Source organism: Vigna umbellata, chromosome 5 (genome assembly GCF_029865625.1).
Source record: "Vigna umbellata cultivar VRB3 chromosome 5, Vumbellata_1.0, whole genome shotgun sequence".
Lineage (NCBI taxonomy): Eukaryota > Viridiplantae > Streptophyta > Magnoliopsida > Fabales > Fabaceae > Vigna > Vigna umbellata.
The window spans coordinates 19,555,095-19,627,183 of NC_142169.1; the positions used below are offsets into that span (position 1 = coordinate 19,555,095).

Here is a 72,089-nt window from a genome sequence, read left to right on the forward strand (position 1 = left end):
AAAATAATAAGAAAGACACACTTGTTTACGTTCATTTGATTGACGTATTAGAAAGGTAAAATGACCATAAAATAATAAACTTTTATAATTTTAGTAATATCACATGTAAAAAATATGTATTTATCAAAATAACATTTCTAACAAAAAAAAAGTTATGTTTAATAGTTATTTTTATAATTATAGTTAATTTAATTAATTAATCAAATTATTTATGTAAATGGAATGTATTGGGAAATTTAAGACAATAATACTAAAGTATATGTTAGTAAAATATATGTGAAAACTAATGGCATAACGTGACATTTTTATTAGTCATCTTTTATTCACTTTATGAGAGTGGAAGGGTGAGATTGTAATCTAAATCGTGTGCGAATTTGTGATTGAATATCATAATTATCATATTCTGGTTTAGTTAGATGATCGATGGTACGATTGTGAAAAGCTTTAAGTTCTTCAGTTATTGTGTTATCATTTACAACTAGAAATATTTGTTGATCCAATATACACTACATAATATTCACAACACTTACAAAATTCAATTTCATCTTGTTGGTTTATTTATACGGATCTAAACTTTATTCTAACCCTCAAACGACTCGTAAACCAAAGTCATATTCTTAATAAAATGGTTAAATTATGTCAAAACAATTTTAAAATGTTCTTATTATAGGAACAAAAGTTATAATCTAAAACTTTTGTTCTTATCTACTATGATAAATGATTTTTATAATATTTATTTTCTCGATTTATTCAAAAATTACATTCAATTAATATAAATAACTGAATTCAACTATTTATTATATTATATTGAGAATATATATCTTAGTACTATTGCCAATTTCTTTACACTCACAAGAACCTTAAACATTAGAACAAAGGGACTTAGCACAACAGTTGATACCGATGATGAAGTCCAAGCAGTGATGCCATATTTAATCACACTTGATAGTACAAGAACCTTACTCGGAGTTGGGTTTTTTAAAGCCATATGATATGAGAAACCACGGTTTGGGAAATTAGGACTTTGGGAAAACAAAATTGTGACCAATTCCAATTTTGAAGAAAATGAGTTTGGGAATGACGAATTTTAGAGAAGATGAGCTTAGACCTCACTTCTTCGTGAAATGGAGAAGGAAAGGAAATGTCTCATCAAAATCTTAATATTTTATTTTAATTCTCTAACCTCAATTACTATAATTTGAATCTATTGGTTAGAATTCCTTGATAAATAACTATGACAATCTTTTCAATAAATATTATCCACATATCATTCCTCCACAATTATCCAACTCATTTGGTGAAATTTTTTATTAGTAAATCAAATATCAAAATCCACCATTAATATTTCTCGATAATTATGTATTACTTTGGAAATATTTTATCAATTGTATGGTATAAGAGTGGCCGAGCAGTCCGTATTTACAACCGTTTGGTCTATTCTTTTAGTCAACGAAAATTGGTCAGAGCAAATAGTCTTGTTCATGATGGGCCAACACATAAGTTATTGGACCGCAGTGAGACAAGCGCCTAAGTTATTTATGATGGGCCATAATTATATTATGGTTGGGCCAATAATCCAGTAGGTAATAAAATAATACTAGAATGATTAAAGGATATTAATTAAGGATATTCGATTAAAGATATTGTTAAGTTTTTCTTTGTCGTTTTTTAATTATCTTGGAGATTTCATAATGCTTACTCTAAAACTTTTTGTTTATACGGTAGTGATCTTTTTCGTTTCTCTTTTCATCTTCGGATTCCTATCTAACGATCCAGGACGTAATCCAGGACGTGAAGAATAGAATAAGAAAAAAGTGGATTCTGTGTTTTCTTGCTTGTGTGGAATTTTGAAATATTTTTAGGATTTTCTCTATTTTAACATCTTTCACTAGTAAAAAAACAAGTTCAAAAAAAAATACCAAATTATCAACGGAAAGAGAGGGATTCGAACCCTCGGTACAAGAATTTGTACAACGGATTAGCAATCCGACGCTATAGTCCACTTAGCTAGACCGAATCTAAAAATAAGTTTGTTTTTATTCTATTAGATATGTGCTAAATGCGAGATAACTTATAAATAGAAGGTTAAGTCCAAAAGGCAGGTACGTTTTACTAAATTCCAAATACTAGGTGGTACCTAACTTGAGCATCAGGATATCTTTTGCAAGTACCTCTCCCGGTCAAGAGTGAAAGCAAACGGAAGAGTGGATCCAAGCATTGGAAGACAGGAAGGTTACATCAGAAATGTACGTCTCTCAGCCCTACACATATACCTACATAAACATCAATAAATTTAGTATTTTTAATAATCACTCTATATTTTTTTTTAAAAAAACTAGTCTCATAAACTTTTTTGTCGTGAACTACTTTTTCAACCAAAACACATACATGTTTGATTTACTTGTAGTTAAAAAAATATGTATGCCAATAGAGCCTAATTCAGTATCCTAATTAACTCCACTAAATTTTTCAACTTCCTTATATAGGCAATGCAACACATCAATGTATCGCTATGGGTGAAATAAACTTCTTCATTACATGCTTTGGTTTTTACTTATGATCTGTTCCAAGTTTCAATCATTTCACTTCTTTCATTCACAATAATTAATTACCTATTATTATCCCTTTAGATAGCATTTTTGCTTATGCTTATTCAATTCACAATAACTCCTTCCATTATCTATCATCTTCAATTAATTACCGCGTGAATTTGTTTACTAGAGTATGAAGGTAGTAGTAGGCTTTATGCCATTGATTGTCTACATAGAACAATTTTTGTAGTGTTAAAAATAAATAAAATTATTAAATAGCATAAACAATTATTTACATGTGAAACAAACAATGTTACGTTATTAAGTATAAGTTTAATTTTCACATTTATATTATATCTGATTTATCTTAATAATTCAATCATTGAGTACTTTATTAATTAATAATATTTACTTGTTTCGTTGAAACATGCTTGCTTGAATTTTTATTAAGAAAGACTTTTGGTACATAAATTATATTATATTCATCTAAACCGATCATCAAGAAAATTATTTAGATCTAATATTATTAATAATTCTTTCAAGGAGATTCATTTAAAAATACTACACCAATAAAATACAAGTTAAATCTATATAAATAACTAACACCACATTCAATCTAAAATCTTAAAATAAATAAGTTTTCTTCCTTATATATAAACATTGTCTCACCCCTAAAAACTCAAAAACGTATCATTGGTAACACACTATTGAAATTTTACTTGAAAAAAAAAATAAAAACTTTTCTAGTGAAAATATGGAAAGGAAAGAGAAGAAAGAAGGAAGGGTTTGAAGGAGAGAAAAGGACAAGTGAAAGAATGATATAAAAGACAAAAAAGGTTAAGATAATTTTGAAATTAAGTTAAGAGTTAGATAGAAAGTGTAGTGGTAGTATTGGATAAGGAAAAGTCATAAAAAAAGGATCATTAATTTGAAAATGAAAGACTAAGCAAGTATTTTGGAATGGTTGAAAGGCTTTAATATATATATTTGAAGAAATGATGCATAAAATAAAGAGGAGAGGTCGGTCATGGGAGTAAAAAGCATTAAAGAGGAGGCTTGAAGGGTTCCATCCTCTTCCACCGATGAGTTTGAATGTGTTAATCAAAGACGTACCCCACAAACAATTGACCTTCGTGTACGTAACCCAATCTTCCCATCCTCCTACTCCTATTTCACTTTCTATCCAATTTCATGTACTTTCAATCTCTTTTAATCTTTTCAAATATTTCTATCTCTCTCTACAAAAATTTTCTAAATTTTCTATTTTCGACAAAACTTTTTCTTCTTTGATCAAAATCTCCTTATATTTCTTTTTGGTCATAAAAACAAATATAATAAATAGAAACAATATTAGCCAATAACATCTACTATGAACTTAATGTACTTATAACATCTTACTCAAATATGCTTAGATTAGATTAATTAAGTGTCCTAATAGTCTTGTCATGTGATTAATACTCTAAGTAAGATACGATTCACTAGTTGCAATCACATTAAGGTGACGATGTTAATGTTTATTAGGCCAAGATGATTTCCATCTATAGCATGCATGATATTTTTTTTGTCTATCATTATTTGTACGTGAGTATAAATTACAAAATTAATTTATGAAATAGTGATGGGTTTAGACTTATCGTAGTTTATTGTGATAAATTACTTAGTGTATCGGTCAAAAATGATTTTTATCAACATTTCTTATCTTAAAAATCCAAGTTATAAAATAATAAGGCAAGATGGTTGTTGTATTTTTTTTCTCCCTCTCTCTCACTACTTTCCTTTTCATGGGCATTACAAAAACATAGTATTAAAAATATCTAAACATAGTTTTAATGCATGTCCCCTTTTCATTTAATGAATTTTGGGTCCATTTGTGCTTCGGTATAATACTAAATTTCTTATAGTTGTATTTTATATATATATATATATATATATATATATATATATATATATATATATATATATATATATATATATATATTTGTTTTAACTAGTAAAGAATCAAAAAGTTGAGATAACTAAGTGGCTAATTAAGATTAATTTTTAATTAACCAGTATAAAGGAACAAAGGCAGTAAATACGTACAGAATAAAAAATATCATAACCAATAAACCTCAAAATCCATATCAACAAAAAAAAAATGTAACATGTGTGTCAGTTTTAGGTTTAGCCAAGTTTTGCTTCCCAAGACATTTTGTACGTGTCGATCACCCCATTAGCATCTTAGGCTTTCCAGAAAAAACCACACCAACATTGACATCACTTGATATTGTCAACAAAGAAAGAAAAGTTAGTATTATGTGATATTCATTCAATTAATAAATAAGAAAATATATAATTACTTATATGTGCAGATATTTTTAGTTAAATTGATATATTAATCATTTTTTTATTATCATTATCATAAAAATAATTTTTCTGATGTAATGAAAAAGTAACATAAGTTAAAGTTTAAGTTTCGTATTATGTTCAACAACTATATGTGTGAAGATTTATTGAGGTTGGTAAATTTTATTCTCTTTGATTTTTTTAGCAATTATTATAATTATCATTCTCATCACTTTATCACTATTTTTCTATTGTGACAAATTACCACTAACTAAATTCACTACATTTATCATTATCACACATTTATTAATTATTTTTATATTATGCTAATCATCTCTCATTATTTATCTATCTATATATCTCTAGTATATAGATATAAATCAAATTTTCAGAAAATATTTTACCAAAATAAATGTATAAACATTTTGGTGATGTGAAATAGATGACCTTTAAGATGTGTGTGTCTATATATATATATTATCAATATGACGTAAATTTTACTCTATAATGATTATTTTTTTCAGAGATAGAAATATTTGTATTTTTTAGGAGGGATATATTGCGAAGAAAGTAAAATAAATAAGTGAAATTATATAAAAATGATAAAATTAAAGATGTTTTGGTAGAAAAAAAGAAAATAAAGAAAAAAACATACAAAAAGGATTGATATAATGAATTTTATAATTTTACTAATTTTACTAATTTTTTTAATTATTTTTACTTTATTTTATCTTCTTTAAAACATGGAACTTATTTTTATTGTCTTTTGTCAATGATCATTAGCATTTTAATAAAACAAAATCAATTCTCTCTCTTTTTATCTAAAATTAGTGATAAAATAAATAGTAGAATCCATCTATTCTTTATTTAATTGCTCCCTTTCTGACACAATACCAAAGGTTAAAAGATTTGCTCTTGAATAATAATAATAATAATAATAATAATAATAATAATAATAATAATAATAATAATAATAATAATAATAATAATTGTTATTATTATTATTATTATTATTATTTTGGTCATAAATTTTTGCCCTACATGTCTCCTTCCATGGTTGTAGAGAAAGTGCTAGATTAAGAGGACTTAAATATTTCTTTACTTAGTTAAAGGTAGTAATAAATGTGTGTTGTTTTTTACTTCCTTTTCTCCTTTGGTTTCTTTTTCAATCTCTGAGTCTTGCAGATGGTACAACCTATTGGTTTATCTTTATCATCACAGAATAATGTTAAAGAATAATAGTGGATATTAATTAATTGTGAAAGCAAAATTTGCTTATGATGGTAAGTGATAACGTTTATCTAAACTGGTCATACACGCAAACCCTTCTTCTGGACCGATTAGGTAAATACTAGCATGGTACCCACACCCTATTCCTAATATTACAAACAAATCACATTAAATTTACAAAATCATCACAATATATGTACTTTATGTATACGACTTTTGTTAAGGTTTACAAGTCAAAGAATAAAATAATTCATTATTCTTTCTAGTAGTTATATTTTTTTCTAACTAGAGACATGCATATAAATATCAATATTTTAAATATTATTTTAGTGAGTTTTTTTTCCATAAGTATAAAATTGCATTTCAAAATATTATTTTAAAATATTCACGTTAATAACAATTAACAATTTGATAAAGAAAATTATACTTGTAATTAAAAAATATAATTTTTTATTTTGCAAATAAAAACTGAGTATCGATATCAAGACTAGTAAAAGGAACATTAAAGGTCGACTACTAATAATCAACATCACGAATGTCTTTGCAAGTCTTTAACATATAATTGATTATGTATTATGCTATAAATACATGTTGTATTGTCTACATTAGGCACACAATTTATTCATAAAATAAAGACTAGCTTCCTCTAACAACCACTTTGCTTCAGTCACTGCTCCAACCCAATCGATCGTGCTCCAACCTGACAGACTGTGCTTTATATTCCTGACTATCCTTTTAACTTCAGAAGCAAGCTCACTCCACCAAAAGTCACTCTTTCTTTTTGCTAATAATTTTGTTCTTGTTCAAGATCAGTGTACCGAAGAGATGGTTGGAGTAGGACCTAAGTCTCAAAGATTATCCTATCTCTCACAATTGGTTTCTTGTATCTGTCAGGATAAGACAACTTTATCTAATAAAAATCTTGGTTTTGAAGTTTAACTAAATAACATGAAACAAAGAAGTCTTTGTGTATGGAAAACTAACGAAAAAGTCTTTATGTATCGAAAGCTAACTCCAAACTAGAAAAACACTTAGCAAACCAAATACGATAAAACATCTAGGCTAAGAAAACAAACAACACTAAGTTAGAAAACCCCAAACCCAAATTAGGAAGCCAAACTTCAAGTAGGAACTAGGATAAAAAACACTAAGTTAGAAAACCCCAAACCTAAACTAGGAAACCAACCTTCAGTTAGACACTAGGATAGAAAAATCCCAAGACAACTCTTAAGATAGAAAACAAATCATCAAAACACTAAGGTAGAGCATCCTAGAAAACCAACTCTAAGCTAAAAGAAATACGAGATTAGAAAACCATAGATTAGGATAAAAGAACACAAAGCCATGAGCCAAAAAAGGGAAATGAATTTAACTCTATTCAGGAAATAGAGTAGAAAACAAAAGGTCTGAAATAGTAGTATAGAACTCTAACCAGAAAGAACATATCCAAAAGTTGTAGATGATCATCTAGGAGAAAGAACTAAACAACGAAAAATCATACTAAGAAAACTTAAGACATAAACCAAAGACAAACAACTCAAGACTTCGGAAAACAAGAAAACAACTTAGGATAATAATCAAAAAATAACTTAGAATGAAAACAAAAGACTTAGAACCTGAAACAGAAAACACAACATAGAAAATCTTAGGTAAACGCTTAGGTCTTAGGAAATAGGAAAACATCTAGACTAAAACACCCAAACGCATGTCTAAACACTATTATGCCTAAAGCATCTAAGCAATATTGCATTAAACACTCAATGCTTATAATACCTGAAATATGTATTCAACTTCTCTCGAAAACAAAACAAGTCAAGACAATGTCTCTGAAAAAACATATTAAAAGACATAATAAATAAAATATGAAAAAAAGCTTAAGCAAGTTAAGCGCTATCTGTCTAAAAAGAGACAAAAGCTAAATAAGTGTTTACTTAACTAAACGGTATCATAAGCTTAACAAGTACCTCATCTTATGATGTGTGTGTGTGTGTGTGTGTATATATATATATATATATATATATATATACACACACACACACTCACTTGGTATCTTTAGAAAAGAACTTAATTGCAAAATGCTACTTAATGGTAGAAATTCAAAAAACATTTTGTCATTTTGAGTAAGCATTAAACGACATTAAATGTTCAACGTTCAAAACTTGATTGTACATCAAAATGTTAGAAGTGGACTTTAAGTCTAACTCAACCCCACAAAATCGGCTTGTAGGGTGAGGTTTGCACCCACTTCCCAACTATGAATTGGTCTTATCTCTAATCGATGTGGGACTTCCAACACACACCCCTCACGCTGAGGTATATACATCTCGAGCGTGGGATTAGACATTTTTAATGGGTGGTCCGAATAGCGGCCCGATAGCGGGTGGAACAATATGTCCAATAAACAACAAATATCACTAGGATAGGTTCTAACCATGACTCTGATACCATGTTAGAAGTGGACTTTAAGCCTAACTCAACCCCACAAAACTGGCTTGTAGGGTGAGGTTTGCACCCAATTATAAACTATGAATTGACCTTATCTCTAGTAGATGTGAGACTTCCAACACAAAATCATATCAGAAGTAGGTAACATGAAAGACATTCAGGGAATAATCTCTCCCTAGAGAAACAATAATATAAAACCTGTGTAGAAACAAACCTCAAAAAAAGTAAAATACTAAAAGACTCTCAAAACTAAAGTGATAACAAAAGACAAGAATCGTAAAAAGGTAAAAACATTAAAGATAAGTAGATTTGCTATATATGTATCTATCTTGTGTAGGACAATCACTACGAAGTTCATCTTATAGATGCCAGATTCAACTAGGACGACATCATGCCAACCTCCTACTAGTCATAGTCTTCAACAATTAATTATGATAATTCAAGATTAATAGGTAATTGAGTCATGTGGCCCAAGCACTTCCAGGTAAGGATCCATGAACAGTAGTATAAATAACGTATTTTATGAGGTATGTTAATTATGTTCATTAATTATCATATTTATTGTTATTTGGTTGACTTGAGTGTTGGAATGTCTTCTGAAGACATAATCCTTATCCAGCTTAGAGAGAACAAATAACCTTAAAAAGGATTAGCACCCTTGAAATTAAAGACTTAAAGCGTTTGGAGTATTTAGAGAATATACATTTGGTTCTTTAAGAACAAATACTATTACTAATCAGTTGAAGTCTAATAAATTTTAAAAAAAAGGTAGGTTAAAAATTAATTTACTCTTACAAATTTGATTTCTATGATAAAAAATTATCCCATTTACACATTATAAATTGATTTATGAAACATATATATATCATACATGAACTAACTATTTGTCCATTAACAAAAAATGATAATAAGTTTAATAAACTTTAATATTATATTAAAAATGAGTTTAGATGAACTTACTTATAAAACGAACTTGTAATATAATAATTATTTTTGTCTATAAGTTAACATTATTTATAATCAATGTAAAATATATAAAATCTTATGGGTTTGAAAAAAACACAATGTCCAACTCTTAATTTTCACGTGAATAATTTCAAACAATGAATATTTGAGTATCAAAAAATAATGACCAAGGTAACGTGTAATTTAAAGAAAAGTTATATAAATAAAAAGTGTGTATAAAATGAAAGAGAGAGAGAGAGAGCAGCACAGAACTGAGCAGAGTGATACTGATCACATATACTTCTCACGTTTTGGATCTGTCCATAGAAAACATTAATTAATTAGAAAGCAACTGATCTCACTTTCAAAGTTTCAACTTAAAACTTTTCTAAAGAAATTTATGTCCAAATAGGTCGCACCGTTCACTGTTGATGTGAAAGGATTACGTAATTTAAAGTTCAAATCGCCATTAAATGTATTGTATATAAGAAACTTTATTACGTGATTATCCTATTTCACCTACAAGATGTAAAATAAGCCTTATTAGCGAATTAAATGAAAAATGGAAAAGATTATTCTATTCTACATAACATGATCATGATTGTAAAACCCTAAGTATTTTATTAATCTATATTATTATAATATATAAAATATATTTACAAATCTTTCATAAGAAAATTAAAATTAAATATTTTAAAAATAATTAATATTTCACCAACTAAGAAGATTTATATAATATAAAATATATATACCTAAAATAATAATATTGTTTTTAGAAAGACTATCAACAGTTTTATTGTTTCACATACTTACTCACATGTATTATGTTATATTCATGTGTAACATATGATTATTGAAGGTAGACAAACTACAATATGATCATTTAGTATAATTATAAGATACCATATACATTAAAATTTTATTATTATCTTAACTAGCTAAACACATAGAACAAAAACAATCAAATGTCTACACAAAACATGTCCTCACGTACATATATATGAAATCACAACTCACAAACTCTCAAAGACTTAGACATTTAACTCTATTTTCGGAATATACATGAATTGAGCATACACGGAGATTTTGTACCTGTCATGTGAACACTCAATAGATTTTGGTAATTACCACCTAGGGTATACCCAACCCTTAATATAGGACATATGCTCCCATCACTATGATAGGGTTAAGTCCTATAGCTCACTAGCATGGTTCCCTTTCACACCAAATCTCGGTATAGGAACCTCCCTCGATTCTCATAATTAGATATCTTTCTCTATGTAAGTTGGATATTGTAGCTCAGTAGTAAGTGAGCATCCAACATTACTAGGTAACGCTTGACACCCTAGACCATTAAATCTTTAAAAAGGACATCCAAAACTTTGAAAAAGGCGCCCAACACTTTGGACCTCCGAAGCTTATTGACTTAAGTTTTAAGAGTAGTTCCTAACGTTGTATCAGTATTCTTAACTTTTGATTTGACTAAAACAAGTTATCCAACTTGCATATCTAGGAAATTCTAGCTTTTTCTTACTTTAAAATACCTTGTTTGGTTAAAAAAAATCCCCAGATAAATCAAATTGAATAATCCTAACAAAATTAAATTAGTTCCAGAAACAACTTTTTCAATTCAAACCAACTTAATCATTGTCTCAAATCACCAATCATATCAAAATATCATAGTTTAATAATGCATATTAGATTGGGTTCATTTGCATATGAGTTATTTCATTCTTCTCAAGCATTTAATAAGTATAATTTTATTTAAGCATTCTTGTCAATCAACCGATTTGATAGCATTATAACTCAAGTCCCAACATTCACATTTCAAAAGTATCTATATACTTTCCAACACATCAACTTAAAATTCAAATACTTTAACTAAACATTTTAAAAGGCCAACATACCAAATTAGACAATACAATTAATCTCTTCACATGAAATGAGAATTACATACTTATCATATCAATCAAACCATGCTTTGTCACAACCAATCAAATTCAATTATATTTATTATAATTTACTAGCTTTCCTTACCTAGTTACACACTCCTAAACTCAAAAAGTGTTTCACACAAAATCTATCTCACATAGGTTGTTCTACCTGTTTATAGAAAATCTGGTCAACGATCAGAGCACACCCTTACCATTCTAACCGAACTAACTGAATAAAGATTCACCTTGAGCCCTTTAACATCATATTCAAACTCCTTCGTACCCATATGCAACAAATTTACTAGCAAAAGTCAAAGATAGAGCAAAAGATGAACTTAATATGTTCAAGATTCTTATTAAATACGATTATAAACCTCAACGCTAGGAGCCCTATAACGTACTTTCATCTTCAAACATATGAAGGATGAAGTTAGAGGACTAGAGAGAAGGCATATAAAAATTTTTATGAAGATAGTGGTTCTTATAAAATAAAATTTAGTTAATAAAAAATTCTGTTTATAGTTTGATTTTTAAATAATAAAATAATTGAGTGTTATTTTTATAACTTATTCCTAATTATTTTCTAAGTCCTCACAATGATTTTATATTACGTGAGTTCTTTTTACTATATTTTCTATTAGTATGTATGGTTATTTATTTGAAAAAAAAATCAAACCTATTATTTATCACTAAAACAAAATAATTTTGTTTTTAAGCCTACTTTATTTTTCCCAATCGAAATTTTCAAATCTAATTCATAATTATTCAAATTTATATTACTTTAAGTCTATTTAAATGGATTTATCTCAAATCCAAATTCATATTTTGAGACTTTAAGTTTAATCCATTTAATTGAATTTGTTGGGTATTATTTTGAATTTTAAAAATCATATATCAAGGTACCTCTACTTTATTTCAAGTCACGAAATGCTCGGTCAAACTAGATATAAGAAAGTAGAATTGGGCTTAATCAAGACCACGTTGGGTCTAGTCCAATAAAAACTCACGTCAGGTTCATATTGAGGTGAATCGAGCTAGGTCTAAGTAAAGCTAAATTGGCCTAAGTAGAAAATGAACCAAGTTAGCCTACGCCTCGTTTAAGAAAAATGTAGATTGAGGCAAGTTTGGCAGATCCAAGTTGATACTTTAAAAAAATATTAATATATTTTGAAACATCAAAATCCATCAATGTATTTTGAAGACATAACAGAAAATCCAAATTCACCAAATAGGTCGGTAAAATGTTTGCCAAATTACCACCACACAACCCAGTTTCCAATTATTTATACCACTGTTTTCCAAACCTACCCATACCAGTAACGTTTTCTTTAAGGAAATTTGGCTTCAAGGAGCATGCATCAACTGAACAGAAATGATATAACTCAAAAACCAGAAGAAAATAACTAAAACATTCACAAATGGCCGTAATTGGGTAATTCATCTAACTAAAGAATAATGGTACCACACGTGAAGCCCTTATAATTTTATTTTTTAAATTTAGATACTTCATTAATAGTACTTCTTGATCTGCATATGATACACTCCATCCTTTGATCAAGCTTTCCTCAAACTTAAAGGTTTCCACAAGTTCAAAGGCTACAATCGAATGAACAAGTTACACATAATGATTTAACTTTGATACCCTCAGGCTTTCACTACGTATTGCTAATACATTCTCCGTACAGTGATCACAGAATTTGCAGTCAGTCTTAATGGACAGAACACTGTCCAAGTTTCAATGGAAGAAGGATGAGCAAATTTCATCAACACCTCAACCGATGCAATGTTTTCCTGCCCAAAAATATAATTATTAGCACAAAATGAAAGATAGACAGCAAGTTCTTCATGTTCCAATGTAGAAAGCACACAAACAAGAAACCAATGTTTGGTTAACAACTAGTTACATAAGAATCTATAATTGTCAATGAATAAAGATTAACCAAAGCTTTTTCTCACCATTTGTGATTAGTTACATGGATCAAACAATGCCTGTGTTTTTACCAAAAGCAAATTCTGTAGATATGCGTCACTATGGAAAGTGTAGAAAGTATAAATTGTGTTACACCAGCATCAGATTTATATTATAGATATAAAACATTTCCTTTTGCTGATCTGTATCTGAAATTTATTGTGACACCTAAGCCTCAGAGTCACAATCAGTAGAGGACCTATGTTAAATTGATGGAGCGCATTCACTCTGTATATAACTGAAATTTTATACTTTAGCCCCTCATTTTTTATATATTTAAACCCCCCATCCCCAATTTCCATTCTGACGTCAAATTTTCTTTTGCTATCAAGTTTCGTTCATTCATTCGGTTCCATTTTTAACTGAGTACTTTTCACTTTATTTACCTAGACATTCCATTCCGTGTCAATTTATCCATTCCATGATGATGACGATGATTATAATAGTCAATACTACTACATTTATTTTTTAAAATATATTGTCCCCAATGGTCCAAGGTCCTGGATTTGCTACTACCACATTGAGAAATCACATCTTTTACAAGTACAAGATACAAAATTCATAATATGTGAGAACTTATGCAAGCCAAGAACATTACTAACACAAATTTGCAAATCTTTGTTACGAATGGTGTGGGTAGTGAGCATGTGGGGGACGTGGGACCTAATGGTCACATGGCAAAGAGGGAGGAAAACAACAGCAACTGCAAAAGTGACTGGAAAAGAGCCATTTCCGCACTGAATGACTACGTGATTATAAAAAAAGGGGCATTGCTACAGGAGAAGGGTGTGCAGGATATGAATTGTCTCCTTCTCTCTCTTGGCCCTTTTGGGATATTCTTTTGCCAATTCTGGTATTTTTGCATTTCCACTACTTGTACAGATTTTCAGTTTATTACTCTATCATTTTTTCAATTATATGAAAAGTTTCATATTCCATATTACGACTTAGAGTGTTATACTCCCACCAATTCCTTATTATTTCATTTGTTATCAAAGTTCATTACATTTTGGTTCTTTCCTCGCCACCATGGCCGAAAACACACGCCTTAATTTGAGGCCAACGTAAAGAAAATCCTTGACGTTTCCCACAGAATAACCCTGGTGGTTCAAACTCCAAAAGCAATCCACCATTTCAGGTAAGGAATATTAAGCTTGATTTTCCTAAATTTGACATTTTCCTAAATTTGACGGTACAAATGTGCTGCATTGGATTTTTAAGGCTGAAAACTTTTTTGAGTATTACTCCACCCAAGCTCCAAGCTTCACTATTGTTGTGATCCATTTGGAGAAGGATGTTGTACCTTGGTTTTAGGTGACGCAAAACAACAACCCTTTCCTGGGAAGCTTTTACTAAGGCATTAAAACTCGAATTTGGTCCTTCTCCTTATGCATGTCCACGCTCTGCTCTATTTAAACTATCACAATTGGGCTGTCAATGATTATTATGTAGAGTTCACTACTTTGGCTAATTGTGTTACAAGACTTCCAGTTGACGTCATATTAGATTGTTTCTTGAGTGGCCTCAAACTTGAAATTAGAAGAGATGTGTTGGCTCAGTCACCTAATTTTGTACTTAAAGTTGTGTCTTTAGCCAAACTTTTTGAAAAAAAATACACTCCTCACCCAAAACCTTACTTTTCATCTAGCTATCCCAAACCCTTCAACACAAAACAAACCTCAAGCCAACAATTGAAACCAAATGCCTTACCACCCCTATTAACCCCACCAAACATGAAACCATTTAGCCAACCTTTCAAACCATCCACTGTCAAAAACATCACCCCGGTTGGAATGCAAAGTCGTAGAGAAAAGGTTGTATTAAACTTGCGATGACAATTTCACCCCAACCCATAGATGTCCTAATAAACAATACCTATTGCTCTAATATGAGAAGGCCGAGGGACCTCCGGATAAACCAACCCGTATCCACAACTTACTAATACCAACACTAACCCTCTTTTCGACCATCATCTCTCCTTCAACGCCTTTAAAGGCTTTCACGCAGTGGGTACAATGCAATTCCAGGGCTCTATTCAAGGTTTTTCTATTCAGATTTTGTTAGACGATGGCAATTCTGATAATTTTCTACAACCACGTCTTGCAAATTGCTTATTGAACCCATTTCTAGTTTTCCAGTTATGGTGGGCAATGGAAACTTGTTGACGTTGAAGGACTGATTTGAGAACTAAAGGTGGCAGTACAGGGCTGTACACTTACTCTTCCAGTGTATTTATTACCGGTTTTTGGCACAGATTTGGTTTTAGGCGCATCCTAGCCGGCGACATTAGGCCCCATATTTTAGATTATAGTGTTTTGACTCTGAAATTTTACTTAGAATGGTGATTTTATTATTCTCCATGGTGATAACTCTACGATTCCAACCCCAACGCAATTCCATCACATATAGAGAATGTTTCACACACATGTTCTTGCTAAATGCTATACATTACAACTTCAAGTTCTCGAGATGCCACAGGATCAAGGGGTTAACTTCCCTGCTGATTTACACCCAGATTTAGCACTTCTTCTATATAATTACAAATCTATTTTTGACAAACATTTTGGCTTATCACCGGATAGGTCTCATAATCACTAGATTCCCTTGTTGTCAGGTACTAATCCTGTGAAAGTTCGACCTTACCGGTATCCACATGGCCATAAGGTGCAGATTGAGCACATTGTTGAGAAGATGTTGAATGAAGGCATTATTTCTCCTACCAATAGCCCATTATCTTCATCAATACTCTTAGTCAAGAAAAAAGATGGCACATGGGATTTTTGTACCGATTACAGGGCTCTAAACATGGTCACCGATTAAGGATAGCTTTCCCATGGCCCTAACGATGAATTATTGGATGAACTTGGGGTGCTCAATATTTCTCCAAGCTTGATCTTCGCTCAGGCTATCATCAAATTTTGGTGGCACAAAAGGATAGATTCAAAACAGCTTTTCGAACTCATCAAGGCCATTACGAATGGCTCGTTATGCCCTTTGGGCTCACCAATGCCCCTGCTACCTTCCAAAGCTTAATGAATTTTGTTTTCCAAAGTTTGTTGAGAAAATCGATGTTAGTACTTTTTGATGATATATTGATCTATAGTGCATCTTGGCCACTTCATTTACACCACTTGGAAGCTATACTTCGAATTTTACAATAACACCATCTATTTGCCAAATTGTCCAAGTGTCATTTAGTATACAGAAGGTGGAATACCTTGGTCAAATTGTCTCAAGTAAGGATGTCTCGATGGACCACAATAAGGTGAAGACAATTTTGGATTGGCAAATCCCAACAACAGTGAAGCAATTACATGGATTTTTGAAATTGATTGGGTACTATTGTCAATTAATAAAGGGCTATGCTTCAATAGTTGTTCCCTAAACCAATTTGCTGAAAAAGTCTAATTTCCATTGGGATTCTCAAGCCAATCTTGCTTTTGATAACCTCAAGACAGTCGTCACCAGGGCTCTTGTTTTGGCATTCTTGAACTTCTCCAATCCATTCATATTGGAAACTAATGCATCAGGGACAGGCATCGGTGTCGTTCTTAGTCAATCCCAACACCCAATTGCCTTCTTCTCCAAAAATTGTCACCACAAATGCAGAAGCAATCTGCCTATACATGAGAATTCCATGCAATCACCAAGGCTATAGCGAAATTTCGACACTACTTGGACATAAGTTCGTCATACGCACCAATCAAAAAAGCTTAAAATGTATCATGGAACAAGCCATTCATACTCCAGAAAACAAGCTTGGCTACACAGGTTATTAAGGTATGATTTTACCATCGAGTATAAGCCTAGCACGGAGAACCTAGTTGCAGATGCCTTGTCTAGATCCTATTTCAAGGCTTTTTCTTAGCTTAAGTGGGATCTCATCACAAACCTGCGTGATGCAGTTGCTTCTGATTCAAAACTCTGTGATATTATAAGACTTTGCAACGCTAGCACCCTCAAGTCCTCATTATTCCATTCATAATCAATTGTTGTTCTGGAAGCACAGACTTGTGGTACCAGCCTAGCATCCCTTGATTAAAACTATCTTGCAAGAGTTCCACAGCAATCCCATAGGTGGCCACTCGAGTATTGCGCGCACCTTGGCACGAATTTCTTCTCAGTTTTATTGGTAGGGTATGCACCATGATATTAAAGCTTATGTCCAACAATGTTTGATATGCCAACAAGCCAAATCCTCCACTACATTGCCCGTGGACTCTTACAACCCCTCCCTATCCCTCACTAGATTTGGGAAGACTTGGCCATGAATTTTACTGTTGGCCTTCCCCATCTTATGACTTCTCCATGATTATGGTTGTCATTGATCGCCTCTCTAAGTATGCACATTTTTGCACGCTTAAGGAAAATTATTCAAGCAAGCAAGTAGCTAAAGTGTTCATGATCCATTGTAAAGTTGCATGGGATACAAAGCCAATAGTTTCAGATTGTGACAGAGTCTTTACAAGTAATTTTTGGCAACAACTTTGTAAGCTTTGTGGCACTACCTTAGCGATGAGTATTGCCTACCATCCTCAATCTAATAGTCAATCCGAAGCTCTTAATCGATGCTTGGAAATGTATTTAAGATGTTTCACAGTTGATAACCCAAAAGGCTAGAGTAAGATGCTGCCATTGTATAATACTGGTATAATACTTCCTTCCAAACTAGCATTGGCATGACACCCTTCAAATCAGTTTATGAGAGAGACCCTCCTAATCTTCCTAATATGTGAAGGATGCCACAAAAGAATTTGACAAAAGCACAAAATCTAATGAAGAAATATGTAGATCATAAACGAGTTCATGGTGGAGTTCCAAGTGGAAGACCTTGTGCTTGTGAAACTCCAACAGTATCAGCAACATTTAGTTGCTCTTCACAAAAACTAAAAGCTTGGCCTTTGTTATTTTGGTCATTTCCCAGTAATGCAACGAATTGGACATGTTGCTTACAAATTATCATTTGTCACTTACAAAAAAGATCCACCCGATTTTCCATGTCTTTATTGAAAGAGTTCAAAGGAGGAAATCAACAACCATATCTACCCTTGCCTTTCCTCACAAATGAATGTGGCCCTGTCATTCAATTGCTCAAGGCGTTACAATCCAAAGTCATCTTACGAGCGAATCAACATATACCTTAAGTACTGATCCAATGGGAGGGTTAGATATCTCCAAAGCTACTTGAGAAAATGTGCGTACGTAACTTCAACCCTGAGGACAAGGTTGATCTCCAAACGGGGAAAGAAATGTTATGAATGGTGAGGGTAGTGAGCAAGTGGGGGATGTGGGACCCAATGGACACATGCCAAAGAGGAGGAAAACAAGAGCAATTGCAAAAGTGGCAGGGAGGAAAACCAGAGCAACCGCAAAAGTGGCAAGAAAAGAATAGCCAATTCACATTAAAGAATTTCGTGTGGAGCACTACGTGATTATAAAAAATGGGGTATTGCTACATGAGAAGGGTGTGCAATATATAAATTGTCTCTTTCTCTCTCTTGGCCCTTTTGGGATATTCTTCTGCCAATTCTGTTATTTTTGCATTTCCACTACTTGTATTGATGGACAGTTTATTCCTCTATCATTTTTCCAATTATATGAAAACTTTCATATTCCATATTACGATACAAAGTGTTCTATTCTCATCAATTACTTATTATTCCATTTGTTATCCAAGATCATTACAATCTTCTTCACAGGGAGCAAATAATTTTGCAATAAATAGTTGGTCAGAATCACAACAACAAATATGAACCATAATGTTTGGTCCCTCCCCTGGAGAAAATTGCTAAAGAAATATTCATCTATCCTGTTTTGTTTCACTTTTTCGTACTGCATAATCAGGAGAAAACATGCCTCAATCTTAATACTAGTTTTGCAAGAAAACTGAACAACAAGATAAAAACCAGAAAGGAAAAAAATTCCAATATTATTATTGATATTGGTCATAATTGCTATGACAATCATTTAATCTATAAGGAAAGAATTTAAAAAGTAAACAGAGTAGAAAAGGTGAATCAAGCAAGCAAAAAAGCAGGAAAAGAAATATTATCCTTAGGGTAAGCAATAGAATTGATTTTGTATACAGATATTTTAGGAGGAATTAGCATATTAGAGACTCACAGCTATTTCCTATTTTCATCTTCTTCCGCTTGACATGCTTACTGTCCCTTTGGCTTATGGTCTTATGCTGCTCCATAGGGTGATACTTCATAGACGTCAACTCTTCTTTTGCAGTATCAAGCCTGCGTTTTTCATCTTTCTGGAACAATTTTCTGTAAGTAACAACCCGATGAAGCTTTACATATGATACGGAAATCAACACTTACATAGAACAGCTCCAACCCTTCAATCTGTTGCTTACAAAGATTTAGTTCCATCTCAAGAGCGTGTATCCGACATTCAGCAGCCACAGCACTCTGCTCAACCATTTGGTTTTGCATAATTCGGACAACCTCCGGTTGCCACACATTCAAAGGAACAAAGGCTTGTCTACGAAAAAAAAAAAAAAAAACTCACAAAACCCCCATCAACACCAAAGCTAGCTAAGCTAATAAATGCAATAAAGCCTACAGCAAACCCACCATGGAGCAAAAAATATAGCTCATACTCTTAGAATATGAGTTTAGGTGCCTAACTCAATCTTGTAAAATCAGTTGGTAAGGTAAGAACAATCCAAACTTCATATAAGCCATATTTGTTATGAGACAAAACACCATCCAGGTTCCAATTGAGTCTCCAATGATGTAGCAACTATGGCCTCCAATGAGGCCACGACTATGCCAGGTAAGGGTGACTGTAATTTATTTAGGTGACTTTCCAATGGATAAAAATTACATTAGTCAATAGCTGCAGCTAGTTACCCCGGATATGAAAAATCAATTCACCCCATTACTATTCTGTTATATAAACAAGAACATAAAACTCAGACATAACACCAAAAAGATAGCATAACCAATATGTTGAAAACAATCCGCAACAAGAATTTTGGCCCCCACTACAGAGTCCATATAGGATCGGCATTAGCATTCAACTAAAACACAGATGAATAAAAGAAAAAAGGCTCTGATATGTGTGTGTGAGACGAAAGATTAAGTGGGTAGAGTACCTGGCCCTAAGCAAATTGGACAAGTCTTGAGCAGTTTGTGTGGCTGTGGCGGTTTCTTGAGCAACAAGTGTCTGAATTTCTCTGAGTTTTCTAGAATGTTCCACAATCTGGCTCTCCTTTCTCAACACAGCCCTCCTATGAGCAGCTATTCTCCTCTCCTTTCTCAACACAGCCCTCCTACGAGCAGCTATTCTCCACTCGTTGTCCCTCTCAAACCTAACTACCCAAAAACTCACTTCATAAATAAGTAATAAAAATTTGAGCTTTAAAAATACCCAGACAAGAAAATCACACAAAAAGCAAGAGGGCGAGCTAAGAAGTGTTGAAAACACAGAACAGAATTCGCACCTTAATTTATATAGAGATTTAGAAGAAGTGGAAGAAGAAGGATGGGTTTGGGGATAGTCGGCGGAGAGAAGGCGGTTCCAAAGAAGATCCTCGGAGGAGAGGCGGTGCAGGCGGCGGCATGAGATGGAGACGCAGCAGAGATCCTGGCAGCTGAGACCCCTGCTTTCAATTCCGATTTCTAGAATTCGCTGCCACAGTTCTTCTGGGAGAAAGGACATTCTCCGAATTCCAACAAAATGTTCAAAAGCTATAATTGCAGCCTATGATATACGCAAAAATATTTCTTTATATTTCCCATCAATATTACCTATTATTAAATTAAATTTATTCAGTAAAATTTTAATGTACTTTAAAAAAAAAACTCATAGACTTAACTTCTTCAATAAAAAATTTTAATTAAAATATTAATTTGTGGTAAATACATTTTTGCTAAGAATTATATTTACAACAATTTGAATTAGATCCTATATAATTCAAGTTGGTAAAAGAAAAAAAAAGAATTATAATTTCTATTAGTATGTATGGTTATTTATTTGAAAGAAATTCAAACCTATAATTTATTACTAAAACAAAATGATTTTGTTTTTAAGCTTATTTTACTTTTTCCAATCCCAATTTTCAAATCTAATTCATAATTACTTAAATTTATATTATTTGAAATCTATTTAAATAGATTTATCTTTAATTTGAATTATATTTTGAATTTAAAATTTAATTCATTTAATTGAATTTGTTGAGTATTATTTGAATTTTGAAAATTTTATGTTAAGGTACCTTGTCATAAAATATTAAGTTTGATTAAATTTAAGAAAATAGAATTTGGCGTAATTAAAACTACGTTGTGTTCGGTTCGATAAAGACTTAGTTGAGTTAAGTTCATATTAAATCGAATCGAGTTAGGTCCAGATAAAGCTAAATCGGTCTAAGTAAAGGATAAACCAAGCTAGATCGTTGTTTCGTTTGAGAAAAATTTAGAATAAGCCAAGTTTGGCAAATCCATGTTGAGTTAAGCTTAGGGGAGGTCATGACAAATTAGGCCAATTTGGTCCATAAGTTGGGTTTTGTTGATACATTGGCATTTGATCGAGATTAATGACAAGTTGAGTTAAGTTGATCCCATATTTGATTAGGATGACCCCACATTGAATTTAATGTAATTAATAAGGTGAATTCAATCTAGTTTTAATTCAATTTAAATTGGATCAGACAAATATAATCAATATGATTAGTTAAATTGGATTTAGAATTTAAGTCCAATATATTTATTGGATTTACATTGTATGTAGACTAAATTTTGAAAAATCTAATCTATGAACACCCTTAGTTTCTCTTTATCAAATCATATCACTTTTTGTTGGTACGGTAGAAAATTCACTATATAACATAACTTATATTGATTCAATCCATATGTAAAAAAAGTACTATAATGTTAGTAAAATACGTAATTTATGTTAGTCTATTATTAGGATTATAAAACTTTCAATGATTTTCAATTTGACTATTATATTAATCAACAAAATATATATAAAAAAATTGGTGTGCAAATATTTGTTATTTAGTTTTAGATTCTCATTAAACCATCTAACATCATATAACAATGATGAATCACTAAACTCATTACTATCAACCATGATTATGACTATAATCATCATTCTCACTCTACTTGACAAAATGGTATGTAAATTACATGTGATGTGATATTAAACATTCTAACTAATTCAATCTTCAATCTATATAGATATGAATTCAGACACAATACATGTTGCACTAAATTAAATTTAGAATAAAATTATAAACATCAACTTTGATTCTAAAAAGCACACAAATAATCCAAATAAAATAAAATAAAATAAAAGATAAATAACATTGACTTTCACTAAACTAAGGTGTTAAAAGAAATTATATGAGTAGTATCCTCATGAAAATCTTTAACCATTAAACCTTTAGCAAGAGAGTCAACTAACATGAAATTAGTTCTTAGATATTATACGAAATATTTTATATTATGAAAAAAAAATTAACTAAACATTTTGTCATTGATTTTGACTTGGTTATGCTCCAATTATTGTTGAAGCAAATAATTCATAATAGAGTTTCAATGATCTTTCAATATCATTGATCACATGCAAACTTATGGCAAAGTTTCACAATCATATCCAAATGTTGAATGCTTCAAAAACAAGTAATAAACTTGGTGACCATGGTTGAAGAAAATACAATAGTTTTTTTAGTAGACTTTTAAGAGATAACTCCTTCAACCAACAAATACATGTATCTAGATATGAAATGTTTATTCTCTTGATATTCAGAAAAATCAAAGTTTAAATACCCTATAGCCTCCAAGTTATTAGACGTTTAATGCGTACACCAAATTTCGCATTATTGATGAAAATGTGATGTTTTGCATCTTACGTTTTTTTTAAGAGCATCATTGCTTAAGGCTAAATTTGTTTCATTTAGCAATTGAGATATCTCTTACTTTAATATATATAGTGAAAATTGTTTACCTCCTTATTGAATGCACGACCTTGCATATTGAACTACATTCAAGAATAAGAACATCTAGATCTTAATAGCTTAAATCATATGATATAACATGTTTATTAGTAGCGTATATTGAATTATATCATCTAGCGATGATAATGTTTATTACTCAGTGTATTAACATCCTATATTTGTATAATTCTTTTGCACAATTATTAAAAGTGTTTTAATTCTTCCAACTAACTTGTTTATTATCAACACTCTCTTGAAGATGCTACACCATAGTTACACAGTTTAGAGTCTTAACAAGGTTCGCACTAAAATTAATGTTATTGTTATTTCTCTTCCCACTAAAAATTTTGAAGTTAAATTTGTGATAAAATCTCATATTGTTATTTTTATTTCAAATGTAAAATCATCACTAAAAGTTTTGCTTATAAAATTGTTATATTAGCTAGAAAGATCATATCCATTAACTAAAATGATTTTGTCAAAAAGTAGACATATTAAGAATTTTTTGAAGCTGTTAATATGCTATCCAAAACAGTACATGAAGGAAATATATTAATGTTAATAATAAATTTATTTACAACTACTTACTAATATCATTTATATTAAGCTTGTTTCTTAGAAAGAAAATCTTCTAACAATGATAAAAAGAACTCAACTGGTTAATATTATGAATTATACTCTAACAAACATGATAATAACTTACACATTATAACTGTTAAAGAAAATAAAACTTTCTTTCTTTGTCTAGCTTGAAATTTTTTTTATACTTATATATTTTTAGTTGGCTAATGCGATCTACATTTTTGAAGACCAAATATAATACAATTATTCTTTATAAATCTTTTTTAGTATGACTTGATATTGCTTAAAGGTTTGATGTTATTCTTAAAAATACTCTTCAGATTGTTGGAAATGGTGAGCAAATTAACTTTTGGAATGGTAGTTGATGCTTTAATTCTAAATTTTTTAGTTGACTAGGGTTTCTAATAACATAAAGGTGGTCTTACTTTTAATGTTGATTAGGCTTTGATATGGTAAATTTTTATATCTTCCATTATCTTTGTAAACCATTTAGGATTTTGACAATATTCAAAATGTGGTTCTCATAATCTTCCTAAATGAACCTTGAATAATTATGTTAATCTTAGTGAGACTTAGAAATTTCTTTTACACTTCTCTTAATTTTTCTAAGTGGAGAAGTTTGATTTAGGAGAATTTCATTATTCTTACCAAAACTCTTGTTCGTTTAAAAATTTTACGTAATAAAATTCCCTAAGATAAGAAGATTTAATTTATAAAAATTAATATGTTTGACATGTATTCTTTAAGCTACAAATAACATAATGTTGTGAAATCATGGCATATTTCAATAAAGTCTAAACTTGGATTTGGCCATAAACACAATTCAATAGTGCATCTAGATGTCATGTAATTCTTTTTGAAAAAGTATGAATAATAATATTATTAACTTTACCATTTTAAAGTTCTTTGAAATATATACATACATACATACATATATATATATATATATATATATATATATATATATATATATATATATATATATATATATATATATATATATATATGCAATCTGAAGTTAAGGTTAGTCGAGAAAAAATAGAGAAGAGAGGGAGAGATATGATGGAGATGGGTGTGAAATAGGAACCACGTATACAATTCTTCTATTCTTGCTATTCAAGATTATACTAAAATATTTAATATCACTGTCCCACATTTTTCTACCATTCTGAGTTTCTTCATTAGAATTTATTCCACTTAAACTATCAATTTTGTTAGTGTTGTCCTCTCCTCAACAATACACTAAAAATGTTGATACTTTAAAAAAAATATTAATATATTTTAAAACATCAAAATCCATCAATGTATTTTGAAGACATAACAGAAAATTAACACAGAAAAACCTAACAGAAAATCCAAATTCACCAAATAGGTCGGTAAAATGTTTGCCAAATTACCACCACACAACCCAGTTTCCAATTATTTATACCACTGTTTTCCAAACCTACCCATACCAGTAACGTTTTCTTTAAGGAAATTTGGCTTCAAGGAGCATGCATCAACTGAACAGAAATGATATAACTCAAAAACCAGAAGAAAATAACTAAAACATTCACAAATGGCCGTAATTGGGTAATTCATCTAACTAAAGAATAATGGTACCACACGTGAAGCCCTTATAATTTTATTTTTTAAATTTAGATACTTCATTAATAGTACTTCTTGATCTGCATATGATACACTCCATCCTTTGATCAAGCTTTCCTCAAACTTAAAGGTTTCCACGAGTCCAAAGGCTACAATCGAATGAACAAGGGGTCATCTGAACTCAAGTTACACATAATGATTTAACTTTGATACCCTCAGGCTTTCACTACGTATTGCTAATACATTCTCCGTACAGTGATCACAGAATTTGCAGTCAGTCTTAATGGACAGAACACTGTCCAAGTTTCAATGGAAGAAGGATGAGCAAATTTCATCAACACCTCAACCGATGCAATGTTTTCCTGCCCAAAAATATAATTATTAGCACAAAATGAAAGATAGACAATGCAAGTTCTTCCGTGTTCCAATGTAGAAAGCACAAAAACAAGAAACCAATGTTTGGTTAACAACTAGTTACATAAGAGTCTATAATTGTCAATGAATAAAGATTAACCAAAGCTTTTTCTCACCATTTGTGATCAGTTACATGGATCAAACAATGCCTGTGTTTTTACCAAAAGCAAATTCTGTAGATATGCGTCACTATGGAAAGTGTAGAAAGTATAAATTGTGTTACACCAGCATCAGATTTATATTATAAATATAAAGCATTTCCTTTTGCTGATCTGTATCTGAAAATTATTGTGACACCTAAGCCTCAGAGTCACAATCAGTAGAGGACCTATGTTAAATTGATGGAGCGCATTCACTCTGTATATAACTGAAATTTATACTTTAGCCCCTCATTTTTTATATATTTAAACCCCCCATCCCCAATTTCCATTCTGACGTCAAATTTTCTTTTGCTATCAAGTTTCGTTCATTCATTCGGTTCCATTTTTAACTGAGTACTTTTCACTTTATTTACCTAGACATTCCATTCCGTGTCAATTTATCCATTCCATGATGATGACGATGATTATAATAGTCAATATTATTACATTTATTTTTCAAAATATATTGTCCCCAATGATCCAAGGTCTAAGGTCCTGGATTTACGACTACCACATTGAGAAACCACATCTTTTATAAGTACAAGATACAAAATTCATAATATGTGAGAACCTATGCAAGTCAACAACATTACTAACACAAATTTGCAAATCTTCTTGATAGGGAGCAAATAATTTTGGAATAAACAGTTGGTCAGAATCACAGCAACAAATATGAATCATAATGTTTAGTCCCTCCTCTGGAGAAAATTGCAAAAGAATTATTCATCTATCCTGTTTTGTTTCATTTTTTTGTACTGCATAATCAGGAGAAAACTTGCCCTAATCTTAATAATAGTTTTGCAAGAAAACTGATCAATAAGATAAAAACCAGAAGGGCAAACAATTCCAATATTATTATTGATATTGATCATAATTGCTATGACAATCATTTAATCTATAAGGAATGGATTTAAAAAGGAAACAGAGTAGAAAAGGTGAATCAATCAAGCAAAAAAGTAGGAAAAGAAATATTATCCTTAGGGCAAGCAGTAGATTTGATTTTGTATACAGATATTTTTGGAGGAATTAGCATATTAAAGACTCACAGCTATTGCATATTTTAAGCTTTTTCCGCTTGACATGCTTATTATCCCTTTGGCTTATGGTCTTACGCTCCTCCATAGGGTGATACTTCATAGACGCCAACTCTTCTTTTGCAGTATCAAGCCTGCGCTTTTCATCTTTCTGGAACAATTTTCTGTAAGTAACAACCCAATGAAGCTTTACATGCGATTCGGAAATCAACACTTACATAGAACAGCTCCAACCCTGCAATCTGTTGCTTACAAAGCTTTAGTTCCATCTCAAGAGCGTGTATCCGACATTCAGCAGGGACAGCACTCTGCTCAACCATTTGTTTTTGCCTACTTCGGACAACCTCCGGTTGCCACACATTCAAAGCTACAAAGGCTTGCCTACAAAAAAGAAAAAAAAAAAAAACTCACAAAACCCCCATCAACACCAAAGCTACTATTACGTACTCAGGTACGTAAACTAGCCAAATACAATCTTTCACACTCTCACACACGTGATAGAACAATAAACGAATGATAATGGATGAATGAGTCTCTTTTATTGATAAGAATAACTAAATAATATAGAAAACAAACAATAATTGGGAGTATAACCTCCGTCAACTATTCTGGAGCATAACCTCCTTTACAAAACTCACAAATCAAAAGCATACCCTTAATCCTAGACTCTAACTTTATTTATACTAATTATTTCCCACCCCATTTCCCAAGAATATATCTGCATTTAATATAAATATCTCTATATTTAATATGAATATCTTCCCGTATATTATCCTAGCATATATTCTTAATTATAAATATCTTATATTGAATATTTCCTAAGATATATATATTTATTTATTATAATTAACTTATACGGAATATTCTCTCCTATTGTAGCTCCTTTTACTGTAACTAGCTCTCGCCCCCCTAACCACTACGCAATTAAGATGGTGATTCTTCAACCTTTCGGCTTAGGTCTTCCCACCGTTCGGCCTGGTCGCTCCCTGCCTCCCACCTTTCGGCCTGGTCGCTCCCTGCCTCCCACCGATCGGCCTGGTCGCTCCCTGCCTCCCACCGTTCGGCCTAGTCGCTCCCTGCCTCCCACCGTTCGGCCTGGTCGCTTCCTGCCTCCCACCGTTCGGCCAGGTCGCCCCCATTGTCACCGTTTAGCTTGGTCGCTCCCTTTTTGTCCACCGTTCAGTCTGACCATTCCCCCTTGTCCACCGTTCAGCCTTACCTCTCAATGCCTTCCACAGTTTGGCCTTTACGGTCAATACCGTTCAGCCTCATTTCCCTCCTACCTTTCTTCTCCTTCTCATTACCTCCCACCTTATATCCTAACATTACACCCCGCTATTCCCTCCCACCTTATATCCTAGCATTACACCTCGCTGCAAAACAACCTTGTCCTCAAGGTTGGAATCGGGGAGCTTGATCTCATGGCTCCTCATCAATCCAGGTCTAGAGGCTCGGGTGGTGGCCATCCCTCCTCATCTTCCACCAATATCGTGACTCTCAAGCTCCTGTCCGGACAGTGGTGAGCAGGACCAAACAGAACGCCGCATCTAAAGCACCTTCCTTCTTTCCTTTGTTTCACATATTCCTCATAGGGTAGATTCCTCAGGTTTCTTTCCTTTCGTCTGAAACCCATACCCTCTGTGATTGTTGCTCGACTCTCCACAGCAGTTACCGTCCGACTCTGGTTAGGGCGACTGGACTCCAACCGCGTATTCGAACCGTTCGGTCTCTCAAATTGATTCTTGATCATACTTCCGCTCCCAGCCTTCACGCTCCTTGGACGTCCTCCACGTCCATCGCCATCCTCATAGCTATCATCGCCATCCTGTAAACCTGCCATGAAGTAGCCCATCAGCTATGCTTTGGCCACTCCTTTTGTCTGTCCCACCAAAATTTCAAATTCTTGGATGTATTCCTCCACCAAGCCTATCTGCTTAATGGCCGTCAGTCTCTCAAAGACTGGTCCCTGACTGCTGCCTCCGAACCGTACCACTATTGCCTCCTTCAGTCCCGTCCACGTTCGGTCGTCAGTTTGCTCCCTCCAGAATCTGACCCAGAATCCTGCACTACCCTTCATGCTGATGTACGCTAGACGCAACTTTTCCTCCTCAGACACCCCTTGTAACTCGAAGAATTTATCCGCTCTACTGATCCAGTTCAGTGGATCACTCCCTTCGAAAACGGGTAACTCTACCCTTCTTCTCCAATTCAAAGGTTCCTCCTAGCGTTCAACACCGTTCGGTCCATTGCCCCTCTCACCGTTCGATCCACCTCCTTCCCCACCGTTCGGTCCTTCCTTCATCCTTCTCGCCCTCCTCCTTGTTGACTTTCCCATTGATGGACCCCTGACTTCCTTTTGACTTCCCATCTAGATGATGGGCTCGTACTGCCATCATTCTCATCAGCTCTTGTAAATTCTTGCAGATTGCTTCCTTCTTCGTCTCGCCTATGGACACCTGCATGCTTTCCTGATTTAACCCCACGTGCTCCAGTTTGACTTTGACTGCACTCATCCTCCCCTCCATGACGTTTCTCACTCTTCTTTGTCACTCCGACTGGCCTCACACTCTCTCCTTGATCTGGCAGGTCGAACCAAGAATTGTTACGCACCTGAGTATGTAAACTAGCCAAATACAACCTTTCACACTCTCACACACGTGATAGAACAATAAACGACTGATAATAGATGAATGAATCTCTTTTATTGATAAGAATAACTGAATCAAATAGAAAACAAACAATAATTTGGAGCATAACCTTCGTCAACTATTCTGGAGCATAACCTCCTTTACAAAACTCACAAATCAAAAGCACACCCTTAACCCTAGACTCTAGCTTTATTTATACTAATTATTTCCCGCCCCATCTCTTACTAAATATTTCTCTAGGAAATATTTGCATTTAATATAAATATCTCTATATTTAATATGAATATCTCCGTATATTATCCTAGCATATATCCTTAATTATAAATGTCTTATATTGAATATTTCCTAGGATATATATATATATATATATATATATATATATATATATATATATATATATATATATATATATATATATATATATATAATGTATATTTATTTACTCTAATTAATTTATACTGAATATTCTCTCGTATTGTGGCTGCTTTTACTGTAATTAGCTCTCGCTCCCCTAACCGCTGCGCAGCTAAGATGGTGATTCTTCAACCGTTCGGCTCAGGTCCTTCCCTGCTTCCCACCATTCGGCCTGATCGCTCCCTGCCTCCCACTGTTTGCCCTGGTCGATCCCTGCCTCCCACTGTTTGCCCTGGTCGATCCCTGCCTCCCACCGTTCGGCCTAGTTGCTCCCTGCCTCCCACCGTTCGGCCAGGTCGCCCCCGTTGTCACTGTTCAGCCTGGTCGCTCCCCTTTTGTCCACCTTTCGGTCTGACCATTTCCCCTTATTCATTGTTCGGCCTTACTTGTCAATGCCTTCCACCGTTCGGCCTTTATGGTCAATATCGTTCGGCCTCACTTCCCTCCTACCTTTCTTCTCCTTCTCATTACCTCCCAACCCTTATCATTATCTCCCACCTTATACCCTAACAACTACCCAAGCTAATAAATGCAGTAAAACCTACAACAAACCCACCATGGAGCAAAAAATATAGCTCATACTCTTAGAATATGAGTTTAGGTGCCTAACTCAATCTTGAAAAATCAATTGGTAAGATAAGAACTATCCAAACTTCATAAAAAAAAAAAAAACTCACAAAACCCCATCAACACCAAAGCTACCCAAGCTAATAAATGCAGTAAAGCCTACAGCAAACCCACCATGGAGCAAAAGATATAGCTCATACTATTAGAATATGAGTTTAGGTTCGTAACTCAATCTTGTAAAATCAGTTGGTAAGATAAGAACTATCCAAATTTCATTTAAGTCATATTTCTAGTCTATATGAGACAAAATACCATTCAGGCTCCAACTGAGTCTCCAATGACGTAGCAACTATGGGCTCCAACTGAGACTCTTCTTTTATTTAGGTGACTTTCCAATGGATAAAATTACAATAGTCAATAGCTGCAGCCAGTTACCCCGGAAATGAAAAATCAATCCACCCCCATTACTGTTCTGTTATATAAACAAGAACATTAAAATACCCACATAACACCAAAAAGATAGCATAACCAATAAAACAATCCGCAACAAGAATTTTCACAACAGAGTCCATATAGGATCGGCATAAGAATTCAACTAAAACACAGATGAATAAAAGAAAAAGGCTTTGGTATGTGTGTGTGAGATGAAAGATTAAGTGGGTAGAGTACCTGGCCCTACGCAAATTGGACAAGTCTTGAGCAGTTTGTGTGGCTGTGGCGGTTTCTTGAGCAACACGTGTCTGAATTTCTCTGAGTTTTCTAGAATGTTCCGCAATCTGGCTCTCTTTTCTCAACACAGCCCTCCTATGAGCAGCTATTCTCCTCTCCTTGTCCCTCTCAAACCTAATTACCAAAAACTCACTTCATAAATAAGTAATAAAAATTTGAGCTTTAAAGTTACCCAGATAAGAAAATCACACAAAAGGCAGAAGGGCGAGCTAAGAAGAGTTGAAAACGCGGAACAAAATTCGCACCTTAATTTATATAGAGATTTAGAAGAAGTGGAAGAAGAAGGATGGGGTTGAGGATAGTCGGCGGAGAGAAGGCGGTTCCAAAGAAGATCCTCGGAGGAGAGGCGGTGCAGGCGGCGGCATGAGATGGAGACGCAGCAGAGATCCTTGTAGCTGAAACCGCTGCTTTCGATTCCGATTTCTAGAATTCGCCGCCATAGTTCTTCCGGGAGAAAGGACATTCTCCGAATTCCAACAAAATGTTCAAAAGCTATAATTGCAGCCTGATATATACAATAATATTTATTTATATTTCCGATAAATATTATCTATTATTAAATTAAATTTATTCAATAAAATTTGAATATACTTTCTTTTAAAAAAAACTCAGATTTAACTTATTCAATTAAAAATTTAATTGAAATATTAATTTGTCGTAAATACATTTTTGTTAAGAATTATATTTACAACAATTTGAATTGGATCCTATATAATTCAAGTTGGTAGAGAAAAAAAAAAGAATTATCTATATTAGTTTTGTACTACATTCACATGCTTCCATTTTTTTACTACAACGGCATTGCCACCTCTTCCATTCCACATGCATTTTATTCCTTTAATGGAAAGAGCCACTCTAGTTAAGGTGAAAATCATATTGCTATTCTCAAGGTCAACAAGACAAAAAAAAAATGAGAAGTTAGTGACAAATATGCTTCATGAGGGAATTATTCCATCAAGCAAGAGTCTTTTTTTCATCTTCCTAATGTTCATCTGAAATGTAGAAAATTGAGTATTTTACCCATATTCTTTTAGGCTAAGATGTGGCTATGGATACTTAAAAGTTGAAACTTGTCAAAAAGTGACTTTAGCCAAAAAATTTAAGCAATTGGAAGGATTTCACGGTTTAATCAGATATTATAGATGATTTGTGAAAGGATATGCTTGGCTAGTAGCACCTTAATTGACTTATTGCAAAAAGATGCGTTTTAGCGGAATGAAGTAGCAACACAAAAAATCTTCGAATGCACTTACTGCTTTCCAATTTTCCAGAACTGTGTTATTTTGGAAACGGTTGCAAGCTCATAAATGGAAACGATAGAGTAAAGGAAATAATCCCATTGCATAATCAACATATACATAATTGTATGCTAATAAAACGAATAATAAAAGCTTCAAAGAACTCTTAGACCAATGGTTGCAAACACCAAAGATGCATAAGTTGATTTCACAGTATTGTATAAACTGAGAAAAGAAAATATCCATACAATTGAGTTGTCAAGAGATTTTATGATGGCATGGTCTAGGCCTAATCAGTGGCTTAAGAAGGTTGCAAAATTAATTCAAACTGATATCAATTTCCTCACAACTAGTCACCTCCCAAAATTTTTGTTATGACAATTATTTCTTCTTTTATATCCATCTCATTCACAGTTTTACCTCCAGTGTTTTATTTAATATCATTAACTTATTCTTTAACACAAAGCCCGTTGAACCTCAAAGCTCTTCTTCCACAGACCCTTTCTTAGCCACCTCCTTGAATTCTTTATTTTCAAACAAACAATCTCACACCCGAAAGAATTTCAGGCCCCAATCCTCTGTTTTAGAAGTATAGAACAGAGTCCGAACAACTCCTATTTAGAATTTATTACGTATTTAGAGACACAATAATCATCCTATGCCATAGTTAACAAGACACGGAGCATAAGACAAAAAAACAGTACACGTTCACTTAAAGAAAACAGAAATAAGTGCAAGAAAATGCCAGGAATGACTGATGGGAACTCCTTTAGGTACTTCCATCCAAAGAAATATCAACTTATATTAAGACTAAAAAAAGGAAAGTGAATAAAAACTTTAATGAAAAGCTATTTCCTTATCTAGGTCTTAGATGGATTCTCTTTGTTAAACACATTTTGTTTGACTTCTTAAATCAAGAAGTCATCCGAATATACTTCTCTTATTCAATGAACAAGAATATAATTGTATAGTAATCACTCCCAAGGAAGTCCGATCTCCCTCCACTGGACTAGTGTTCCAGATAACAACAAAATATTCATTTCCTAATCCTTGCCCTTTACCATTAATTCTTATTTATACTCCCATTTTCCTCTAACTAACTTCTAACATAAACTTCCTCCTAATTTCTAACAGACATTCTCTCCTTCCCGCCTTTATTTCTCCTCACGTATACTTTTATTCCCCTATCAATACCCCTCCATCTCAACAACCTTGTCCTCAAGGTTGAAATTCAGAAATTGTTGCTTGATGTACAACTCTTCTTCCCAAGTTGCTCCTTCTACGCTACCTTCTTGCCATTGGATCAGAATTTGAGATACTTCCTCTCCTTGTTGATTTATGTCTCTCTTTTGTAATACCTTTAAAGGTCTAACGAGATCCCTTAGTCCTTCTTGTAATCCAGCAAAGAAATACCGAAGAAGTTGTTCCTCCGTCACGCCCGCCGCCTGAGCCACCAGGACTTCGAATTCCTGTACATATTCTTCTACCGCTCCTCTTTGTCGCATTGCCGCCAATTTTCGAAGATTGTTCCCCGATGTCTACCTCCAAACCTCCTGACCATCGCCTCCGTCAATGTCGCCCAGGTAGGATTCTTCACCTTCTTCCGCCAAAAGCGGAACCAATAATTCGCTCCCCATTCCATACAGATGTACACCAGCTTCATCTTCTCCCTTTCTGTCACATTTTGTAATTCGAAGAATTTCTCTGCCCTAGCGATCCATCCCATCGGATCGACCCCTTCGAAAATGGGTAATTCCACTCTCTTCATCCAATTCTTTTGAACGTCGCGTTCTTCCTCCGATTCATCCTCTGACTCATCCTCCTTCGTACCCCGACCTTCATTAACCAAACGATTGCTTTCAAAACTCCTCCCTTGGTTCCCTCTTCTCCCACGGTTGCGATTCGCGTTTGGAGCCATTCCCCTCATCTCCGCTCGAATTTCCTCCAACGTCGCTTCCATGGAATCGAATCTTCCCTCCAATGCACTCACCCTGTTCTCCATCTTGTCTCTCCTTCGATTTGGATCCGGCAGGTCGGGCCAATATTGTTGGACTTCTTAAATCAAGAAGTCAAGAAAGGAAATAGATCACACCAACAGAACACACTTATCTGAATATACTTCTCTTATTCAATGAACAAGAATACAATTGTATAGTAATCACCCCCCAAGGAAGCCCGATCTCCCTCCACTGGACTAATGTTCCAGTTAACAACAAAATATTCATTTCCTAATCCTCGCCCTTTACCACTAATTCTTATTTATACTCCCCTTTTCCTCTAACTAACTTCTAACAGAAACTCCCTCCTAATTTCTAACAGACATTCTCTCCTTCCCGCCTTTATTTCTCCTCACGTATACTTTTATTCCATATCACATTTGTATTGTTTTGTAGGTCACAAATAAAGGTTGGAGACCATGCCTATGCATCCTAGAAGGCTTGCCAAGCTAAAGAGAGCAAATGAGGCAAAGAAGAGAGCATCTAAAGTGATTTCCGGATTAAAGTTTTTGACTTCCGGATTGGACTACAAAGGGAGATTGGCTTCCGGAATAGAACCTGTGCCCAACTACCAACACCATGAGCTTAGCCATTACGAACCAGAATTTAAGCTTTTAAAACACGTTTTAATTATGTTTCGCATGGGACTTGCAGCCCAAGCTTAAATTGCGTCTTCAACACACTTCTTTTGTCATTCTTTAGAGCTTGGTAGATCAGCTATAGAGCCCTCTCTTCACCTATAAAAGAGAGGCACTCTCCATTGCAAAATCCAACTTTGAAGAGATAATGAAATGCTATTGAGTTTACTCCAGGCTTATCCTCAGAGTTCAAACTTTCTTGTGCTTATTTTGCACTCCTTCCTCTAGCTTCCTTCCCCCTTAGAAGGTCTTCTGAGCTTGAGAAACCTCACACACTTACCAAACCTCCACTAAACCATTTCACAAACACTTGGCGTGTACCTGCGTCTTCCTTCATCAATTCATTTCGCTACATCCATTTTGATTCGTGGAGAGCTCTAGCTTGAAGAGTGGAGCTGCTTCCATCAATGACTAATGTGAGAGAAACGGAATTGAAAGTGCAAAGACTTCATATATAAGCTAGGTGTCCCAAAAAAGGACTGGTTTGATCCGAAAACGGTTGGACTGTTGGGAGGTGGTCACAAAATATGTCAGGAGGACAATGATGCGAACAAGGGAGAAACCAACATTAAATTTTGATCTTACATTCCAAAAATTGTTAGTTATCATGTCACCGAAATTGAAGATAATGTGCAAAACATTAACAACTCAGAGACGGGTGAGCAGTATCACAACCAGATTAACAGGTCCTGGTTAACACTTGAGGAGCAAAGAAATACAGGTCAGGCCAGACTATCATCCCAACAGTAGATCCAATCGTATTGAACTCTAGATGTTTCAAATTATAAACACCTTATCAATTTTATTTCTGATGTTGGCATACCTAGAGGCATCAAGAAAAAGTTATGGGACTCATGCTCCTCATTCCATTTAAAAATGTCCCACAAAATCTGTCATGTAACCATAAAGTTTTTCCTCTAGAATTTCTGATCTGTATGGTGTCAAGAAGCATCACAGAAGCTCTACATCTGGATTGAGAAATGGCTGAGATGGAATGAAAGCTCTTCTAAGAAAAGGACTTCGGAAATAGTTTATTTACCATCAAACAAAAAGACAGTGATTGCCATTCTTATTAACAGTGCAAATGTATTGGAATTCAAATTTATATTTTGCACAACCCTTGGTGAGTCAATTCATGCACACAATTTGAAGCTGAACCATCTAAAAGGGTCATTAGGAAGAGAATTGTTGTTCAGGAAGCACGATCACTTGCAAATAGAAGCCTAACCCAATGCATAATGGGTGGCAGTACTGCTCTGATATGAGGGGTACCTATGATGACCATTGTACATTTCTTGGAAGAAAAACTCGGTACATGGAGAAACAGGAAATCAATGTAGTAGCAACTAGTCAGAAATAGAATGTAGATTACCGACCCATGCAATATGAGATTATGTGAGTTGAAAGACTACTAAGGACATCTACAGTACAAGGGTCATAATCGGGACCATGAGCTTAAAACCTAGGTTTTATAAGAAACTCCATTGGAACATGCTGATATGGTATGAGAAGATCTTCAAAACTGTCATAAGAATTAAAAATTATTTCTCATGTTGCAAACGCTGTACTTACAATGAATGAACTGTACATAAAAATTATTAAAATGTAGGTTTTATAAGATCTCATATTAGAACAAAGCATACAAGAAGATTTTAAAAATAACGTGACATACTAAGATTTACATGAAACAAAATAAGACTCTATAGTATGACTCTTGCATTAGAGATAACTAAGAACTTTATAAGTTGCCAACTCTAAACCTGTGAAAATCTACAATTACCATTCGCCGTAATTGTCAATCCTGTTTTTTTTATGACAGAATCAAGCATGTGAAAGCAGATAAACTTCATTAAAATGAAAGAAGAAAAATAGACAGACTGCATGCCCTATGTCCTTACAAAAGAACAAATTGCAAACATTATCAGATTATTTAGATGAGCTATCTATGGAAGAAATTCTTTAAACCCAACCGAGAATGGGAGGATGAAGTATGTTTCAATTCCAAGACCTAGATAAAAGGACATATGTTAAGAATGTAGAATACCAGTAAATAGTATTGATATTAATTTGGATTTAGAAGGTATATAACTTGGAACGTCTATATACGGGGAGGCCAAGACCCTAAAAGTTAAATTGATTGATATTCATACAGTATCACTTCATTCTTATAACAACAGTGGGGAGAAAGAGACACAGTACACTAAAAACTATTCTCAACAAAGTAAACAACTTTGAACTATATAAGAGGCAAAACAAATTTCTCAAAGGCATAAGAAAGGAACCTTTAACTGCTGCCAGACTTAAATCAATCAGATATTTGTAAGCAAAGTTTTGTCTATAATCTGCAGAGAACTAATGGTAAGCGATGCATAAATACATCCTTAGAATTACTTGTGTGCATTATAGTACAACTTAAAAGCACATATGCAGATCACCCTTTTCGTGCACATCAAAATGTACACGTGATACTTTAATACAAAATCACCCGTCAATGCTACCCTCTTGCTTAAAGTCAACAATTTGAGCAAACATGACACAGCCTTCTGAATTGTTTTCGGTTTGTAAGAAATATACTAATCTCAAAAAATGATGGATAATATCCATTATGGAGGCTATAAATTGTACGAAAAGTCCATACACACACTCAAGTAGATGTGATAAACTCAGCAAGTGCCAGTAAATAATAACTTCCTCTCCAAATCTCATGTACAACAAAAGGACAAGGAAGACTTGCTTAATATAACTAGTCATTTTAGTTTTAAAATTTACAATCTCTAGAGAAAAGGGCATGGAAGGGGTGGTTGAATTGCATTTCATTTCAAACATCAGTTACAACACTATCTGTGAAAATGAGCACAAGTATATCATTTGCTGTAATGGATATAATCCTACTTAATCATTCCATGCAAAAATTCCTTGTACATGAAACCACTAGAACATTCCTAAAGCCTAGCCTGCCAAACCTGTATCTCAAAAACCTCAAAACATCATCAAATTGGTGGCAGTCCCAACAATGAAGGGCTCCATCAGCAGCCGCGTCAAAAAATAGAACAGAACCCCCAGGGCGATCGAAATTGGAAGTGCCGGCAGAGCCTGCCGGCACACCGACAACAATATCAGTGTGCACCCCAGTCCCGAAATAATGGCAAGGTAACACGCATACACTGTCATCAAATCATACATGGCAGCTCTCCCCACAAGAACACTGTAGAAAACAAAGTCCCCAAGGCCAAGCTTAATCCCCCTCTCCCCACCAATCTCCCTCATCACTCTCTCGGCGTCCTCACCATCCCCAATCCCACTCATTTCAACAAGGGGAGACATCTCCTCATTAATAACAACCTCGCCAAATCTCATTCCACCAACCAATGGGGACCTTTCCCCTTCATCGCTCCCACCATGATTCGCATCAATGTCGTCGTCATCATCATCATTGTTACTTACATTATCCCTAGAAACTACCTGAAGCTCAATTCTAGAAGCTTCAGAATCCGAAACCCCGGCGACCATAAATCCTAGGGCGGCGGGGGTTCGGGTAGCGACAGTAGGACGCGCCTCGTAGACCAACGCCGGCAGCTCCTCGTTCCGAGTGGACGCCAAATCGACGAGGAGCTTGAGCGGGCCTCCGGGGGCGAGAACGGCGACCAAATCGTAGAGCGCGAGCGCAACGAGGAGCGTCCACGTGGTCCACTCAGGCAATTTGGTGAACCAAGCAGCGACGATGATCCCGAGGCAGACCATGTACGCTTGGCGGAGAATAATCGGGATCCCGCCGGCGAAGACGGAGAGTACTCCGACGACGGTGAAATTGAAGAGCAGAAGCAAGGAGGATACCGCGTCGAGGGGGATGGAGAAGCGCTGGAGGAGGGAGAGGAGGATGGATCCGCCCATGGAGGCGAGGACGAAGAAGGCGGAGAAGCGCGTGTAGTGGCGGAGGAAGGCGGTACAGTTGTAGTAGTAGAGGAGTACGAGGAGGAAGGTGACGAGCGCGATGAGGCCGACGAAGACGACGGCGTTGAGGAGCGCGCCCTCGAACTTCTCCGCTGGGCTATCGGCGGGATTCTCGGCGTAGACGAGGTTGGCGGCGGTTGTGATGGTGGCGGCAGAGGATGACGGCGAGGAGAGGGCGTAGACCAGAAGAACCACCAGGAACATGCAGATCGACACCGGACTCATCACGCCGATGATTTCAACGCCCAGACATTCCAGAACGCTCTGTTCCATTCTCGCGATTTTTTAGGTTTTTTTTTTTTACTTTTTTGCTTTTGGTTTCTCTCAGCGCTCCAACTCCGTAACGTTAACAAACTCCATTCTCTTCTGAACCTTGCATAAGAATTTTTCTTCTTTCTTTGCCCATGGTCATGCAGAGTTGAGCACTTCTTAATTTTCCTGTTTTTATTATCCAACAAAGAAATTTATCCCCTTTTTGGGTGTTAGAGTATTCTTTGACTCTATTATTTTAAGCACGGATTAAATAAATTTACCATATTATTTATCTTAATATATGTGTTTGGTTAAAACAACTTACGATTGTAAGAAACAACGTGGTAATTGTCAAGAGAAACATCATTTTTATCTCATTTTTTACATTTTACTTAATACAAGTTTTAAAGGTCAACACTCACTCAAAGTGTTTGAAGGTGCACAACTTCTATACTCACAACAAAAAAAAAGTGAAGTTATACACTACCCTTTATATGTTTTCAGCGTTGGTGGTGATCGATTACAAACTTTTATAATTAATTATAATATAAGAAAATTACAACTTACTTATAATTTACTTATAATCGATTATATCACTATTATAATTGATTATCAGGATTGAAATTCGAAATTAAAAGGATCACGTAATTGAATAAATTGTTTCCTTTATAATAAATTTAAGTAATTTACATCATAAATTGCATCAATTGTTTTTTATACTGAATTTAAATCTTTCATATTCATTATAAATTGTTTCTTTTATACTTAATTAAATAATTTACACTGTCAATTGATCTTATTTAAGATGAGTATAAAGAAAATATGAGAATCTTTTTTATGCACAACAAATTCCTTTGGTAATTCAAATTCATATGTTTTAACTTAGTTTTAATATTTTTTTCTCTGGTAATCGATTACAACAACACTTTGTAATCAATCACCGAACCTTTTTATTCGAATTTCAGTAATTGATTAGTGAAGTCGTGACCTTTCTGAACTACTTCAATACTGTGAAATTAATTACAAGTGCTCGTAATCTATTACTAGTGTTTGAAAACGTATCAGGATGCACAAATTCATCTTTTTTATTTTGACAGTATATAAGTTGTGCACCTCCTGTACAAATTCTTCATTTGAAGTCATGTGAAAGACAGCACAACTTATCCATTTCCGTAAACAAAAAAAATTTGCCTAGATCCATAATAACAAACTAAATTTTGTCTAAAAATGTAAAAAAAAAAACTAATTAAATTGATCTTCGACACCTGTGCCTCACATATCATAATAATCAATTACATACTTTGCCATTTTTTATTGAATAATTTTCAAAAGATACAAAGAAAAAAGGACAAGATATTAGCACCCTTTCATTCAAAGATTCCTATGACAAGCCATGTTCAAAGGAATGGGTGGATCAGAAAATGCACCATCAACAATCTGTTCAAGCACCCTTTTGTTTGCAGCCTGAGTGTAATGAACGCCATCCCAATTAACCCAAACAGATGGATCCTTGCATGGCTTCGCCACCAGAATCTCTTTCCCACCACGCTTAATCTTAGCACCACACCCCATGTGCAAATTGTAGTTGTACTTTCCACCATGTCCACAACATGCTCTCAATGGTTCCTCAAAACCTGCATTCAACAAACAAACTCATTTTCCCACACTTTTTTCACAAACTAAACAAGTCCAAACCAGAGACAGAGGGTTTACCATGCTTCTTCGGATGACTAATGAGAGAGTACTTCGCAGCGTAAACATCAACATAAGTGATAGCAGCCAGGGGAAGCTCTTTTCTGAGTTGAAACACAACCTTTTCCAGTTCACGATTGAAGAACTTGGCCACTTCATTATAAGGGGTTGCACATCCTGCTTTGTCCACTAATGACCGTTTCACTGGGTGAAGATCCATTATGTATGGCAAACAACCAACAGGACCCGTATTGTGAACCCAAAATGACCTTCCTCCATGATTATATATATACTAACAAAACCAAACAAATACACAAACATCTGTCATGCACATGCTGTTAGTTTGTTTTCTGATTAAACTTTATGCAGTTCCTATATTTGTATGTTTTAGTTCATATACTTGCAAGAATACAGTAGTTCTAGTACATGAATCAAACATCTATACATAACTTATTCTCGAAATTGAAGTTACTATAAACAGTTTGTATTTTCCACAAATGTTAAACCAAATATGTATCAGAATGCAAGAACTGTATAAGTTAACTTTTCTGAATCAGCAACAAGAAACATCACATGCATTACCTTGATTACGTTCTTGAATTGATCCAAAACATCTGGAACATACGCTCTAACTTGATCCGTGGACATGTTGTGGAAGTAACCAGATGCCAAGTCATTTTGACCAATATCAAACGTGTACAATGCTTGAGAAAAGTATTCTGCTTTTGGTAACAATGTTTCGTATACTCCACCTAAGAGGGATGAAGAATGATCATTGATCATGAAGAACACAAGAAGGGAAAATATGGTTCATGTGTTGGCATTACCTTTATTGCGAAAAATTTGGGTTCTGCGTTGGAAATCACTGAATTGATTGAATTGAACGTCCAGAGAGAAAGGGCTGAAGCCTCCACTTTGATGAAGGGTTGTGTTCTGAGGTCTAATGGTGGATCCAGCAGTTGCAAAGTTCGCTCCATGGCTATAATTTGACCCAACAGAATCAAGAAATGCATTCAAGTAAGGCAGACCCAGCTTCTTAGCTTTTCATGCAAATATCAAAAATCAAGGTCAAATTAATTACCATTCCTCAACATCAAGAACACTTTTTTAATTTAAATTCCTTGGAAACTATAATCTATGCCTGTTTATACAAAATTGAGGGTTCCAAACTTTTTGTAGAAATCTAATATAATATAAAGTATCCTCTTTTAATATACTAATTTGCTTGTTTTTTTAGTTGCAAAATCAGATATCCGAATTTTATTACCAAATTTGCATCTCCTTTATATATATATATATATATATATATATAAAGTAGCTAATCCGTTCAATCTATCTTGTATCATTGTTGATCTTAGATGGAACTTAACTGGTTTTAATTTTAAAAGATTTATTTCTACAGTTGTAAGAATTACTTTTATTGTTAATAATATTTTATAAGATATTTATTTACTATGGTAGATAAAAAGTCATATGAATAATTATTTTAAGAAATGACGTATATAATTAAATAATTACATGTATAATTAATTATATTGATTTCTCTTATATTGTGATGATCATTTTCCAAAGCTAAGGAAAAGGGACAAAAGAGGTTAGATGTGCGTGCGTGGTCCATACATCACATGCTACAATGCATAATCACCAAAGGGTATCTGAAAGTCCTGTCTATCACTTATTATATATACATATAATGTGAGAGAGATGCACTAAATATTGCATTTTATAAAAATAAAAAGGTTTTCATTTTCTGTAAATACTCAATAATTTCAACAACAAACAATAGTTTGATAAAGGGAATAAAATAAATACATCAAAAATTGTCAGATTTATTTATTTTAACTTTCAAAGAAAAGGTAGAAGTATGTGTTGCTATCATGAAATAATGCATTTAATAGTTAGAATTATTCTTAAAGTTTCCATAAAGTTTTCTTTACAATAGCGATAGTGAGAATAAATTATCAGTATCATCATCAAACAAAAAACAAAAAAAAAAATAGAACTTAAAACTTCACACATATTTCCCAAAATTCACGTAACTTAGGCCAACCTTATCAGCTACTATGCCGATTATTATAATGTAAGGATTTTATGCAAAAAAAATATCTCAGCATTCCATAAAAAAGCTAAGAGATTGAAAAATTACATTGGAAAATTCCAAGTATAGAACAATAATATTTCAAATGGCTTTATTTTTTAAAATGATCAAATTATATATCTTTCAAATAACTCAACGTTTTAGATTCTCTTACTTTTGCAATTCTATCCAAAGCAAATCGCTTAAATTAAACAATAAAATTTGGTTGCTGAATCATATGAAGAGTCATATTGTATACTTTTTAAGAACAAAACCTCGAGCAAAGAAATCTTAAACGACTGCAATGTTTGGTGTGATAGATATTACCTTAGAAAAATTGTATTTTATGGAGAGTGACAAAACCCAGTGAATCTGTCGGTGGATTTTTCAAGATACTGCTTTTAGAGATCAAAATACAAATGAACACAACAAAATTAAAGAACTTGGTCAAGAAAACTTTCAATCATTCAAAAAAACCAAACTTTCAATCAGTTTTGATCCCAAATTCTACAAACAAAACACATACTCAAGACTCAAAGTACTGATTTTGCAATTTGGTTGAGAGAATCAAAGTGAACTCAGAAAAGCAATGACAGAGAAAAGGGTTGAGACACTGCAAGATTATATTGAAATAGCAGAAAAGGTTAGGTGGAGTAGAATGTGAGAGTTACTGTCAACACAATGACTAGTTCTTTATGATGAATTTAAACCCTTGTTAAAACAAGAATTCGCAAAGTGAATAAAGAAAATAAGCATAGAAAGAATAAAGAAAATAAGCATAGAAAGAGTAAAGGGTTAAGAACCTATGAAATCAACAATGAGACGGCCATCACAGTAACGGCCAGCAGGGTGGTGGAAGTAGGTCATTCCTTGGGGAGGACCAGGTTGTCCAAAGGCAGCAGAGAGGCCTCCAGTGTCAGAATTGGAGTCACCAAAGTTGAAGATTGCAGGGAAATTACACTGCTTTGAAGCTGAAACTGAGTTTCTGGCATTGAAACAAAGTGCAACAGATATCACAAACCAAAGGGTCATTAACCTACTCCTGCTATTCATTTTCATGTTGTTGTAGCAACAGTTTTGCTCTGAATTGAAAAGGGTGAGAGAGGAAGGGAAAGGGTATGGAGTAGGGAATACAAAGTGGACCTAAGTTCAGAGATGTACTTAATGATGTTACTGAACAGCATAAAAAAAGGTGAACTGTTAACAGCATGTCTTTGTTTGGAGTCTATCCATTATTCCATGGAATTTGAAAAAAAAATTGTTTCCCTTTAAAACAAACATCTTATTAAGATTTTTCCTTTCTTTTTTTAACTCTTTCCATTTCATTGAATCAATTATTTATTTCTCTTTTCTGATGTGTTTCTTTCTATGTATAAGAATTACACTTTTCAGTGCACTGAAATCATGTTTAATGGTAATAAAAATGTTGCCATAAATATATTTCGACATATCCACATTATCTTCAACATCTAGTAAATTGGATAAAAGAAAAAAATATGTGCATATATGATAAGATAGGAAATAAGTGATATTAATATATTGTTTAAATATTGAAATATTAATTCTTAAATTTAGCAGATAGAATATATTTTTTATTGTTTGTTTCTTTACATGCATGGATATATGTAAAAGAGTTTGTTGAATGAAGTGTCTATTTTACTAAATAAATTCCGGTGGGATTTTTATTCTAGTAATAAAAGTAAGATATAAATATATAACAAATTAAATAAATTAGAATAATATTTAAAATATTTTAAAATATGTTTTAACATTTCCTTTCAAGTATGTGAATAAGTGTTTTTCATTTCAAAGTTTAGATATAATTTATTCAAAATTGTTGTTGTTCAATCCTATGGTGTGTATGTCTACAAGTTGATTTTGAGTGAACACATATAAGATACAAATCAAGTCATTGTCAAGCTTTTCTTTAATAAAATGTTTGTCCTCCTCGATATGTTTGGTTTTATCATACTAGGTTGTGGGTTATACTAAATTTATTATCACAATATAACCGCATAAGTTCCTCCCACTTTATCTTTATAATCTTCTAGTATAATCTTCATCCATAAAAGTTCACATATTTTTTGGCCCATTGTTCAAAATTATGCTTCAGTAGTACATCTAGCTACCATACTTTGTTTTTTGCTCTTCCAAACTAGGTTTCCATAAAGAAAGATACAATATTTAATAGTTGACCTCTTATCCATAGTTGAACTTGTATAATCAACATTTTGTATATGCCTCAAGAATAGCATTCTTATTTCTTTTGAACAAAATTCATCTTCTTGGAGTCCTTAAATATTGGACAATTATAAGTGCAATTTGTAAATGTACTTCCTTTGATTGGTGCATGGCTAACTAAGCTCACATCAAAGACAATATCTGACCTAGTGTGAGATAGGTAAATGAGTCTTCCCATAAGTCTTTGATACATTTCTTTATCCACATAAACATCCTCATTTACACTTTCTAATTTTATATTTGGATCAACAAGTATATTTGCTAGTTTGCAGGCTGTTTTACCTATTTATGTAGCAAATCAATGGTATATTTTGGTTGGGATATGAAGATTCCTTTCTTGGAATGGGCTACTTCAATTCCCAAAAATTATTTTAGCATCCCTAAAGTCTTGATTTCGAATTCCTTAGCAAGACATTGGCTCAACCTTTGTTGTTCCTTTTTATCATTCTTAGTAATAATTATATCATCCACATAAACATTGTTACTCCCCCTGAATCAGAATGTTTAATGAATAAATTGTGGTTCCCTTGGCTTTGTTTGTATTTAAGACTTTGTCATAACTTTGGTGAATCTCCTAAACCATGCTTTAGGTGACTGTTTCAACCCGTATAACGCCTTTTTTAATTTGAAAATTGTGTTGACCTCAATCTGTCTTGTATCCCTAAGTGGTATTTCCATGTATATTTCTTCTTCATGATCCCCATGTAGGAATGCATTTTTTACATTAAATTGTTATAGTTCCCAATTGTGGTTTGCTACCAATGACAAAATTACTCTAACCATGTTCATTTTGGCAATTGGTGCAAAAGTCTCTAAGCAATTCATTCCATATGTTTGGGTGAATCCCTTAGTCACCAACCTTTCCTTATACCTCTCAATAGTCCCATCAGCCTTGTACTTCACAGTATAAACCTACTTGCACCCAACAACTCTTCTTCCAGGTGTAGGATGACTAGTTGCCAAGTATTGTTTTTCTTCAATGCCTTTATCTCCAAGTCCATGGCTTGTTTTGATTTTTTGTCAATTAATGCCTCAGATACATAAGAAAGTGTAGTTGTGGTGTTCAGGCTTGTGAGAAAGGTTTTATAGGTAGGTGAGAATTTTTCAAAGGTAGACAATTTATCAAGGGGTAAGGTTGTTGTTTTGTGCATGTTCGAGTTCCTTTTCTAAGAGCAATGGGGAGGTCTAAATTATTATGTATATGTTCAACTAGTTTTTTAGAAGGAAATTCATCACAAAAGTAGTAGAGTTATAATTTATAGGATCAAAATGAATTACCTCATGTAATGTTAGGGTTGGATTCTTGAACATGAGTAGATCTTGGAATGGTCTTTCCTCTTCGTGTGTACACCAAATTTTTCCCAAACTTTGTATTGTCATGTGGTTTAGTTGTTGGTCCTGTAGATTGAGGTATTTGATTCACCTCTACTTGTTCCTCTCCAACTTTAGCTTCACATATAATGGTAGTATTCTTTTGAATTTTTGTTTTTGGTCCAAAAGTCAGATTTGGTAATATAAAAGGCTCATTTCCCTCTCTTAATGTGTCCCCTGAAGATAAGATTGGTCAACGTAGCTTACTCGTTCATTGAAAGTAACATCTCTTGTCACAAAGAATTTTTTGGATGGAAGATGAAAACATTTATATCATTTTGTGTGGTTGAGTACCCTAAGAAATGCATTTAGGTCAAGTTTTCCTCTTCCATTGCTATGAACATGTACAAAAGAGACACAACCAAATATTCTAGGTTGAAGGTTATTTTCTACATTATATGTGGGTAGAATGAGTTTAAGACTTCCATAGGGCTTTTTGAGGATAAAATAGAAGGTGATCTATTAATCAAGTAAATAGTAGTGATAATAACTTCCTCCCAAATCTTTTTGGAAAGGTTATTTTATGGATTATATGTGCGTAGAATGATTTTAAGACTTCCATGGGGCTTTTTGAGGAGATGGTAATCTATTAATCAAGTAAGCAGTTGTGAGAATAGCTTTCCCCATAAATCTTTTTGGAACATTATTTTAAAAAAGAAGTGCTCTAGTTTTATCTAATAAATGCCTAGTTTTCCTTTCTGCAATCACATTTTGTTGGGTGTGTTTACACATGAGGATTCATGGATTATTCCTTCCTTTTGAAAAAAAGAATTTAAAGTATGATTGAAGTAATCTTTGGCATTATCAGACCTAATTATTTTTATATTAACCCCAAATTGATTTTTAATCATTGAAACAAACTATAGAAAAATAGGGTTGACCTCAAATTTGTGTTTAAGAAGGAAAAATCATGTTACCCTTGTACAATCATCTATAAAGGTTATAAACCATTTATTGCCTTAGGTACTAGGAATATTATAGGGACCCCATATATTTATATGAACAAGATAAAAAGGAGAAATGCTTACTTTATTGCTGATAGGAAAAGGTATACGCTTGTGTTTGGCAAGCTCACACACCTCACAATGAAGATGTTCCAAATTTAAATTTTTAAACAAGGAAGGAAATATTAACTTTATCACTCAAAATAAAGGATGTTCCAAACGATAATAAAACAAGTGGATTTTTTCTTTATTGGACATGGATGATTCAGATATTAGATAGCGACTCTTAATGGGCAACCTCAAATCTTCCATCTAGTAAAGGTCATGTCATTCTTTAGCATGTCCAATCGTCCTTCCTGACTTCTTGTCCTAAAATATACAAGAGTTTTTATGAAAAACTGCATTACATAAGAGGTCATTGGTAAGTTTTTGTATAGATATCAAACTTGTGGATAATTTGGGGACGTGAAGAACATTTTTTAGTATTATGGTTGGGGTTATTTAGACATCTCCTTATCCAGCTGCATTTATGAGGGTTCCGTAAGTTGTAAAAATTTTCTTCTTATTGGGACATAGGGAATATGGAGAAGTGTTTAGGAATGATGTCATATGGTTTATGGCTCCAAAGTCTAGTATCTAATAACGAGTAAAGGGGGTATTTGAGAAATTAAATCTACAAGAAAATGGGAACTTACCAGAGTATGTCAATGAACACGCACCTGTGGGTTTTTCCAATTTACTAAGAAAGAACCTTAATCTTTCTAACTCCTTATGGTTGAGTTGGACAAATCCTTCTTAACTTTCAGGACTAACAGCAACATGAGCTTGCACCCCTCTCCTTAGAAGGCCTCCTTTGTGTCCCAAATCTTTTCTTTGAGGTTTTCCATGTAACTTTCAATATTTGTCCCTTGTGTGACGCGACTTGTTGTAATAGGTGTACGAAACTCATTCATTTTTCTTCTTTGTTATGGGAAGAGATCTACTTTCTTTTGGTATGCAGCCATGGCTATTGCTCCTTCAACAATCATAATTAAATTATCCGCAATTGGGGTCTTCAACATTATATTACTTATGCTTTCTTTACTTTGAATAATTATCATTACTTTGTTGAGTCTAGGAACCTTCTCCTTGCTTAATATTTGGATTATGACTTGATTATATTCTTGGTTTAGGCCTACCAAGAAACCATACACCCGATCTTGTTTAATGTATTCTCTTAGAATTTCTAAATCTTCAAAACACTTCACCTTGTATTAATCTAATTTCATCCATAAAGATTTGAGTTGATTAGCATACTGTATGACAATTTTAATGCCCTGTTTGGTTGCAATTGTTTTTACTTTCACCTCATAAATTTGGGCAACATCCTTTGCCTCAGAGTAGGTTTGCTCTATTGCAATCCATATAGCCTTCGCAAAAGTGAGGAACATGCATGTATTGCTAATTTATGGAACCATTGAGTTTCATAGCCATGTCATGATCATGGAGTCTTCTTCATCCCATGACTTGAATCTGACATCTTATTCCGCAAGGGCATCATCAATGAGGTGGTTGACCTTTCCTTTCTCTTTTAGAATAGTCCTAATGAGTTGAGACCATTTAAGATAATTTTTTTCATTCAATCGACAAACTGAATGAACAATTTTCAATTCTTCCATACTTTGAAACTTGCTATATTTCTAATTTTAGTCATTATAGAATTGTGCAATTAAGGCACAAAAATCGAAGATGGATGATGATGTTTGAGATCACACAAAAATGGGGATATACAAAATAATTCTAAGATTGAATAACAATAAAGACTATAATTATATCACACAATCACCTACTTCGAAAGATAAAAAAAACTCCGAGAGAATATATTTTTTGTTGTTTGTTTTCTTACATGAATAAAATATATATACAAAGAACTACCTATTCTACGAAACAAATTCTTAAAATTATGAGATTGTTTTTTTAATAATAACAACAAAATACATATAATATAATAAATTAAATACATAGAAATAATATCTAAAATTTTTTAAAATATATTTTCACATTAATAAATGATTTCTCTTACAAAAATATGTTATGATAGGAAAAAGAGATAAAAAATAGATACTACTTGACTGTTTGGGAACGATCATTTATGTAAAAAACATAAATGCGCCTCACTATACCTTAGGGTGTCCACGTCAGCAAAAAAATCACATCTTATTCACTAATTGCACATTTGAACATCTGGCCGTTAACGATTTAAACGACGTTTGCAAAAAGGACTAAATTGAACACAAATTACGTTCTTTAGGACTACATTGAACAAAAAAAATTTGGAACCATTTCGAACATTTGGTATTAAGTCTAAATTAAATACATGAAAATAATATCTAAAATTTTCTAAAATATATTTTTACAATAATAAATGATTTCTCTTACAAAAATATGTTATGATAGGAAAAAAAATAAAGAATAGATATCATTTGACTGTAAAATATATGATGGAACCCACACACCTCTATCATTCAGCATCAAATTTTGACTTGTTAGGTTGTAGTTTTGAATTATGTTTGGTGAATTCATCTTCTTTTATATGCAAAAGTTCCGAAGATTAACTGTGTCCAAATATTAATACATTGTTTCTCTTTCTTGCCCTTTTTATCAGTTAAAGCTAATAATATTTTTTTTAAAATTGTTTGCTTAAAATGATAGAAATATTTGTTAATCTTGAGATATTTGTGTCCCTTGACATGGCAGTATATTATTGTTTTATTCTATTATCTGTCTGTGTTATCTCTACAAGAGGAACTAGTCTCAATGTTATTCAAATACGATTGCAAAAACAATTAAAACTCCTTGGAATTTTATCAAATGCATAGAATGTGAAATAGATTGGAGATTTCATAGAATAAACTAAACTATGGCAGTTAAATTAAAAGGCAAAAAAGCTAACAATGAATCAAATAATACAAGTTTTTCATTCTTTAAATTCATCAAACTAAATGAAAGTTATATTTCATTTATCTTTTACCAAATCTATTTTATCAATTTATACGCTGTATAAAAAATCAATTACTGGACATCTAATTTTAAACTTTCTGAAAGTCCTAATAATAGTGTGTAAGAGCTCTCAAAAGTCAGAAATAAACGAAAAAACATTAAACAAAGGGTCTGCCAATTCCCCTATTTTCATAGTGCATCCTAATACAAAGTATTCAGACCTGCTTGACCAACAGTCACATCATCCTGTAAAAGAGATATACATGCACACAAATCAGTAACAGCAACTGCATAATTGAATTGTATAACAGTGGACAAATTGGTAAGTTAATAGAATTAGACAAGGCAACCTCTTGCTTCAATAAAGTATTTAAATTTGGAGCACAAAAAAACAATATATAACAGATTTTATCAACTAAGATGCTTATTTTGCTGCCTTTTATACAATGCAAAATATTTTCACCCAATCTACATTGTAATTTGTTCAATGGAAAAAAGAAAAAATAGACTCATATTTTTCTGATACCAAAATATAAATAAAATAAAAACTCTCATTTAAGCATCTGTAACAAATCCTGAGTCTAATAAAGCATATAAACATAAGATATTTTAAGTGAATGTTTTTGTAATAAACAAAATAAAATAAACTACTTAAATTGAATAGAAAAGTTAAAAGAAAACCACATATGATAGTTGTGAAGTAATAGCATGGAGAATTTGTTTTCAATAATCGTATCTATAACAAAACCTTTTATATATATATATATATATATATATATATATATATATATATATAAGATATTTTAAGTGAATGTTTTTGTAATAAACAAATTAAATAAACTACTCAAATTGAATAGAAAAGTTCAACAAAAAAACCACATATGATAGCTAGCATGGAGAATTTGTTTTCAATAATCGTATCTATAGCAAAACCTTACATATATATATATATATATATATATATATATATATATATATATATATATATATATATATATAAAAGGTTTGCTAATGTAATCTTTTAAAGTGTATCAAATTTTAGTCTAGAGGTGATGTCTTGGAATGAAAGAGAATTCTGAATCAGTTTTGTCTACGAACAAGGAAGCTATAAGTAATGCAACTAGGAATCTCATGGAGAGTTTGATCCTGGCTCAGGTTGAATGCTGGTGGCATGCCTTACACATGCAAGTCGGACGGAAAGTGGTGTTTTCAGTGGCAAACGAGTGAGTAACGTGTAAAAACCTATCCTTGGGAGGGAAACAATAGCTGGAAACGATTGTTAATAACCCGTAAGCTGAGGAGCAAAAAGAAGAATCCATTCGAGGAGGAGCTCGCGTCTGATTAGCTAGTTGGTGAGACAATAACTTACCAATCAGTAGTTGGTCTGAGAAGATGATCAGCCACACTAGGACTGAGGCACGGCCTAGACTCCTATAAGAATTTTCCGCAATAGACTTGACGGAGCAATGTCGACAAAAATACCCTCATATATTATAAATTTTAAATTCTAAGGTTAAGAGTATTTGAATAATTTATAATTTTTTCTATTTCTTTTATTTTAAATTTATTAAAATATCCATGTGTTTAAAGTATATTTTTTTATGAATAAAGATATTTTTATCAACTAAAATGTGGTATTTACCTAGTTAACAAACCTTTTATATATATATATATATATTATTTATTTATTTATTTATCAACTCGTAACAAATCCATATATATATATATATATAATTCTTTTATTAATTAAGATATAAATATAAATAGACCAAATCTGTACAATTTTATTTTATTAAACTAAAATAAAATGGACAAACGACGGCGCAACACAAGATTGTTCTATGTATTTGATATTTGATATTAAATTTCATATCCAAGGGTTTCCTATAAAACGAACACTACTCAATCGCCACCGTCGGATTAAGCCACACCCAACCGAATCCAACGGTCGTTTCCTTCCCACCATTTTTTTCAATTCTTAAGCGTCGTGCACTCGCCACTTACTTGCCCCTTATCTCTCTGTTCCATTTCTTGTTTCTCTCTATCCTAATGGCCACTGTTCTCAGAACCCCCACTTTCCGGCCAGCGCCTCCGCCGCGCGCTGCCAAGTCGCCGAAACCCTCGCGAGTCGCCGTTGCCTCGTTCAGACAAAGCGCTACCTGCAAGAGAAAACCCTCGCTCCTCTCCTCCCTGGGGTTCCCTCCTGTTCCCTCTCTGCGGTTCATCAGGTTCGTGCCCTTCGCTTTTGACGGCGACACCGAGGCCCCACAGGTTCAGGAACCGGAGGTTCAGGTTCTGGTGAGGATCGCCCTCTCTCTAGCTAACGCCTTTTTCTTTTGTTACTTGTTTATTAGCTGAGGAATTGGAACCAATTTTGAATTTCAGGTTTTATATTTGTTCGGAATTTTAGCATTTTCTGGTTTGGTGCAAGGAGACATTTGTTAAAATGATTCTTGATATTGTGCTGTAAAATCAACTAGATGTGACATGAATGTGAGGGGTGGGTGTGTTAAGATTCTATGGTAGATTAGGCACAATGTCTGATGCTTTCCTTATAATTAATTATGTTGTGCGATTATTCCCTCTTAGAAATGTCTTTAGAAGTTTATTGTACCTAGCTCTTTTTCAATTGTAATATCAATCACCCGTTTCCTTCAAATGCTTACTTCAGTATAGTCTTGCGGCTAACTTTTTAAGTTACGTCCACATGAGGTTTGCGATAAGGATTAAACTTAGATAAAATTCCGTAAGTCCCGTTTTGTCACTTCCTAATCAGAATTGTTGTTTCATCTTGAAAATTTGCGTATTTAAGCTTTACATTCGAAAATTATACAAATTACCGAGGTCACTCCAATTCTAATTGTCCAAAGATTGAATATAGGGTTTTAAGTATTAATGCTGCTAATTAATGTTTGAGGGTATGATGTTGTAGTTTTTCGGTAAGCAATGCTGCCCAGCTGGAATCTATACAGGGTTTAGTGGGTTATGTATGCTGAGGAGTATGGAAGGATTGAGTGAAATTAAAATTAAGCAGATAATGGCCGGTTCTTCTGGTGCAGTAGACAATGAAAGAAGAAGACTCTTCTTGATGATACTGATCTAGTATTTGGGGAAAAGGATCTTCCATACAAAGGGCGGGGTTTGACACATGTAGTTCAAGATGGGACTTTTCAGACTTCATCACTTTCCTACCTGATCTTTTGGAAATTATAAATTATGATTATCAAACCTTTGTTTTCTAACTCTATACTTTTGTGACTTTATGATTGTAGAAAGAGATAATGGATTAACTTGCTATCAAACTCTAGTTTGGACAAACTTAGATAATCTTGTTAAAATTGTGTAAATTGGCATAAACACGAATTAGCTACTTTGGAATGAGTGTTTTTTTTTCTCCTTATTCACCCTTTGGCAATAGGGTTCTTACTAGGGCTCAAATGATTTGGAAAAATGAGCTCTTTTGAAATGTTTTCACTTTAGGAACTTGTGTTTATATGCATCCACATTATTACAGAGCTGCTGTTGATATGTTTTAATAATTTTTATAGGTTTAATTGCCCAGTTGGTCCCTAAACTATTTTAAAATTTCAAGTAGGTTTCTTAACTAAGAAAGTTTGGAATTGGGTCTTGATAATGTACATATTTTTTAGTATATCTGTTGACAAACTATTTATTCTTTATTGGTGGCTTGGAATGACTAGAAAGTGACAATCCAAGGCATTTTTTTACAGCCAGAAATTGACCATCTTAAATTGGCATTTTTTGGTGGCTTCATCCCGCCAATAAGGAGGGAATAAGGAATATTCCGTGGTAGATAATGGTTAAACGGATTACTAACCCTAGGGACCTGATTAAAAGAAATCATATGATTAAGGACCTATTTGAAAATTCCATATAGTTAGGGATTGACTCAGTAATTAAAAGCTTTTTATACTATGGAAGCTCCATTAGTTCATGTAAACTCGATAGTTTGACATCATCTTGTATTAAACTACAACGTCCTAGGCAGTCATAATTTACAAGAAAACAACCCTCTTACTGTAATATTGGTTTTTTATTGCTACCTCAAGCACATTATGTGAGTCAGTAGAACATGTAATCAACACAATATAATAAAAAATCAAACCAATAAATAACAAAAAAAATTAAATAAAATAAATTGAAATTAAAGAAGATAGCTCCATTATAATTATTTTCGTTGCTGTTGCTTCTTTGTCAACTGGTTTAAGATTCCTCCTTGAGGTTAATTTAACTATCTAGTTTGCCAACCTTGTAGGCAGGTGTTAAGTTATGATATTTAGCATGTTTCCAATTTTCCTTCCTCGTTGCATTTTTTCCCCCATGTTATATTATATTATTTTGTTCTTTAGCATTTGCACTGTCGAAGTCATCTTTCATACTATGTGTACCTCTTCTTCCTAATTTAAGAGACATCAAGTGATATTTGATTTTTTTTAATCACTACACTACATATTACTCTTCAAATGGAGTAGGAATTTATCAATAAGGTTTTGATTCCACACCACCTTTTTTGGCTCATACAATTTTAGACTTTTCTAGTAGATTTCACGCTTGAGGAATACACGTCATTGACATTTTGTAATTTGACTAGCTCAACAAAGAAAATAATGGGGGTTCTTATGTACTAATGTGACAGGACCCTTTAGATGGTGCTGTTGACGTAAAGGACAGTGCAAGTGACAATGAGGGTAGTGATGCTGATGAAGCATCTGCTTCACCTTTTGTATTGTTACTTCAATCATACAAAGAAGCATTGGCTAGTAATGATGAAGTCAAAATTGCGCAGCTGGAATCGTCATTAAAATCCATTGAAGATGAGCAAATAGAACTTGAAGGGAAAATAGCTGCTTTATCTGAAGAGTTGTCAATAGAAAAGGATCGGATTCTAAGGATTAGTGCAGACTTTGACAATTTTCGGAAGAGGACAGAGAGAGATCGCCTTTCCCTGGTCACAAATGCTCAGGGTGAAGTTGTTGAAAGTTTATTGTCTGTATTGGATAATTTTGAGAGAGCAAAAACCCAGATTAAGGTGGAGACAGAGGGAGAGGAGAAAATAGTTAACAGCTATCAAAGTATATATAAACAGTTCAATGAAATTCTAGCTGCCCTTGGAGTTGAACCAGTGGAGACAGTTGGAACACCCTTTGATCCACTGGTAAGTTAATCTGCATTCAGTAATTTCAATTAGTAGACTTGTAGTTAAATTCAAGTTTATCTAACTTTCAAGGAAAATAATCTTATCATTATAGAGGGGATACTGTTTTATGTAAAAATGAAACTGAGAAATTTAACTTTTCTAAAGGCTGGAATGCACCAAACTTTTATAACTGTCAATTATTTTTGGCGCACTATGCCCTTAATTTTTGTTCAACTTCTGTAATATAATTTATATTGTCTTTGGATTATTTCAATATGGATTTTAGATTTTGTTTCCTCCATGAAAAATATCTTATTTTTGTTTAAGAAAACATGTTTTGTTTGGTTCCAGTCTTCCATTACATTTTTTATGGCATAATGCTGTCATCTATGATTGATGCAGGCACGCAAACCTGTTGGCTCGAAATTCAATCATGTCCTTGATGAACTTTTTCAAACACTTTATCAAGCTTGTTCAGGTTTCCTGAAGACCTTGACACGCTTTTAACCCAAAGCAATTCGTGATTGTTTCGAGCCAACTTGGTGAGTGTAAAACTACATAACAAAAAATATCAAGAGAAATGTTTTAGCAAAATCTGTTGAGAATCTCGTCTCAACACATAATATTAGTTAGAGAATTACTTCCAGCTGGTTGGTTGGATGATACTTTGTTTCAAAACTTTTGTGTGAGCTACAGCCTTGAATGAAACACTAGACACAATGTTTCTGTTGTCTAGAAATTTTATTTTGTTTGTTTCTGAAGTATCGAACATTAGAGTCATGAGAACTAGTTTTTCTGATGAATCATATTTTCATTTTATTTGTTAAAGCTACATGAAGCAATTATGCGTGAGGATTCTGCTGAATTTGAGGATGGGATCATAATTCAAGAATTCAGAAAGGGTTTTAAACTTGGTGACCGTCTATTACGTCCATCAATGGTGAAGGTATCAGCTGGGCCTGGACCTGCAAAGCCTGAACAAGAAGCACCTCAAAAAGAACAAGTTAACACTGAAATCTCGGAGGACAGTAAAGAGAACGAGAGTGGAACAGAAGCAGGGTCTGCTTGAGAGGTCAAAACTTTTGCTTGATTTCAGTTTTGAAATAGTAGATTGATTTTAATCTCCAGGAACATAATGTTGGCTGTAAGAGTTGCCCCAGAAAGATTTCCACTCAAGTTTCCCCTAAAAGAAAGTAGTATTGTGAGATTTTAAATTTTTATGTCTTTCCATGGCTTTCGTAGAGATGACTAAGTTTTCAGAGGTACCATCTTTCTTCCTGAAAGGAAGATTAAGTTGCAAATGATCAAGTGCTTTGCACCTGAAATCAGAATATAAATTCTTTGGTTTGGCAATGCAATGCAGCAACGCATGACTTATTTTGGTTCTTTGAAAGCCTCGATTATTCTTTACACAATTTTACAAAACTGAAAACATTCACACATCTATCTTGTTTGTTAATTAACGAAAAAAATAATCCACAGCTCATCTTTTCTGTCATTAGATACAAAGGGAAAAGTAATTGCTAACAAAATGAATGAACAGTGGACGTGGGTACTTAGAATATTTTAGAAGTAAGCTTGAACAAATCCAAGATTCAAGCCTACAGTATCACTGTTTGTTTTTACTCCGCTCAGAATAGATATTGTGCCGGTCTTTGAAAGTGTGGTAGATTATAAATAGAGCTTTGCAAGTGACAATAAATAGAGCTTCTGTATGGAAAATGTAACCTTTTTCCCCAAATAACATCTGTGTGGTCCACGGACTGCAGTATCTTTGTCACTCTGCATAATACATCAATACTATTGCTTCCTGCACTCCCACAATTACACAATTACTAACTGCACCCTCAAAGTAAGAGAAAACGACTCGAATACTGTTCACCACTACCATTATCATCATTGCCACTATGTCATTAACGACGCCGCTGCATATGAAGAGTGGAAAAGCTCTGTAGGGGAAAAAAAATGTGGAAATCGAAAGCTACTTTGGAAATGTTGTGTTTTGGAAAGTGTTTTTTGAAACACATTTCATTTAAAAATGTTTCAGAAAATTTATATCGAAAGATATTATATAAATTTTAAAAAATATATTCTAAAAATTTTATTCCGAAATATATTTCATTTGTTTTGTTTTGAAAATTGCATTTCGGAAACCCGCTCTGTAAATTTTGTTCTCAATTTCATTTAAAAAAATGTTCCACAAATTTTGGAAAGTCTTTTTTTTTTTTCATAAAGCTTTCGAAATATATATTTCGAAAGTAACTTTTTATGGAGAGAGTAAAAGTGATAATTTTAAAAATTTGATAGATGTGTGAAGAAATTGTGAGGCTGCAGAAAGTAAAAGACATACATGAAACCCAAAGTGAGAATCCAGATATAAATGATCCAATTCAGAGTTTTTGATGATTTTGCTATCAACACTCCCATCAGTCCCTGTAAAGAGTCGTATAGTATCTGTGTAAGATAGGAAATCTAAGTTGTAGAATAGTATACTTGTATATTTGAAGCGGAAATTTGCGAAACAGTTGAGAAGGAGAAGGTACTATTTAGAGTAAAAACTAGACATCACACACGAAAAATAGGTAGCATGGTTATAAAACTATTATCCACCTCTTCAACCAAACAAGGCACAAAATACTCAATTAAATCTTTATGATGCAGTACCACAAAACAAATATACTTAGTAGCAATAGTGATTCGTGAATTTAAATCAAAATAAGTTTAAACTCTACTATTTTTGAGGTTTAATAAAAGTAATATATTTTATTAATTTTATCTTGAAATTATTTAAATTCAATATTATCAATCTCTTCCAAACCCGATAAGGTAAAATCAATTTTAAATAAACACGACAATTTAATCTAATATATTATAATGCTTAATTTATTTTTTCTGTCTGTTTTATCTTAATTTTTTCTGTCTGCTATATCCTAAGAAACATTAATATGAAAAACTACAAAAAGATGAAGACATTGTTGTTCCACGACATCAACATAAACTAAAAATTTCATATTCAATCCGACTCATCAAATTTCCATAAATATTAGTTGATTTTTTATTTTTTATTTATTTAGATGTTATGTTAAAATTTCTACAAGTATATGTCAAATCACCTAATAAATTTATATTGTTTCATATGTTATGTTCACATCTCTACATGTAGCTGTCAATCACCTAATAAATTTACATTGTTTGATAGTATTTATATATTACAATTTTTACAAACTTTCAACCGTTTTTCATCTATAGGAGTTCTACTTTCTCTCTGTTACTCTCTAGCCAGGAAACATGAAGAGTGGTTAAACATTTGAAATTATGAAAACTAAGTAATATAAGATTATATTTCTTTTTAGGGTAGTGTTATTTTGACATTCAATAAATTTTTACACAAATTTCATATCTATTATTTTACTTTTTAATTTTTAACTTTCTTTATAAATACAAAAATTAATTTTTTAATGACCATGATACTTTTAAATTGTCAATGGGTGTAAATGGTGTAAAAATTATTTTTCTTTTTTTAAGACTTACAATGTACAATAATTTTAAACTACAATAAAATTAATTTGAAATAAAAAGTTAAAATGTGATATATTTTTCAAATTTAAATCACATTACTTAAAAACAATCAATTTTATGTACTTTTTTCAAGAGATTTTTATGTTGGTTCATTTTTCCAAACCCAATTTTATCATTTTAAGTGAGATACAAGAAAAAACAAAACACGAGATGGCTAACTGGGTCTTCTATTATATTCAATGAGGTAATCTACGTGTAAAGCTACTTCAATTATATAATAAAACCTCAATTTGTTAACCATAATCATGATATTATGCCGAATAAAAGAAATTGAAAGGAATATTGAATAGATATGGTGATAGAGAAGTAAATATAATTTATTCTTTTGGTTTTGTTGCTTTTTTTTTTAGAGATTTATCGAAAAAAAAATGACAATTTCTTAAAGACGGGTAAGTGAACTTTAAGTTTGATTAAAGTTTAAACTCGAAATTACTATCTATAGATAATTTTATTTATAATATCTCATGTTCATATCCTGTCTAAAATGCATGGCCTAATAATAAGAATATTTAAGAATTTTCAGTTTAAATTTATTTCATATTTATATATTATAAATAAATTAAAATAATTTTATATGTTAGTTATTATTTATTTTTATGTTATTATTTATTAAATTGTTATTATTTTTTTAAGTAAGTATTATTCTAATAAGAATATAGATTCACAACCCATGATACCAAAAGTGTTGCATAGAGATTTTCGTTAGACTTAGGATGAGAATGTATTAGTTGGACAGAAGGTCTACGACCTCGATCCTGAAAACAACTGAGGCCAAAATCTCTGTACAAATACTTTTGATAGATAAAAAGTCTTTGCTTATTAGGTATGCAAATCCTATGGTAGTGGTTGCATGTTTAACTAATGTCATAGACACTATATTACTTCGATTGTTTTAGAACCGAGACATATATTATCGCAAAAATTTAAAAAATATCACCGCGTCATGTTATGCTTCAGTTTCTGGTAAACCGAAGCATAATGAGCGCGTTAGTATCCTCTTTTTTTACTAGTGGTTGATCCTATAAATACAAAAGTAACTCTCAAGGGATTGTTGAACTCGCTTTTTTGTAGCTAAAAGGCCAACAAACCAATAGCTTTTCCCTAATGTAGAATAAGGAAAAGACTCAAGAGAAAAAAAGAATGCATTGGGGAAAATGAAAATTGAATGATTGAATGATTCTATGTAGTAGTTGAATGCATGAACTATAAAAAAGATCATATCAAATGCATAAACTTAAATGCCTTTAACAATATATTCTACAATGCAATTCATCTATGAAAGTCACTCTATTTAACAATGATTAATATGAAGTTAGAATGCTAAATGAAAGACAAATTTGAAATGTATGCACCTGAACATTTTTTTTACAGCTTCTAACATATCATTTTAGTGCGGATTTTTCTAATTGCAACTCAAAATTTACCTATGAGAATGAAAATCTAAAATGCCTATAATGAACTAAGGTGGAAAATGCTAAAATAGAATGCAAGTTTGACTGTGATGCAGTAATTTGATTTACACCTTTGAAATGAATCCAACATCGGGCCAAGATGACTTAAAATCAAAAAAATAAGGCGGAAAGACCATACTCAAGCGATAATGTAAAGAGCTAGGATAAACCAGCCACCCAAGGAACTCAACCTCATGGACAAACAAAGAAATCAACCTCCATGACCATCAAGGAGTGCAACACTCATCAAGGAGCTCGACCCCTATGCCATATTACTTTAAGCTAAGAAGAGTTCAACCCCGAGGTCACACTACTTTAAGCTCAAAGAGAGTTCGACCCTGAGGTCATATTACTTTAAGCTTGATGGAGCTCAGTACTACTTTAAGCTTAAAGAGAGCATGACCTCGAGGCCATAATATTGTAAGCTTAAAGAGAGCTCGACTTTAAGACTATACTACTTTAAGCTTAAAGAGAGCTCGGCCTTGAGGCCATACTACTTTAAACTCAGAGAGTGTTCGACCCCAAGGCCATGTTACTTTAAGCTTAGAGAGAGCTCAGCCTTGGGGTCATACTACTTTAAGCTCCAAGAGTGCTTGGCCTCAAGACCATACTACTTTAACCTCAAAGAGAGCTCGACCCCGAGAATAAACTACTTTAAGCTTAGAGAGAGCTTGGCCCGAGGCCATACTACTTTGAACTTAGAGAGCTCGACCTCGAGGCCATACCACTTTAAGCTCAAAGAGAGCTTAGCAACGAGGCCGAAATTACTTCGAAGCTCAGATAGAGCTCGGCCATAAGGCCATAATTATTTTGAAGCTCAGATAAAACTCGGTCATGAGGCTGGAATTACTTTAAACCCCATATAAGAGCTCGACCACAAGGCTAGAATTACTTTGAAGACCATATAAGAGCTTGACCACGTGGCCAAAATTACTTTGAAGCTCTTATAAGAGCTCGACCACGAGGTCGAAATTACTCAAAAGCCTAGAGAGAGCTCGACTTCGAGGCTAGATTGTATATTAGAACTCGGCCTTGAGGCCAATGCACCTGCAAAGCACGATCAAATGGCTTATATCATGAAATTGATATCCAGACCATATTATTTTAAGCTCAGAGAGAGCTCGACCTCAAGGCCATACTACTTTAAGGTCAGAGAGAGCTTGGCCCCGAGACCATGCTAGTTTAAGCTTAGAGAGAGCTCGACCATGAGACCAGAATTATTTTGAAGCCTAGATAAGAGCTCAACCACGAGACTAGAATTACTTTGAAGCCTAGATAAGAGGTCGACCACAAGGCTGAAATTACTTTGAAGCTCATATAAGAGCTTAACCACTAGGTCAGAATTACTCAAAAGCCTAGAGAGGGCTTGGCCCTGAGGCCAAATTGTATATTAGAACTCATCCTCGAGGCCATTCCACCTGTAAAGCATGATCAAATGCCTTAAATATATCATGAACTCGGCCTAGAGGTCATACTACTTTAAGCTTAGAGAGCTTGGTCCCCATATTACTTTAAGCTCAAAGAAAGATCAATACTACTTTAAGCTAAGAGAGAGCACGGCGCCAAGGTCATACTACTTTAAGCTTAGAGAGAGCTCGACCACAAGATCGAAATTACTTTGAAGCTTGGATAAAGTTTGGCAACGAGGCTAGAATTATTTCGAAGCTTAGATAAGAGCTCGACCATGAGGCCAAAATTACTTTGGACCCCAAATAAAAGCTCGACCACAAGGCTAAAATTACTTTGAAAATCAAATAATAGCTAGACCATGAGGTCGAAATTACTCAAAAGCCCAAAAAGAGCTCGGTCAAAGGTCAATCCACCTGCAAAGCACCATTGAATGGCTTAATTATATCATGAAGTTGACCTCAAGGCCAATCCACCTACAAAGCATGGCCGAATGACCTAACTATGAACTCGATCGAATGGCCAAATCATTTGCAAGCCACACAACTCGACCCAAACTAAACTCCCGAGACTCGGGGCATGTTCCTACCCATCCCAAAAGGCATATTAAGTGCACAACTCAATAAGACCATTTAAGACTCTTCATTATGAAGTAGCCCAAACTTACACTTATTTGGTTTATATTTACATATTATAACTAAATCTCATTCATTTAGCATGGTAGTTATTATTTACTCTTTTGTTATTATTCTCCTATGTAAGTATTATTCTAATAGAAATATAAATTCACAATCCATGTTAATCTTATAAAAATAAAAATATCATTTAATGATACTCACTTTACACTTGATACTTGATGATTATTCTTTTATAATAGATCCTGACTCTCTTACTAAGTATAGTATCGAAAAATCTTTATTGGTAGATCTTTCCTATTCATTAACGAGGAGATCCTATAAAAAATAATAACAGATCATTAAAATTTTACTACATATCTAATATCATATGAAACAACAATTTGTTAACCAGAATCGTGATATTATTACGCAGAATAAAAGAAATTGAAAGAAATATTGAATAGATATGGAGATAGAGACGTAAATATAATTGATTCTTTTGTTTAGTTGTTTTTCTGAAAGAAGGTAAGTGAACTTTAAGTTTGATTAAAGTTTAAACTCGAAATTAGTATCCATCAAAACAGACAATTTTATTTACAATATCTATCACTGGAGAAGCAATCATTTAGAACTGAAAAAGAAATTGCTGTAAATAGTAAAGTGTGCTATTTAATATTTATGACAGTAGCATATTTGGAAGTAAAAATTCGATCACATGTAAAGTGAAATAACTATGTGGCAATTGATCTTATTTGATGAGGTAAAGTTTAAGTTAATGAATATTAAATTAGATTGTTTTGAAATTTTATTTTACTTTTTTTATTTCCTCTGATTATATTTATTCTACGTCGGGTTCTATGCAAATTCCTTTTCTCATCATTTGTGCCAAAAGCACATATTCCTTGCCACTTGTGTTCGAACATGTTAAATCAAGAATAAGAACCAATTGTTTTAATAAGTCCAATTAATTATAGAATCTGCGCTATGGATGTCAGCCTAAGCTTTTTCCTTAGATTTGTGGCTAAAATTCTCAAACATTTCTATCTATATTCTTGAGGAAGGTTCAATCGAAACGAATATTTTTTTTCTTCTAAAAAGAATTTAAATAAATTGTACTAAAATATAAATTTTAAAAAAATATTTTTTACAAAATAACTTTAATATCATAAGTTTAAGTAAAAAAAATGTAGTTAATAATTTATACTTATAAATTATTTTTTTCTTTTATATTTTTTTTAATATCTATAAATTATTTAAATTTTAAAAATAGTAATTAAAAGAATAAAATTAGAAAAATAAAATGTATATAATTATTATATATAGTTATAGATATTAAAATAAAGTATTGTAAGTAATATTGTGTAAATTATATTATGAGTAATTATTTAAATTTTAAAAAATAGTTACTGGAATAATAAAAGAGTAAATAATTATTTTATAATATTAATTATTTGAATTAAAAATGTAGTTATTAAAATAATAAAACTGAAAAATAATTTTTTTATTATAAATAATTATTTAATTTTGAAAAATAAAAATTTTAAAAATAAAATTAGAAAAACAAAAAAGGAGAAAATGAATTTTTTTCTCTTTATATATAATTATAAATATAAATGTATAAATATATAGGTTTATTAGCTATATAGGCAAGTAATACTTGTACTCAACCAATCAACAAACATGTTATTAAGGACATGTATTAGTAAGTATCATTAAATATATTTATTTAGTATTTGTTATAAAAATCTTACCCAAAGCCTTGATACAATTATTTTTTTTTCATCTTACCCTACTTGTGACACTCAAGGATAATGATTACTTGTGATACTCCTGGATAATGATTTTTCTATAGTTGACTTTTTTTTTATTATTAAAAAATGACTTTGAATGAATGAAAAAAAAAGGAAAAAAAATAAAAAGTGAAAAGTTGTGGAAAAGAAAGTTGAAAATGAATGGAAAGTTAGTAGTAAATTTAATTGATGTACTATAATAAATTTAATTGTATACTAATATATTTGAACAATATTTTATAAAATAAATTTTTAAAAACAATTTAATGTAAATATAAATTTTGAAAATGTAAATTAAAGATAAAATAAAATTTAAATTAAATAAGAGTTATTATACAATCTTAATAAATAAAGAAATTATATTTCAGAATAAATTTATATTAAAATAAATATTTAATTATTATTTATGTTTGTGTATTTTGAATGATTTATTCTGTTATAATAAAAATTAAATAATTTATTATATAATTAAAACTTGACTTTCCTTACTTTTCTTTACAAATAAGGCGTGGACAATTTCAAATTTAGATTTTATAAATTCACGTGATAAAATATAGTATTTATTGAGAATTTTGGCTCAATATTTGTTTAATTTGTTTTGGGTAAACCAAACTAAGTTGAAGGTAATTTTTAGTTAATTGAATTAACAAATAACTGTTTTTTTCTTTATCTAAATCAGAGTATATGTTATAATTAAAAAAACCTTTTGTATTAGTGACGGTTTTAGTGGAACAGACACAAAGGAATATTTGCCACTCAATTGCTGCTAAGTTAAGTTCACATCCAAAATAAAGTAACATCTTTTTCTTTCCTTTTATATTCTTTTACTCTTGCTCGCTTTCTCAACAATACTTCAATAACTGTGATTTAATTTAGTTGATTGATTCCGATTATGAGTTTTGTTTAGATTTTTGGAAGTTAAATTCAAATGTTAAAGATAATTTGAAGAATTAGAGGATGGGAAGTCACTAGAAATTAGATGATGGTAATATATTCTTTTATTGAAATCAAATTGTATATTGAAGTAGTTATATATAATTGGATTGTATACCTATTATAATAGATACTTGAGTTAAAATGGTAAAAATAGGAAGTGATTTCATGCATGCTTGAGTTATAATTTGGTTATATGAATTTTGAGCTTGAAATAATTATTTTGAACCACATTAGTATTATCTAAATTTTGAAACACTGTGGTGTTGGTTTAAAATTAAGAACATTAGAATGGCTAAAATCATGTTTTTGATAAGTTTGTTGAAAATTTAAAAGTTGTTGCATAATTTTGTTTCTTGCATATTTTCACTTAACTGAGGTATTCTTAGTTAAGCAAAAATAGTTAACTAAAAATAAGATAGAAAGATCACACATTTATCTATTATTTTTTCAAGTGATAACTTGTCATTTAAGCAAAGTGTTATGTTCAAGTGAGAACAATATTGATAACTTTTTTTATGTATAGTTTTTTTCTCAAGCAAAAAAAAACTAAAATTAGACAAATATGTGTTTTAACTAACTATAAATTCTTGCAAAAAATAGCGGCTTTTTTGTTATTAAAATTCTCTCAAAAAAGAACTATATCACTCTTTTATTTCTCAAACATTTTTATACGGTGAAATTGATTTGATTTAAAGTTAAAAAATAATATTCATATATATATATATATTTAATTTTTGTTCATATCTTTTTTAAAATAGACAAATATTTAGAAGAGATAAAAGAGTATCAATTAAAAATATAGGTTTCTGAAACTTACAAGTTTAGAATATGTTTATCACTGTTAAAAATTATAATATGTTTTAACTGCTGTGAAAGCTATAACTGAAAAAATATAGTTAATAGAATTTAAAATAAAGAATAAAATAAAAAACGGTATCGTGGAATACATAAACTATTGAATTACAGAAGAAACTTTCATGCACATAAATGGTCATTTTATTCCTTAAAAGTTCGAAAAACAATAGTAATTCTTAGTCCTTAAAAATGATAAATATTATTTGATTGTTAAACAGATAGAAAAATACAAAACCAATGCCTGAATTTTGACAATTTAATATCAAATAAATCTTTTAAAAACACGTTTTATGAAATGAATTTTAATTAGAAGTTAATCTCATAAATAGCTGTTTTTTATTGTTTTAAGAAATTAAAATGATATCGATTTAAACCACCAAAATGAAGATTAATGAGAATATTTTTGTAAGCAATAGATAATAGTTACTATGAAATGACATGAGTTGAAGTGAAGCTTGAACAATAGAAAGACATATACGATATCACAGTGTTTAGCAATGCAAATTGCAGCACTATTGAGAACTGATTTGACGCGTTCTCATTATAATGATGATGAAAACGATACCACACGACACATATATATATAAAGAAGCATTACTATAATTACTGTAAAACAAGTGGAGTGCTTTTCTTTGTGCTGTGTGGTTGGAGTGTGGGACTGATGCCTCATTCCTGTCTTTTATACATAAAACTTCCGAATAAAACAAATATGTATGTTCCTCATTATGAATTTTATTTTTATAATCTTTCTTTATATAATTAAATTTCCAATTTTACTTTTCATTTTTTTAATATAAACTATTTTATAAAAGTTAATATAAATAATCAAAATAATTTCACTCATATTTTTATTCATGTTAGATATATTATTTTTATCTTATTTTTATCTTTTATTTTTAGTTAGTTTGTTATTATTTTTTATTTGTACTTTGGGTCTAGCCTATATTTCTTCTATTATTAATACAATACCCTATGTGTATATTTAATATAAGAGAGATTAATTTCATACATAATTTTTTACTATATTAAACATGGTGTCTAGAGCCCGGTTTTTTTGAGGAATTTTTTTTTGTTGTCTTTGTCATTAAACTCGTTGCTACCAGTGACGACGTCATCTACTCCTATCGGTGGCGCCATCTTCTACCGCCGTTGTTAACTGTTGTCACTATCGGAGTTTCAGTTTCGACCGACAATCACACGATTTTGACCCTCCTGACCAAGTGACCACCGTGTCGTAAATGACACCTTCATTACAGCTTATATGCGCTTTCAACGCTTTTTAAAGTTGTAGATTTGCTCCCTTTTTCGTCGTGTGTGGCGGCACATATCGTCTTCTCTCAAGAAGCAATTTAGAGCGACGAGGTCACTCTTTTTCCTCTTTCATGTTTGTCGTTCATGGTCTCACGTCTCGTCTACTCTCAGATAGTGATTAAGAGCATCGATGTTATTCTTTTTCCTCTTTCAAGTTCGTCGTACGTGGTTGTACGTCACGTCTCCTCTCATACAGCTATTTAGAGCATTGATGTTGCTCTTTTTCCTTTTTCAGGTGTCTTGGTTAGAGAATCTTGGACTTTTAAGGTTTCTTTCTCCTGTTCAACCATGGCTTCTTTTGTTGTTTTCTCTTCTAACCTCCCTTTTGTCACCGTTGCATTTGAGTCGTCCATATATGTTTTTCTCTTATGACAAAGATGACTTCTGTTAGTTTATTTATAGTCGTGATAGCTCTTCAACAATGACCTCTTTATTCATTGGATGTCAACAATGCATTCCTCAATGACGATTTGCAAGAAGAGATTTACATGGAACAACCTCTCAGATTTGTTGATCAGGGAGAGTCTTCTGAGTTGGTATTTCATCTTCTATGTCGTTTTTGCAAATCATTAACAATTTGATGTCACTCGAGTGTAGAATCAAATATTTTCACTAAGTATTTATTAATTATATTAGTAACAGGCTTGGTATATACGATTTGTATGCACCAACTTCAATGTTAGATACATTATCTTTATCTTTTATCTTTAGTTAGTTTGTTATTATTCTTTATTTATATTCTGGCCTTAACCCATATTTCTTCTATTATAAATACAATGCCCTATGTGTATATTCAACACAAGAGAGATTAATTTTATACATAATTTTTCACTATATTCAACAATTCATAGTAATTTTTCTTTTGTTTCTGAACTTGTATGTAAGGATTTTATAACATGCATGAGATAAGAATAGTTATAGGAATATATGGTAGTTTAGGTTGGTAGGATGTTTTCTTGTTCTGTGAATTAAGATATTTAAGAATAAGTTGAGATTCTTTTTTTTTTAATTTAAGTGAGCTTTTCTATTATTCTTAAAGAAGTAAAATATTATATATAAGAAAAGTCAATATGTTTCTTTTAAATAAAGTTGAGAAGATGTTTCAAGTTAGAAAATTTTAAAATTTAGAAGTTATTGATGGTTTATGAAAAAAAGTCAAATGTATTGATGTTTAAAATTGTTTTTACACTGTTAGATATATCTTGTAAAGACTTTAACAAATACTTCAAACATTTCTAGTCTCCAACTTTAAGGGTATTCATACTTTTCAAGGGTGCTTGTCCTTTCTTATCCAAGTAGGGGTTGTGCTTGTAAAAGATACTCTCATACTCAAATCAGTGTGTTTGCAATCAATAAATGTGGTAATTAATGAAAAAAAGTAATTGTTACATTGTAAATTGTGCTATTTATATTATTATTTATGCACTTTTTTAATATGAATGAGTATGATCTATGTGGTCAATTTGCTTATGTAACTAGCAGACTGATATGTATATAGTCGGTTTGTTATAATGATGAGTCACACAGTGCATGTTGGGTACACTTAAGTATAAGTAGTTGGAATATACTGAAATGGTTATATAGTATATATTGACATGTCTGAAGGATGTTCGGTCATTAACAGTATAATAGATTTCCATACTTAACTCGCTTAATGTTGAAGTCTTGTAAAATGTTGTCATCATGTTAGACTTCAGTCTTTGTCGTAGTGGTCACGTGCCAAGAAAATTTGTATTTCTCTGGTTATATATAGGGATGGCAAAGGGTCGCGTTGGGAACGTATAGTGCCTACCCACAACCCGACCCGCAAAAAAAAAAACTAACCCGCTACCCGCACAGATACCCGCTTAGAAAATACCCACGAGTATTTTAAAACCCATGGATGCCCGCAAAAAATTAAAAGAAATATATTTTATACACTTTTTAAATAAAATTACAAAATATATATATATATATATATATATATATAAATATATATATATATAATATAATATAATATAAAGTAAATTAAATATAAATATAAATTTAATTTTAATTAAATTTAACCTAATAAAATATAAATTAATTTTATTTTTAATTAAATTTAATTTAAAAAATAAAGATTAATATTTTTTATTATTTTTTGCGATCCCTAGTTATATATACCTTTATAGGTATAATAGCTCTCTAGCCGCCAGAAATGTAAGGACGAAGAGGTTACAATGATGAATTGTTAGGATTGATTTAAGGTGGGAGGTAAATGGTTATCAAGCTGCATAGGAAATAAAGCAACCTTGAGGATGGTGAATAGTCATTACTCTTAGGTGCTAGATCTGAAGAGATCTAAGGATTGAAATAAAGAGGTGTGAAATTTTGCTATAAATAGGGAGCTTAATTGCCTTAGTTGAGCACCAAGTTTATGAGAATTTTCTCTATTGCCAATATCTTGTGGGAGAAGTTCATCACTCGAGAGCGGGAGGAGACAAATAATGATAGTAGTCGAACCTCAATGTCCTCTAATGCATCATTGATAACTCTCAACTTTTCCATCTTTTTCTTGCGTAAAAATCTATTTTTAGTCGCTTTTAGTTTTTAAGTGTTTAGAATTAGGGTATTTTTTGGTTAAGATGTAGAAATAGGTATTCTTTTTGTAAAAATGTAGTTAATTTGGTGATTTTAATAGATAAATGTGTCTTTTGTTTAATTTTGTTTCTTGCTCTTTTAACAATTTCAAAATAAAAACACAATTCTTTCCTTTTTGTTTAAGTAGACTTGTACTTTGCCTAATTGCTTTTTAATCCCTTTCTAATGCCTAATTGCAATTAGAAACTTTTGCACTAAAATACAAGCCTAGAAGCGATAAAAATATTGTACATGTGCATACATTTCATTTAGCATTCTAATTTCATATTAAGCATTGTTAAGATATAATAGACTTTTATACTTGCATTGCATCATAAGATACATTGTTATAAGCATCTAAGATTTTGTAGTTGCTTTGATTTTTTTTTAGCATATGCATTTAAATACTACACTAAATTATTCATTCATTCATTCAAATTTCATTTCCCTCATTGCATTCTTCTTTTCTTTTTAATTTAGGATAACTACACAAATCTAGAACTTAACAAGAACCAAGTCATTGGATTGATCCCAAGTCTTTTTCCTATCTTACATTAAGGGAAAGTTCTTGATTTATTGGCCTTTTAGCGACAAAAAGAAGAGTTCAACCGTCATCATCTAGGGCTTTAAAGGTGGAAATGGAGGTTGTTGATAGGGAGAGTTTTGTCTCTTTATATCTTTATTTTTGATAATGAATGGTTAAAATATTAATAATGGTTTCTTGCACAACAAAATGACATAACAATTGTTTATATCTTTAACATATGTGTGCTAGATGATTGAATCCATTAATGTTGAATGATTCATGTTTAAAACAAATGAAAAATCTCATTTTCGGTATAAATAATTGATAAAATAAAGTATATAATATGTTAGATTTAGCTAGATCACTTAAAAAGCTAACAAGGGCAAACTTTTATGTTATAATCAATTATACAAAGTACATAACCAATTAAAACAGAAAGAAAACCATAATCTATTATATAAGTGTGATAATCTGTTAAGGATGGAAAATGGATAACTAATATGGTTAAATGCTGAAATAATCGATTACATAATTTTGATAATCGATTAAAACAAAAAGGATAGCCTAATTCATTACATAAATAGCCTAATCTGTTAAGACGGTTAAATAAAGCAATCGATTCCACACATAGGATAATCTGTTAAACAGAAAGAAAAACATAACAAATTACATAAATAACATAATCGATTATAATGTGACAGAATTTGAAAATCTTATATATATGTGACTTGAGACCTGTTTCCATAACGTTAACATTTTCAAATACTGACAAATCTTCTAAATATGTGTACTGAATTAAAAGGTCCAGTTTTTTTATTTTGTATGAAATCATGTTTAATTTGTTTTTTCATGAGTGCATCAAGATCTTGAACCTTACAAAACTTTTTACTACTAGATCTTGAACCTTACAAAACTTTTTACAACTACTAGTAAAACCTTATTGGAAGCAATATTATCAACATCCTAGCTAAGAATAAAGCACCCTAAAAAAAACTCATAAAAATGTGCATGATTACTCCGTCAAATTTTAGA

At 32.3% G+C, this 72,089-nt stretch overlaps 5 protein-coding genes across 6 annotated transcripts; 1 reads left to right on the forward strand and 4 right to left on the reverse strand.

The window, feature by feature from the left end:
- Positions 1 to 12,835: 12,835 nt before the first annotated feature.
- Positions 12,836 to 21,089, reverse strand: LOC124824890 (F-box protein SKIP24-like). The gene is made up of 5 exons (XM_047297399.2): positions 20,836 to 21,089; positions 20,488 to 20,703; positions 19,709 to 19,871; positions 19,503 to 19,641; positions 12,836 to 13,201 (listed from the first exon to the last, which is right to left on the reverse strand). Coding segments are annotated over exons 1-5 (738 nt in total). The 5' UTR covers positions 21,054 to 21,089; the 3' UTR covers positions 12,836 to 13,199.
- Positions 21,090 to 25,407: 4,318 nt separating this feature from the next.
- On the reverse strand, positions 25,408 to 31,942 carry LOC124824891 (F-box protein SKIP24-like). Its single transcript, XM_047297400.2, has 5 exons — positions 31,692 to 31,942; positions 31,387 to 31,560; positions 27,307 to 27,469; positions 27,101 to 27,239; positions 25,408 to 25,862 (listed from the first exon to the last, which is right to left on the reverse strand). Coding segments are annotated over exons 1-5 (696 nt in total). The 5' UTR covers positions 31,910 to 31,942; the 3' UTR covers positions 25,408 to 25,860.
- A 6,079-nt stretch (positions 31,943 to 38,021) lies between these two features.
- Positions 38,022 to 39,729, reverse strand: PS1 (Presenilin-1). The gene has a single exon (XM_047297398.2). The coding sequence runs from the start codon at positions 39,541 to 39,543 to the stop codon at positions 38,299 to 38,301; it is 1,245 nt and encodes a 414-aa protein (XP_047153354.2). The 5' UTR covers positions 39,544 to 39,729; the 3' UTR covers positions 38,022 to 38,298.
- Positions 39,730 to 40,752: 1,023 nt separating this feature from the next.
- Positions 40,753 to 44,457, reverse strand: LOC124824888 (GDSL esterase/lipase At3g26430-like). The gene is made up of 5 exons (XM_047297397.2): positions 44,095 to 44,457; positions 42,042 to 42,254; positions 41,797 to 41,966; positions 41,236 to 41,506; positions 40,753 to 41,156 (listed from the first exon to the last, which is right to left on the reverse strand). The coding sequence occupies exons 1-5, from the start codon at positions 44,348 to 44,350 to the stop codon at positions 40,894 to 40,896; spliced, it is 1,173 nt and encodes a 390-aa protein (XP_047153353.1). The 5' UTR covers positions 44,351 to 44,457; the 3' UTR covers positions 40,753 to 40,893.
- An 8,369-nt stretch (positions 44,458 to 52,826) lies between these two features.
- Positions 52,827 to 57,370, forward strand: EMB1241 (Co-chaperone GrpE family protein). Of its 2 annotated transcripts, XM_047297396.2 has the most exons (4): positions 52,827 to 53,124; positions 55,484 to 56,002; positions 56,387 to 56,526; positions 56,814 to 56,916. In XM_047297396.2, exons 1-3 carry the CDS (start codon positions 52,876 to 52,878, stop codon positions 56,489 to 56,491), a joined length of 873 nt encoding a protein of 290 aa, XP_047153352.1. In that variant the 5' UTR covers positions 52,827 to 52,875; the 3' UTR covers positions 56,492 to 56,526; positions 56,814 to 56,916. The 2 variants fall into 2 exon arrangements, with proteins under 2 accessions (XP_047153352.1, XP_047153351.1); XM_047297395.2 differs by lacking the exon at positions 56,387 to 56,526 and having other exon boundaries at positions 52,828 to 53,124; positions 56,814 to 57,370.
- The last annotated feature ends 14,719 nt before the right edge of the window (positions 57,371 to 72,089 follow it).

What these genes read in the sequence shown, in the direction of transcription:
- LOC124824890 (XM_047297399.2), bottom strand. Translation starts at nt 21,053, where the DNA reads ATGTCCTTTCTCCCAGAAGAACTGTGGCAGCGAATTCTAGAAATCGGA. An exon ending in TCCAATTTGCTTAGGGCCAG is followed by an intron (nt 19,872 to 20,487) that starts GTACTCTACCCA and finishes TTTTTTTCGTAG; the next exon opens with ACAAGCCTTTGTTCCTTTGA. An exon ending in AAGGGTTGGAGCTGTTCTAT is followed by an intron (nt 19,642 to 19,708) that starts GTAAGTGTTGAT and finishes AAATTGTTCCAG; the next exon opens with AAAGATGAAAAACGCAGGCT.
- LOC124824891 (XM_047297400.2), bottom strand. Translation starts at nt 31,909, where the DNA reads ATGTCCTTTCTCCCGGAAGAACTATGGCGGCGAATTCTAGAAATCGGA. An exon ending in AAATCTCTATATAAATTAAG is followed by an intron (nt 31,561 to 31,691) that starts GTGCGAATTTTG and finishes TTTGGTAATTAG; the next exon opens with GTTTGAGAGGGACAAGGAGA. An exon ending in CAGGGTTGGAGCTGTTCTAT is followed by an intron (nt 27,240 to 27,306) that starts GTAAGTGTTGAT and finishes AAATTGTTCCAG; the next exon opens with AAAGATGAAAAGCGCAGGCT.
- PS1 (XM_047297398.2), bottom strand. Translation starts at nt 39,543, where the DNA reads ATGGAACAGAGCGTTCTGGAATGTCTGGGCGTTGAAATCATCGGCGTG.
- LOC124824888 (XM_047297397.2), bottom strand. Translation starts at nt 44,350, where the DNA reads ATGAAAATGAATAGCAGGAGTAGGTTAATGACCCTTTGGTTTGTGATA. An exon ending in AATTCAAGAACGTAATCAAG is followed by an intron (nt 41,507 to 41,796) that starts GTAATGCATGTG and finishes TGGTTTTGTTAG; the next exon opens with TATATATATAATCATGGAGG. An exon ending in TAGTCATCCGAAGAAGCATG is followed by an intron (nt 41,157 to 41,235) that starts GTAAACCCTCTG and finishes TGTTGAATGCAG; the next exon opens with GTTTTGAGGAACCATTGAGA.
- EMB1241 (XM_047297395.2), top strand. Translation starts at nt 52,876, where the DNA reads ATGGCCACTGTTCTCAGAACCCCCACTTTCCGGCCAGCGCCTCCGCCG. An exon ending in AACCGGAGGTTCAGGTTCTG is followed by an intron (nt 53,125 to 55,483) that starts GTGAGGATCGCC and finishes CTAATGTGACAG; the next exon opens with GACCCTTTAGATGGTGCTGT. An exon ending in GAACACCCTTTGATCCACTG is followed by an intron (nt 56,003 to 56,813) that starts GTAAGTTAATCT and finishes TATTTGTTAAAG; the next exon opens with CTACATGAAGCAATTATGCG.